Here is a 70,259-nt window from a genome sequence, read left to right as displayed (position 1 = left end):
GTTAAAACTTTCCTTAGTTCCTAAACACAAAAGGGAGTATGATAATGATTTTCTTGTTATTTGTTCAATCTTCCAACTGATTTCTCCTCATGCTTACAAATTTATGAGACATAGAAGTAATTTAATTTTGCCACATATTAATACTTTGAAAATAGTATGTTCCAGTCTGAATGGTAGCCCAATATTAGAACAGAACCTTGCATATTTTCTGGAATACATAAAACAGAAAGTTCAAGGTTTTCGACAGAATGACAAATTTGTAACATTGATGGTACCGTAGATGAAATTCACATTAAACCATACATGGACTTCAAGGGAGGGAACATTGTAGGCTCATGTGCTAACACTACCAATGTTGCTACATCAGCACATGTATTTATGATCCAGAGCATTTTATCATCAAAGAAGGAAGTAGTTCATATTCTCCCTGTGTCCAAGTTAACAGGTGATGATTTACACAGTATCATGTCAAAGGTTATTGTTGGTTTGGAATCATGGGATTTAATGTTCTGGCTGTTGTTACTGATCATAATGCTCTCAACGCCAAAGCAATGTCAAAATTTTCAAATCCACCCCAACTTAAAAGTGAGTATTGTAATCCTGGAAATCCTAACAAGTCTCTTTTTTATCTCATTGACACTGTGCATTTATTTAAATGTATCAGAAATAATTGGCTCAACCAAGAAACTAATGGTTTGGAATTTGTGTATCCTGACTTTGATGATTTTTCTAAAGTTGCATCTTTCAAAGCAATAAGGGACTTGTTTGAGGCTGAAGGGAATGACCTTGTAAAGCATGGGTATGGTTTGACTGTCAAAGCTCTATGGCCTTCAAGTTTTGAAAGACAATATGTGAAATATGCGTGTCAGTTGTTTAATGACCATATAGTAAATGCTTTACTAGTTGTAGGAGAAAAGCAAAATTTAACATCATATGAGGGCACAGCTGAATTTGTAAAAGTAATCACTACCTGGTGACATATTGTTAATGTAAAGACCCCTTTCAAGGTGTAAGACTTAATGATAAATTTTAACAGCCTCTGCCCAACAAACCTGGTGATGAACGGAAGTTTTTTTTAATGAAGTTTGTTCAGTGGTTAGATCACTGGGATAATCTAGGTCTGAAATGTGGCAAATTGTCTAGTCAAATGCATAGGGCTCTTACTCAAACAACTCACTGCCTTATACAGCTAACAGAGTTTTATTCTGAAGTACTGAAATGGTCATATTTTCTTCCTGGAAAGTTTCAGACAGATGCATTGGAGGCACGATTTGGTGAATATAGGCAACTTGCAAGTGGCCAATACCATGTTTCTGTTAGACAGGTGTTTGAAATTGAAAAAAAAAATCAGAATCTTGAATTCAATTGAACTGCCCATTTCTAATGGTAGGAAAATTATTGTAAATGATATTGTTGATGAAGATATACTGTTAGATCATGATTATTGTGCAGCTTCCTCATTTCAAACATTTACAGGTGAGCTCAATGTAACAGACTCAGATCTTGACAGCACATCTGGTGTTGCAAGTGTTTTAACATACATAGCAGGTTATTGTTGTCATTCTCTTCTCAAGAAATTAAATTGTAATTACTGTGCAGATTTCTTAGTTTTGAAAGATGTTACTGTTAGAAATATTCATCATAATGTTATTGACAGCCTCAATAGGGACAATTTGAAATATCCTACAGAAACAGCTGTACACTTAGTGACATACACATATGTCATCATAAAAAAAGATGTTGAGGCCAGAAAGTGAGAGAAAATTTCTTAGCTTAAATTACCATAAGAAGTATGTAAGTGATGTGACCCTGCAAATTGTTCTCTCAGCTGATGAATGTATAGACAACAGGAATGAATGTAGGGAGCACACTTCAGAATATTTGTATTACAACATTATTTGAAAGTGTACCACTATTCTAATAAATAACTACTGCAGGAACAAAACTAATGAATCCATAAAATATTGTATAAATTCAAGAAAGTCTGTAATTTTCTCAAAATAGGTATGTACAGTACTCATGTAATAGGCAAAAGTATTGAAGTCTTTTTGCATTACTAGCATGCTTGATATATGATGATGTATATCTTATTAACTTTAATGCCAGTGTGTTATAATTGGGACCTAGGCCTACCTACAGACCAAGTTAATGTTATGCTCCTCTTCCTTAATACACTGACTGACAGAGCAAATGCAACACCAAGAAGGAGTGGTCAGAACTTTATGCCAATTACAGCGTAGACTGACGTCACTGAGGTATGCTCATGATGTGAAATGCGCCGCTGTGCTGCGCACGTAGCGAACGATAAATGGGACACGGCGTTGGCGAATGGCCCACTTCGTACCGTGATTTCTCAGCCGACAGTCATTGTAGAACGTGTTGTCGTGTGCCACAGGACACGTGTATAGCTAAGAATGCCAGGCCGCCGTCAACGGAGGCATTTCCAGCAGACAGACGACTTTACGAGGGGTATGGTGATCGGGCTGAGAAGGGCAGGTTGGTCGCTTCGTCAAATCGCAGCCGATACCCATAGGGATGTGTCCACGGTGCAGCGCCTGTGGCGAAGATGGTTGGCGCAGGGACATGTGGCACGTGCGAGGGGTCCAGGCGTAGCCCGAGTGACGTCAGCACGCGAGGATCGGCGCATCCGCCGCCAAGCGGTGGCAGCCCCGCACGCCACGTCAACCGCCATTCTTCAGCATGTGCAAGACACCCTGGCTGTTCCAATATCGACCAGAACAATTTCCCGTCGATTGGTTGAAGGAGGCCTGCACTCCCGGCGTCCGCTCAGAAGACTAACATTGACTCCACAGCATAGATGTGCACGCCTGGCATGGTGCCGGGCTAGAGCGACTTGGATGAGGAAATGGCGGAACGTCGTGTTCTCCGATGAGTCACGCTTCTGTTCTGTCAGTGATACTCACCGCCGACGAGTGTGGCGTCGGCGTGGAGAAAGGTCAAATTCGGCAGTAACTGTGGAGCGCCCTACCGCTAGACAACGCGGCATCATGGTTTGGGGCGCTATTGCGTATGATTCCACGTCACCTCTAGTGCGTATTCAAGGCACGTTAAATGCCCACCGCTACGTGCAGCATGTGCTGCGGCCGGTGGCACTCCCGTACCTTCAGGGGCTGCCCAATGCTCTGTTTCAGCAGGATAATGCCCGCCCACACACTACTCGCATCTCCCAACAGGCTCTACGAGGTGTACAGATGCTTCCGTGGCCAGCGTACTCTCCGGATCTCTCACCAATCGAACACGTGTGGGATCTCATTGGACGCCGTTTGCAAACTCTGCCCCAGCCTCGTACGGACGACCAACTGTGGCAAATGGTTGACAGAGAATGGAGAACCATCCCTCAGGACACCATCCGCACTCTTATTGACTCTGTACCTCGACGTGTTTCTGCGTGCATCGCCGCTCGCGGTGGTCCTACATCCTACTGAGTCGATGCCGTGCGCATTGTGTAACCTGCATATCGGTTTGAAATAAACATCAATTATTCGTCCGTGCCGTCTCTGTTTTTTCCCCAACTTTCATCCCTTTCGAACCACTCCTTCTTGGTGTTGCATTTGCTCTGTCAGTCAGTGTATTATTAACTCAGTGTCTTTCTAAATTTACTAGCCTACTGAACCCATAATTCTACGATGAGAAAATTATTTTTTATTTTTCTCAATATTTGTTTCAAATAACAAGCTACTTTTATTTGTTTGAGGACGGCCATTTCGTGAGTCTGGCTGTCTCGTGGGAGATAGCGCCCAGTGTCAGGCCGAGCCGCAAGCTCGTGAAATACCGTGACACTTCGGTGGACTGCGAATATTCAACAATATTTTATAATCATGGAATTCTTCGTAACGAGAGATTTTGGCAACACAGTAAATACAGAAATAAATATCCTAAATTATTCTTAAACCCTACATGAAGACAGAACCCCCAGCGTAAATATAAATGCAGTTAAGCCTAGGTACAAATCAGCGTCAGATCAGTGGACTAGCTCCATGTGTCAAGGTCAATTGATGAAGAAAACCCGCGAAACGCCCGGGCAGAAATAATTTATTTCACCTGTTGCGAGTGTGGTAAAATTATGAGAGTAACATCTAAATAAATCGCAAGTCTGTCCGGAATTCTGGAACGAGTTTCATGAAAATCGGTCTATTGGACCAGAAATTAGCAGATTGCATAATCAAGCTTAGTGGTGTGAGTAGCGTCACCTCATAAGACTATAAAAGAAACCCCCCTCTGCATATTTCTCAGTGTCGGTCTGGTTTCTGAAGCAGCGGAAGCTTACGCCCGTCGTCAGCAGAAAAGTTTATAAGATTTATCTACAAATAACTTAGTACATGTTCGTGGCTGTGGTCCACATCTACTATTAGTAAGGGAAGATGATAGAAATTTTTCTGAACTTTCGCCGACAAAACTGTGAAAGCATAGGCGTCTGCTTAATTACACAGCTGATTTTATTGTATCACCTCGTGTGTGTTGGAAATTGTTAAGGGAGTTGGGAAGCTAGTCAGAGTAGTTTTGATTTCGTTATCTGCGGAACACCTGTTGTATTAGGGTGAATGAAAGATGAGTCTGGGGAGAAGGGAGACAGTTGCAGTCGACTGCAGAACGAAGGACGTTTGCTGTACAAAATCATAACGAAGGAAGTGCGTGATTTGTGTTGTCATTTAATAACGTGTGGAAAGGCAGTATTTGTAAGATAGATATGTTTAAGAAGATGATGTTCTTCGTATCCATGTGCGGCTAAGCACGAGGGCAGCTGGCTAAATGTAGCCAGAATATTGAAGATGACATCAATGCAGGTCTGTCTATATTTTGTATTATGTTGTAGTTAGACTTTTGTTTGTCCCAACCAATTTTTCAAGGCGAGTGTCGGCTTGATATTTGTAATTATCAGGCGAAAAGTGTTATAATTTTGGTCAGTGTGTGAAAATTTTAGTTTTGTAAAATTCACGTCAAGAAACTGTAAAATGCGACGTTTAAATCTGGTGTTAATGTTCTATGAGATATTGTACAAAGTGAGGAAAATTAGGAAAGTGATAATGGTAAAGTAGTCGTGGCGAATGTCTTAATTTCAAATATCGCTTGAATTCAGAAAATTTTTGTCGAAAATAATAATAATAATAATAATAATAATAATAATAATAATAATAATAATAATAATAATAATAATAATGATGTCTACCGCGGAATAATATTTTCCTAAGTTAAAAGTGCATTTAACAAGTATGTTTTACAAGGCATTTAGGAAATTTCCAGTGAAATTCGATAGGGTTATGTTTTATTCATGGGAGGTAAAATTTTGTGACATCGTGTTTGTCGATGATACGGAAAATCGCGGTGTGTCCTTGTATTCTCGAGGTCCGAAAGTTGTAGTAAGAGTAAAACAAAGAGGTGTATTTTATAATGGTTATTGCTTTTCACAAGAGGATTGAAATTTGAAAAGGGTCTTGAAATACAAGAAAAATGGATTGAGTGCGAAGAATTTATAGATGCGGAGATGAGATTGGTAGAAATATTGAAGGTGAAAGGGAGCATGGACTTTAAATAATACCGCCGGGATAAGGCGAGGAGAATGAGTTTTGACACAGGCTATGTTTGCCGATGAAGGAGTTGTGAGACAGGATGTATTGTGGCAGGCTGTAATGTATTCCGCTAACAATCCGAAAACTGAGACGACCACTGTGTGATGCACGGTAGATTTCTAGTAAGATCCCAAGTGAAAAACGATTCTTTTTTTCTTGCTAGGGGCTTTACGTCGCACCGACACAGATAGGTCTTATGGCGACGATGGGATAGGAAAGGCCTAGGAGTTGGAAGGAAGCGGCCGTGGCCTTAATTAAGGTACAGCCCCAGCATTTGCCTGGTGTGAAAATGGGAAACCACGGAAAACCATCTTCAGGGCTGCCGATAGTGGGATTCGAACCTACTATCTCCCGGATGCAAGCTCACAGCCGCGCGCCTCTACGCGCACGGCCAACTCGCCCGGTAAAAACGATTCTAGTAAAGATTAAAAATCTTGGTAGTAAAAAGTCAAGCGACCAGTTACGTAAAGTCAGTATGAATATTAGGATAATGTGACCTCAAGGATAAAAGATCATTTAGAATACACGGTTGGTGTTGTTTGACCGTGTACATTTATTGAATTTCGTTTCACTGGATAGTCATGGATATAAATATTTGGAAATGACGGTAGGCGATTTGAGGGTTTCCAATGCGGTGGTGATGATTATTATTTTTGGACAACATCCACTAAAAATGTAGACGTGTGTTGGGAACTATTATTCTTCCCTAAAATTTCATTGCGCATGCTGAGATCGTGTTTGAGTTGGGGGATTGTTCGTCACGAAATATTTATTTTTCGAGTTCACGTTTTGTAACGAGATAGAGACTTACTGCATTTTCCGACTTGCGTTCGTTTAATAGTAAGAGACGTTGTTCCGTTGTGTGTTATTAGTCTGACCAGGTTTACAACTGAAATGTCAGAGTTTGTTTGAAATTGCTAGTTCGCCTGATATGCTAGGGGAAGCATAATACGACCCAGTTTCCGCCCGACAATAGATTTAGGACGTCACATGTTATCCTAGGTGTATACTGATGGTGAGACGTCCTAGTTCACGCTCGACGATATAATTAGTAAGGTATTGTATACATAGAGATTAGTGTTAGGTTGTACAGACTTTAAATAAGCCCGACGATAGGTCTGGGATGTCAGCTGTACATACTCAAGTCTCAGATTAGATGTTTTTTTTGCGAAGTGACCTGGGTGATGGTAGCATCTACAGTAAAATACGAAATATGAAGAGGGTTAGATCGGTAATAATGAGGCCAATGTTGCGCGCGGTTCCAAACAGGTGGAAGGTGCTCCCTCAGATATGGGACCGTTATCGGCAAATGAGGGTTGCCCAACATTGGATATCGACCTAACGGTGATTGAATATTTTACTGTAATTCTCCATCCGTGTTGAGTTCAAATAACTTCGATATTTTATTTTATTTTACGAACTTAATTGTTTTGACGTTCGTTTCGCATTGATAGTGTGCATATTGACACTCAATGTATTAGTGTGAGAATTGAGTTGCGAATGTGGTTTCGATTCGTCAGCCAGTAATACTATTTTTTATTTTCAATTTTGTCGTTCTGGCATTTTATACGTATTTTGAATTCGATTAAGTGATAACTTTGTAGGTAGTGTGTTTGGACAAACAATAAGTAGATGGTAGTCATTGTTTAAGAAAGGAAATAATTCCTTAAGTTTGTTGTATTTTTCAATGTGGACTGGTAATTTTTTAAGCGTAACGTAACCATTTCTAACCTGAAAAATCGGTTTGATAATAATATTTTTCAAATGATTTTCCACTTTTTAATTAACTTCAGTGTTTGGCATTTCTTCTAAATGCGTGATGAATAAGTGTTTCCTGCATTTCGCAGTTTTGTTCCTTCAGAACGACGTAACGTAAGATCCTCGCGGGTCATGGTATTGTTGGTTCCTTCTGAACAGCTGTTTGGGTGATGCACGTTTAGCATCGGGATTATTTTATCACTTAAGTGTGTCATGAATGACAAATACATGGTGGAATTTTATTTCAACTGTGAATGCTGCTGTTAACTCGTAGTGAACACCATGAACACCATGCTTCCCATAATATTTCGCAACCTATCCAAAGCAACTGATATTATTATTATTATTAAAGCGTCTTTATTGTGGCGAAGTTAGGGCTCGCGGCCCTATCTTACACTTAACTACTTCATGTTTATACAATGTAATTTTTACATAAAATTTAAACATTAAAATTTGGTTCGATTGAGGGTCCATTCGGCGGGTGTTCCGTATCCCGAAGGGTATTCGACTGGTGGATAACCTTAATTGAGAGAAAATCAGGCGTTCTACTTGTTGAAAGTCAGATTTTCCACGGATCGTGTGGATTAATTCTCACTTATCCTTTGGAATAATAGGTGCCCGGTTTTTAGGTTTTTCCTTTTTTTTTTCAGTTTTTCAGTTTTGCTGTCCACTAATTTATTACTTTCCCCGAAGCAACTCTTCGATATTGTGAGAAATAAATCAACGCTATGCAATGTGACTGCGTTTGAAACATTCAATAATAAAACATTTATAATTTTTTATTTCAATGATATATATAAAATAATAATATTGTCGTGCCATTTCGAATTTAATAAAAGTTAGTAAGCACATATTTGCTCCTCATTTCAAGTAGTTAGGCTCTCTTCTGAACCCAATCGTTTGGTTAAAATCGTGACCGAATTTCTTCCCGCAACGACCCAAGATTTAAGAGTTCAATATTGCTCTGCTATAGCAGCTGTGGCCGACCAACGATGGAATGGTAAGTTCAAGGGTTCAATACTATTATAAACTTACTTTAATTCAAAATAAAATAGCCATTGCATGCACAAAAGACGGTACAAGTTAAGACAATTTGTTATTTTTGCAAAATGGAAGTCTGTAAATAAATGTTAAGTTAGTGTATCATATTTTTGTAGTACAGTCTACATGTTAGGCCTAAACTATTTTTATGCGTTCTCTTTTTATTTTAAAATCATTTACTGTCTATTCGGTGCCTATTTCAATTGAAATATGTTTGTGAATTTCAGTTCTGTGTGTTAGCAAGTCAGCCTGGAGTAAATTAACATTGTAAAATGCTGCCGTGATTTAAAACAGTGTGTTGTTTATCTTTAATGACAGAGTCTCTAAGAGACGGTAATAACGGAAATATAATTCAATATCCTTTAAAATTCAAACTTTATTTCTTGGTAAATAAAAATCATGTTTGTGTGTGACCGTGCTTTGCGTTTCTTTGGATTGCGATCGCCTCCTTAGCGTGACGTCACAGCGCTGCTGTGAGGCCTTATTATCTAGAAGGTGTTGGTGCAGCGAGCGTTTTGAAGATTTTTTGCGCGCTCTAGCGCCATAGATTGGATACATTCAGCTGAATTTACTCGGCGATTCCATCATTGGTAAGTATTCCTGTATTAGATTACTAATGCACTAAATCTTGGACCCGAGCATTCGAGAGACGTGAGGGTTCGAAACGCGCCGTTGGCTTTCCGGAGAGTGGTTTTCGGTGGTTTCTCATTTTCACTTCCAGGCAAATGCCAGTACAGTTCCTATTTATAGACAACTGCCGATTTCTTTCACCTCCTTACCCAATTCCATTCACCATCATTCATTTCATATTCATCAGCACTTCAACTGCGTTTGATGTCAGGAAGGTCATCTGGCTACGAAAATATGCCATATCAATAGATGTCAATTAATGGCTACTCATCCCGGACCTCATATCAGGAAATGGGTCTATAGGATACATACTGTACATTACATACATTATTAGGTTACTCTTCGCTATGACAGCTTTGGCCCAGTACGCCAGCCATGCTTTTTCGGTATTGAGGTCTGAGAACTGTAGTTTGTCTTGCCACATCTAACGTCGCTCTCGGTTGTGTGTTTTGTCACAGTCGGCAAAACCCGCTCCGTGTATCAGGTACGGGTGGCTACAGAATCGGCGGCCGACTCGGCAGAAACCGCTCCGTGTGTCATCAGCCTAAGAGAAGAACAGCTATATACAAAACTGTAAAGACGAATTTGTCCCATGTATGGAAGGAATGCTCTGTCTCGTAACAACTGAAGATGAAAGTATCCAGTCTGGTATTATAATTTTCTCTCTATAGTGTTGAAATGTGGACGCTTCGTTTTACAAACCTAGAAAAGTTCGATTCTTTTGAAGGGTGCTGGCTAAGAATGGTACACTTACCTTAGGCAGCATTTTGCACCAATGATCCCATGATTAACCAGCTCAATCTCAGAATCAAATTATCATCGATAAGTTAGCAAAGAGTTTTAAAATTAATGAACATAGGTTTTTGTGGCTCATAGTCATTTATTAAAACAAATATTAGACCTGGATGAAAACCACTTTTTATTAAAAAGAGCCTAACAAAAACCGAGCATTGAGCCAAGTATCATGGCTTTCATCAGGACAAAATATATGAAGGTATGCTGCTGACAGTAGGGGTAGAAATTCTTCAACGAACGTGGAAGTCACGACCACATTATCCACGACCTACGGAATGGACTCTGAGATCGTCACGCTGTGCTGTGGTGGTCGGGAGGGAAGTTACTGACTCGCCGTCTTCTGCCTACAGTCTCTGAAAACTTGGCAGAAAGCTCGGCTTTTTTTGTTATTTTTACAAATCTTCGGCGCACTACGTCACACGGGAAGGATAGCGTTCCGAAACTGATCACCCTTGAAAATGTTCTTGGCAAGAAAATGGAATAGTTCCCACTCGATGGTCAAACATTGTTATCAGGAATATAAATGGGTTGAACCTCTATGGTGCAAGATATCTGGCCGAGAATCGCAAAAGATGGAGAAAACTGAAAAATGGCCTTATCGGAGATCACAATAAGCACAATTGAGGTAACAATAAGAAAGAGAGACAGTCTCAGTCTCATCTGCGACATTGTACTTCTGAGGTAGCGTATGGTTTTAGCTTGCTGAATGAGCACTCGACCATTGCTGTAGTGACTTTTACAAGGAGGAATTGTTGTAGAACTGTATATAGATGAGGAACACTGTTGGTAATACTAGGATTTATTAAAATTAAATTCGAACAGTCCTTTCAGTGTTAAAAGTTTACTATCATTTTGGACTGAAAACGAATCAGTTGCTCAGGAGAAGAAAGAGATACATCTATAGCACAGCACTAGTTGCAATTCGAGGATTGTGGCGACGTTTAGTAAATTCACAGAAGCTTGCAGACTGAACGCTGAAAGGCATTACAGTCTATAATGATAATGCACGTATGTATGTATGTATGTATGTATGTATGTATGTATGTATGTATGTATGTATGTATGTATGTATGTATGTATGTATGTATGTATGTATGTATGTATGTATGCTATTGGTCCTATCGAAAAGTGGTACTTAACAAAAGTTATAGAGAATACAATTTTTGATCAATTAGGCCAATGTGTTATTCAGTTTTACCACACTGACTATGATAAGAGTGGTATTTCAGAGTCGGAAGAAAACTAAATGATGATCAACAATATCATTACCTTCACCATTGTTTGTTGTGACGTTCTTTGTCTCTTATTCTGCCACTCAACTCCAATAGATGGGATTACTGCTGCGTGCCGAGTATAACAGCCTGGCAGGATATTGGCGGGAAATACCTGGGGAGTTAGAAAAGTTTCTTCTTTAGCATGCCATTCCTCTGGTTCATAGATTTTCTGATGCTGTTGGTACGTAACACACTGGTTCATCATAGTATTCCAGCTATTCGATCCCTACTCTGACGAGCTGTTTTGAATGAGCAGTATGCACAATTAAGGCAGAGGCTCACTTTGTACGTAGGTAGATCAAAAGGTTAGTTGCACTAACGCGCCGCAGCAGCGCGCTGTGTGTCGCAATCGTGGGCACAGCGGAGAAAGGGACAGACACTGCCCACACGTCTGTTAGGCAGGTCGATGTGGTGTCTTGTCGAGTATCGTGTGAATAGCGGCCAAATGTAATGGCGCGTCAACTGGACGCTCGCTCCAAATATGATGTGCGTGCGACAGTCCGATTCATATGGGCCAAAAGTAAAAATTGCACGGATATTCATCGTGAAATTAGTGCTGTGTATAGGGAGCGGTCCATTTCCCAGCGAGGTATCGTAAAGTGGTGTCAGCAATTCGAAGCCGGACGCATGGATAACACGGACAACCATCGCGAAGGCAGGCCCGCAGCGTCCAGGACCCGTGCAAAGGTCAACAGTCTGAATGCGATCATTAGACAGAACCGGTGCATTAAACTAAGAGAAATCGCGACGCAGCTGAACATGTCGTACGGCAGTGTGTTCGCCATTGTTCACGAGGACCTTGGATATCGTAAGCCGTGTCAAAGATGGGTCCCACGTCTTCTTACCGATGAGCACAAGGGACAACGTTTCCAATCATCCGTGGCATTTTTGCAACGCTATGCCGCAGACGGCAACGGGTTTCTGCGGCGAATCGTCACAGGCGACGAAACGTGGGTCCACAACTTCAACCCCGAAACGAAGAGAACATCAATGGAATGGGTGCACCTCTCATCACCACAACGAAAGAAGGCCAAGGTTCAACCTTCAGCCGGTAAGGGTATGGGGACAGTGTTCTTTGACATTGCGGGTTTGCTGCACGTGGAATTCATTGCGAAAGGAACGACGATCAACGCGGCGTCGTATTGTCAAACGTTGCACCGGTTGCGTAAAGCGATTAAAGAGAAGCGGCGGGGTAAAATTGAGCGCCGGTGTGATATTGTTGCACGATAACACAACACTTCACAAGGCCCGCCAAACGAGAGAACTGCTGCAGCGTTTCAAGTGGGAGGTCTGGCAACATCCACCCTACAGTCCCGACCTAGCGCCGTGTGACTTTCATCTGTTCGGTAAGCTCAAAACGGAGCTCGGTGGTCGACGTTTCCAGACCGATGAGGAGGTGAAGGCCACTGTCTCCGAGTGGTTGCAGAACGCTGGAGGAAATTTCTATGCATCCGGCATCGACAAGTTGGTTGTGCGTTCGCAGAAATGTTTGGAGTCTCTTGGAAACTATGTGGAAATGTGTCGTTACAGTGTATGTCGTGATAGTCGTGTTGCTGTTGTATAGGTAGTGTAATAAATGGCCATAACTGGAAAGTGCAACTTATTTTTTGATCTGCCCTCGTAGTAGAATGATATGGTCTAGAATTACAATTTAGGCCTATTCTACATTATAGCACCACAATTCACTAAATAACTCAAGAATAACCCTGAAAAGAGGTGATTCTTAAGAAAAGCTTCTTCTTCTTCAGTTTTATCAAATTCTACATTCATTTTATTCCAAATTAGCTGTGAAGTGAGGGTTGTTCATGGGGCTTGGAGAAAAAATTTGCCTCCAAGTCAGATAGATTATTCCAGCGCCATTGTAGTGAACTGAGATTTTCCGATTCATCGGGTATTCCTAGGAAACTGATTAGTAAAAGTGCATAGTTTTTGCCCTGGGACTCTCCTCTATTCGAATCTTTATCATCATCTTTATCATCCCTACACCCCGCCGAAAAAAGACGACGGGGGTTCATGGATCACGGCTGTCTGCGGCTCGGTCATTCTACCTCCTTAGAATGTTAGATCGGCAGCGTGGTACTGTTCGTTAAAAGTGAGAATAATAATAATAATAATTCCGTGTGGTTATTTCTATCCGAGGGCAGCCCTTGTAAGGCAGACCCTCCGATGAGCGTGGGTGGCATCTGCCATGTGTAGGTAACTGCGTGTTATTTTGGTGGAGGATAGTGTTATGTGTGGTGTGTGAACAGCAGGGATGTTGGGGACAGCACAAATACCGAGCCCCCGCGCCATTGGAATTAACCAGCTTATAACCAAGTAGGAGATGGGTTACAATAAAAATATTTAAATGGATCTTGCATTGAAAAAACGGTGCATTTGAAGGCGGATTTGAAAGTAATATTGTTATATTATGATAATATGATTTTAGCTGTAAAATATGTACACATCGCCCGTCGACCCGGCCGGGAATCGAACCCGGGACCCTCTGAACCGAAGGCCAGTACGCTGACTATTCAGCCAACGAGTCGCACCCTTCAACTCCGCCTTAATTCCCTCACCTTCGAAACCGACCCCCACCCAATCCCCTCCCATGCCACCTCCACTCTAAGCAACCGCCATGCGCCTGCCCTCCTCCCCGCCCGTATTTCCTCTTCCACCACCAGTCGCACACTATCAGCTAAGCTACACGCACCACAGCCAGAGGTAAGTGTCCATTCACTTTTTGGTAATCTTTTCCTCTTTCCGCGTACTTTGCTTGTTACTGGCTTTTCTCAATTTTAATAGGTCCAATTTGTTTTCCGTTATGAACTGAGAATTCCACGAATTAATATCACAACGCGCAGTGTCTACTTTCTTCTCAACAAGAATTCAAAAACTTCACATTCTGCACAACAATCAACCATGCAGCCCATCAACACGGCTTGGTTACTTATTACACCAGTTGCCAAATTCTCCGCTTAAGCTGATACAGTGTATAGTCGACTGTTCTTCTAGAGAGTGTCAACTACACATTTTGTTACTCCATTGTACATACTTGTATATGTTTATATATGTGTCAAGTTTACATTGTGTTCATTCTTATTGCCATAGCACTCGGTCCACAACCGTTATATATCACCAGGACCTACTGAATTCCAGAGTATATAAATTTTTACAACACAGAGCACCTTATTTGTACTTTTGTTCCAGACTTCTTAGCATGTATAATTGTATAATGTACTTGTATTAATTATTACTCACCTACATCAGACGTAATGTTTCATTTTCATTTGCAACATTTCAACCACACTTCATTTTGTAAAATTATATATTTATAAGATTCTTACTGCTAGAAAACATGTTTTAGGATTTCGCCAAATATTGTGTTTTAATATGGCTGATGATGACCCCGAATAGGGTTGAAACTAGTCCCATGTAATGTAAATATTGTAAATACAACTTAGTATTGAATAGGTGGAAAACTCTACAGTGCGTTATTTATATGTCATTGTAACGACCTATGTTCATTTCAGTTGGGAAAACCACTAAGACTGTCTTTCTGAGGATGTAAAAATGCAGGTGAAGAGTAAATGTCTGTCATTACAATGAAAACTCCCGAACCTAATTGTGATTGATGGTAGGCAAGCGGGCCTACCATTACAATGAAAATTTCCTAACCCAGTCTTCATATGAGAAAAGACGTTTGGTGACTTTCCCGTCGCGTTTCTAGGGTAACGTTAAGAGCTATGCAATTTAATACAATCTTGCTCACAACGTGTATAGTACCTAACCTAGAATTCTGTATACAATGTAGAATTCCGTAGCGAAGTACGGGTACATCAGCTAGTACATTTATAAACTCTAAACTACGAAATATAAACGAACAACATTCTAGCACATAGAATCACAACGACCACGAAAAGAACTGAGCACAATACGACACACATCTGATAGCACGTGGTTACAGTAAACAACAGACCGACAACACTGGTGACCGGAACGAGTGTCTAACGCGCTTAATCGGAGCGATCGGCTGTCTGTGATTGGCTGTTGATTAATTCACTTACCCTCTGCCAAAAGTCAGCGCTCAAACGTCAAGTCGAAACTCATAATAACTGAACTATAATTGATATTTCTAACATAAAGCCGTTAATTGCTACTTATAAAAGGGTGGAGAAACCATATTCGTAAAAGTGGGCTATGTCATAAGAGACTTTGAATTCAGATCATCTGTGAAGAATGTACGGGTATTCTGGAGATATTTGATAGTATAGACCAATAGGTATAGAATTAGCAGTAATTTAATTTTTAGTAGGGTAAAAACACAGAGGATGAAATCTGTATACAGATAAATACTGTACCCTTACTGGGTAATGTAGGGCAACTATTACATAATTAAGTTTCACAAACAGATGTATAGATGGAATTGTTGGATGAGAACCTCCAGAAGTCACTTACCAGGCTTGAAGTCTCGTCCTCCCTACTTTCATTGCGTTACCGGCTGAACTCATAAAGCATACGGGCGACGGATTTTTCGAAAAAGAAAATAGGCACTACATAAAATATAACGAAATTAGGATTCTCTATAATGTGAGAGGAATAAACTAATATTATTAAACGAGAAGAATCTTCGTTGAAATATATTTGCTAAACATTTTATTATACTGATAAAATCACACGGTTAGTACACAAGATGATGCCATATTACAACACATAAACAAAGAAATGATCAAGAATAATGCAAAAATTATATATATGTAGTATGCCTTAACGTCTTTTTAGTTTATTCACAGTCGTAGTTGGTCCTTGGCATACCTCAAATCATTTGATTAATACACACTGATACGTGGTTTTATTTATCTATAACAGTGATACTAAATAGCATCTATTACTTTAATAAGCTGATCAAAATGGATATTAAATGGCATCCATCCTGTTGATTAATTAATTATCATAAATCATCATTAATCATGTCTTTAATTAACTATCATTAGTCATGATTTGGAATGGATTCATATCAGAAGTACACCTACTTTACACACGAGATTGCATCGCCGCATATCAAACACATGGTCTATTTGACCATGACAATTGTATATTACACAGAACACATACGTGTTGTGGCTACTCCAACCACTACTCTTCTACCCTCATCTCCTTCACACAATATACATAACATTTGTTTGAGCGCCAGTTGTTCTAAAAAAACAACAAAATCCGGTAGAGCATGCCTCTTATATCAATTATCTCAAGGCGTGAGGTGATAAACTCACACATCTGGCAATATGCAGGGATATGGATCAGGACAATATAAAATTACGGTTGCATTTCCACAATTGAGGATTGTACTTGGAAATAGAATCACTTATTATAATTAAAATAAAACTGAGTTTATGACTATAATTTACGCCACAATGAGCAAGCATTGACGTCTTTTAATTAGACAAAAAGTATATATAGTGAGATTTGCGGTAATATTAAAAAGAAAATTTAATTTAAACAAAAAATCTATTGGCATGAACTTGAAGTGAGATGTGATATCGCCGCTGATTAAATTCTTCTTCATGTTATGAATGCATAACATGTCTGATGCTTTAATTACCTGATGTCTGCATACACCGCTGTTGAACTTGAAATTCCTGGGAAAACCTATGAGCTGAAGCCGGGAGCCGTCTGCTGTTTTGTTCTTATATAACAAGGAGTTGGCCTACATACCATGTACGCGTGTAGGAAGCTCCAATGTAATTACGTCCACTCAATAGATCGTAAGAAATTGGAAAATATTATTGAAACACCTTGTGAAGTCCATCCTCACAAGAAGATGATGTTTCTTTATCAGCATAGTACCCGTCTCTGCTCGGATACAACCACCACTTGTAGACCTCCTCGATTATTACAAGACCTCTTTAAACACAACTCTTAGCTCTGACCTCACTCTAAGACCACTTCTTCCATTTGCTACATCTGACTGATACATATGATCTGATAGATATGATACCTCTCACCACCGTTGCCTCGACTTTTATAACTTCGCGATGACGACTCGTTTCCCTACTCTCGGGTCATCCCTTCCACCTCAACATACAGTAGCTGGCGAATCCAGACACTTGGTCGCAATCACGTGTCCACGCACTGATGTCATCAGTCATGTGTCGTATAAGCGTACCCAAGCGGATTGCAGATGACTATGCTGCATGCGTCACCGGGAAAACTACTTGCATATTACATTCTCAGTTAAACTTAGTCTCTATTGCAAAATACTCTGCCAGCTCATCTGGCCAGAGATACAAGCCACAGCATGACTATATCAAACCAACAAATCTCACTTACTAATATACAGCATAATTACAAACATATTCACTTAACCTATGATTAAATACAATAATATGCGTGATACCTAATTATTACAGTCTAAATGATGAGAAACGGAATATAAAATCTCATAAATCGGGTTCATAATAATAATAATAAATACTGAATGGAATCTGTAACCCTGTTGTACGGTTACAGTGTATCCTGGGTTTACCTAACAAAGTATATTCAAAGAAAAATCAACTAACGCTGGTATCAAACCCATCACCATAAAACACTTTGGGGACAATAAAACACGTAAACACATTACATAGGAAAATAATATCAAACATATAGCACACAATACATCTCGAAGATTATGGCTTAATCAAGCCATAGTATCAGGTTAAATTCTTCGTTCCAACATGAGTCGAACTCAGGTACTCCAGCTTCCGAGGTAGAAATCTGAAACTCCTATCACGAGCTAATTAATGCGTAAAATGGGAAGGGGTTTATCCTTCGCAAAATCAGAAAATTATCCGCGTTACTCATAACGTATCATTAGAACGGAATTGAGAATGCATTGGCAAATGAAAGGGATCCTGTAGGTAAACATTAAGCTTGTTGGGGAACAACACAGTCTCCCTCAGACCCTATAAGACCTCACGTCGTAAATCTGTCAATTATGACAATAGCTGTGTGTCCAGCTCTGTGGCTACAAAAACACATTGAACTCGTCATTTCTTTTCTTTTATATATTATCTCGGCTCGTTAGTAAGTACGCATTCGTTTGAGAGCCATCACTTATTATTCAGTATCGTTGGCTGAACGGTCAGCGTACTAGCCTTCGGTTTAAAGGGTCCCGGGTTCGATTCCCGGCCGGGTCGGGGATTTTAACCTTAATTGGTTAATTCCAATGGCACGGGGGCTGGGTGTATGTGTTGTCTCCGTCATCATTTCCTCATCACGACGCGCAGGTCGCCTACGGGTGTCAAATTGAAAGACCTGCAACTGGCGAACCGAACCCGTCCTGGGATATCCCGGCACTAAAAGCCATACGACATTTCATCTGGCTATATATTCAGCCTAATTCAATATATCACAACAGTCATAATTATTATAATCTTTTATCATTCCAACATCTCAAACCTCACAAGCTTCACCCTTCCATATCATACCACTGCATCTCAAATCCGTTCTATTAATTTACGGAGAAGACTCCATTCTTACAGGTTATTTAATTCTTCTCGCATATCTATATAATTCACACAGTACCTCGGTTTGAACATCTACAATGATCATTTATTATTATATGGGATTTATAAATACCTGAATCACCTTGAAGCAAACATATAGTTTATATTCAAATTACTATGAAATTCTTTACCAGATAGTAACATTACGAAGAAGTTATAAATTTTGCTAAAGTGCTATTCTTCTCAAAATATATGCTTCATATACACTAAGAATTTATGGGATCTATGTAATAATTCATGCAAATAAGCCTGCTAAATATCAATGATTATTCTTAAATAACTTGAAAACCCTAATTAAAATAAAAAATAATCTTTTCCCAGTCACACGCTTATAGTGTTCTCTACATTTAATATTATTGTTATAACATTCTAATATTTACAAAAATAAAAATTATTACTGGCATGCAAATCTCGTGGTTTAATGTATTCGAATTAGGTGTACTTATCGAATGCTGGGTATGGTTTGCCGTCATCTCGAGGTGCACCTTAGATTTTTACACCGTCATGACGAGTGTTCTTCTCTCTGATAGTCCTGGGTTCCTCTTCATACTAACACGATCCATGTCTCGAACTGTGGTCTTCTTAGTTGAGTCTCTGGACGTTCCCTGTAGAAATGACTGCAGGTACTTAGGCGCGATTCTTGTAGGCTCCAGATCTCGGGGTTCGACGACCACTCACGAACATACAGGCAAAATCGGAAATCAGTTAGTAAACACTGTTTATATACTTTCAAAGGAATCTACTGGTGATAAGATCCACTAATAACTTTAACCCTTTATAGGTTGCTGGTAAATATATTTACCACTTGGGTTTCCATAGAAACTGCTCAGATGGTAATACCCTAAGTAGCTGTAACTGTCTGCTTTCTAGTCTAGTAACGCTCTCTGGTAAGAATATTTACCACTTTTTCCGAAACTCGCGCTTCAGGGCTGTTTCAATCGTTCCACTTCGGGAAGTGGTACATATGTTTACCAGAGAGCGCCACTTGAACTTCACTCCTGTAAGCATTGTGTTGACCGCAAAATACAGCTCATTTTAAGCGATATACTGGATTTCCATGATTTATATAAGGCAACAATGTATATTTTTGAATATTTTGATTATTTTGTGAACATAGATTGCATATTTTGTGGTTAACTTTGAAAGATTTTATCCATATTATCATTGGCCTACACATAAAGTACCATGAAAGGCGAAATAGTATGCTCGTTTTGAATATTGCTAACGTACTCCTTTTCAATGCAATTGGTAAGATAAATATCGGAAAACAGACTTCAGAGCTTCTAGTTACATGTTTTACATATGCCCTTTCGTACAATATTCTGGCCAACATGTTATATTCACTAATATGAAAACATGCAGCAAGAATGTAAGGTAATGGACGTACTTTTTATCAGCCACGAGATGTATTAACTTCCCAAATTATGAAAAAGGTTTATGTTCAAACAACACTTCAAGTGTATTTCGGAAAAACATATATTTAGTCCATCGGTATGGCATTCAGTTCCTCTAAGTTCACGGGCGTAGGTATATAGAAAATAATAATAAACACATTTTCAGGGTAATTATGGATGTAAGAATAGACTGCCTCATGTGGTGGCTGACATCAGGGCTTCCCACAAGGACATATATTGGAGGGATATATCACAAAATTCCCCTCGCTCCCCTAGGCACTTGCCTGCCTGAATGCTATTTTGTAAGATATTCTTATACGTTCTTAGAAATTAATTTTAGACAATGGCTTGTTTTGAATCGTATAGTTTGTATGGAGAACTATGTGCCTTAGTTCTATATCTGTGGTATTGTTCCAGCAATGTCTTTTACGAACAAAGGCCTCTCAGAAGAGGCTATCATAAATTTCATCACAGACCCCATGATCCCATGTTTCTAGTGCAATTTTCAGAGGCAATGTGGCATTTATAATTATATGTACTACTTGTTCCATGCTTTCCATCTGAATTTTGCTCCTATTATTTACAAAACACAGTGGAAAGTAGGCATGTAAGCAAAGTGAGAAAAAATCCTAAATGCTCTCTGGTAAAAATACTTACCACCCCAGATCGCATAATCAAACAGTGTATTGACTCAGATTTTGGTCAAAACCTAAACAGTAGACCCCAGTGACATGGTATTTAATCAAATAAGTAATATATTTTGTTCCCCAGGGGTTTGCCTTATAAAGGGTTAAATAGATTAATGCAAATAGTTGCAAGTTTGTAGAAGTCACTGTTCATTTCCCCATTAATCACACAGTCTATCACCACGAGTGTCCATGGAGTATGCAAACGCTAATTTTATCAGGAATAACTCTTTAATTTTAATGAACGTCACTCACTCTTAAAATGCTTTAGATCGATCACTATTAATTACTGAACGTAATTAGCTATCTCAATACCTCTAAACAACCTGACGCGTTTGCCCTTTCACTGATGACTGCATCATGAGCCGCAACTGACTGTCGTTGATATTAAAATATTAAATGTTGAGATAAGGCCTCTATTCATCTCCATTGTACATTATCTTGTACCACACGGCTTATTTCACGATATTTTACATCGCACTGATGTGTTTTTCTTCCTTGACACAACACTTAATACACTGATATCCAAGTTCACTCCTAACGCGTGAGTACTGCGGCTACACAAATGACAATGCGATACTGTATCTAGGTCCCGGTTCTACTTATAGCATCCGGACAAAATGGTCAGGGGGGAGGTAAATCATGCCCCTGTTCAAAATGAAGCTCCGGTAATCGGAATCTTTCAGCGACGTGAAAACAATCAAATTATAGCTCGCAACCCCTACTTTCTACTGATCACATATAAAACCAAGGCGATCAGTGGGTCATTCACAATCTCAAAAGCGTCCTTTTAGAAATTCACGCGTCATGATTCATCACGCAAGACCTCCACTTTTTTCCACACGTTGTCAGATTCAGCAGTCATCTTTAATCTGCGTACCACTGTATGACAGGCGACATTACCGATCCACTAATCAAGTATTGCATTTATATGCATCAACAATTAGCATTAAATACATCGGTTCGAATGAGACCTGACTCATAAATTTCCAAAAATTATCTCAGATGAATGTGTTCTTCTTCTTCTTTGTAGTAAATTATGGTGAAGTGGTAGCAATGAATGTGGTGTTGAATTGGTAAAGGACATTTATTCTCAGGGGTTAACACACCTCAATTCAGCCCACTCTCCGACAACCTGCATTTCCATGCGTAGCGTCATCTCTCCTTCTCGCTCGTTCGAAAAGAGAGCGCGATTTCAAGGTCCACCAATAATGCGCTATCCTTTTCTCGTTACAGCGCAGAAAACTGCTCCCTTCGGGCTGGGATATCGCAAATCACACCCCGGTTCGGCATGTAGACTGCTAATTACTACATTATATGTCACAGAATGTTGCGGAAAACGGCATATATAATTGACTAGACCTTCTAATATGCCTATGGCATGATGATGAACGGTCACAATACGAGTGGAATAACTTCAGATAATGAAATTAGGCAGAAGTACTATACGCGGACCGAGCTCGATAGCTGCAGTCGCTTAAGTGCGGCCAGTATCCAGTATTCGGGAGATAGTAGGTTCGAACCTCACTGTCGGCAGCCCTGAAAATGGTTTTCCGTGGTTTCCCATTTTCACACCAGGCAAATTCTGGGGCTGTAGGCCTATATTAATTAAGGCCACGGCCGCTTCCTTCCCACTCCTAGCCCTTTCCTCTCCCATCGTCGTCATAAGACTTATCTGTGTCGGTGCGACGTAAAGCAACTAGCAAAAAAATAAAACTATACGTGGATATGATAAGCAAAAATGTTCAAAAAATATACAGTAAGTAGGATATGGAAAAAGAATGGATGGTTTATAGGGACGCTATTGTTGAAGCGGCGAGGGAATGTCTTGGAATAACGGTGAGTAATGGCGAAGAAAGTAGCTTATGCTTTTGTGGAATGATGTAGACAGGGTGGCTAGTAAAAGTAAAAAGAAAGCGTGTTATTAACGGCTTCAAACAAGAATGGACAGATACCAGTAGGCCTACATAAAGGAAAGAAACAGACCCTAGGAAATAATTCGACATTCCTGAGAGAAATCAAGAGAGATCTTTGGGAATAGTCTGAATAGGTCAGGCAGCAAGACCTTTCTGGAGCGTAATAGGTAGAAAGGGAAGGAAAAGTGAGATAGCAAAACGTAAATTAGTGTAAACCGGCATTTCTGATTAGAAAAATATGTAAACAATTATATGTAAACAATAACAAGTTTTGCAGAATAATATTTAATTCAAAGAAATACATCTGTGTTTAAACACATTTTCTTGTTTTGGTAGTGTTGTGTTGAGCAGGCTTCTCTCACAGAAGATCAGATTGTCTCCGCACGCATTCCTGGATTATCTTAGCGTATTTACAGGTGTCTGTAGTGTTAGCAGCGTTCGCTATAAGAGAAAAAACATGACATTTGTAGGGAGTTGTAATTAGTAATGGACACAGCATAGTATTGTTACGAACAAAACAGTCTGTTTTATCGACCTAATTTAATGCAGGATGACCCAATTAACACACACACACACACACACACACAAGTATACCCAACCATGAATGCCCACACTCTACTAATTGCTGTCTATTTAAAAGTCTTTCACGGCAGGACTCCAGCTGGGTAGTCTTTACCTAGAATGGGCAATAATCCTTTTTGACAGATCTCACTTTCACTTCGCTCCACTCGTTCACTACCTTCCAACAGCAGTTGCATGCAGACAGATACGAATACACAGTCTGTTGACAGTCACGACATATGACGACTGTTCCCTGGTTCGACTCCAGATGAATCCGGTACCTGGTGGTGGTGGTGGTGATTATTGTTTTAAGAGGAAGTACAACTGGGCAACCATCCTCTATATAACACTAATCAGAGGGAAAATATGGAAGGGGTCCGACACTTCGAAAAATGAAGATATCGGCCAAAGGAATACAAGGGCCACGAAGGGCATGAAAATGAAAGACTCCCTAGCCCTCGAAAACCTAATAGCGTCGGGGTCGGAAAAGAACAAGAGTTGACCAAGGGAGGTCGGATAGGATAGATGAAAGTGAGGAGCCTGGCACAAGTAAGTGGAAGCAATGCCAGGACTCAGCTGTGGGCCCCGTGGTTGCCAACCCACGCTCCAAAGTTCAGAGCCCTTGAGGCCCCTTTTAGTCGCCTCTTACGACAGGCAGGGGATACCGTGAGTGTTATTCTACCGCCCCCACCCACAGGGGGAAATCCGGTACCACACGCGGTCAACGAAGTCAATTCGCTTGGCCGCTCTACACAGCGAACTGCTCAGCAATGACAACTAAACAGCGACCACATACAGTAACTGCAACAATTCTATCAATGCTAATGGACACTATGATACTCCTCACAACAACGGCAATTAACACTGTTCCATCTCTACTCACACCAACTGTTCCACACACACTGACACCATGTCCTTACCCTTACAGTACTCTGCTCGGTACTCCAAATCATTACACACTCAGTACTCCAACACGACGGTACTCTGACGCAGGCACCGTACCAACAGTGACGACAACCAACACTACTGCCGTCTCATTCCAACTACTGACCCACTGTTCGGGGCTAGCCTACTTTTTTATAACCTGGTAATGGAGTACTAGAATATTCGAGGCTCGGCTAGAGACGGAATATTCTCCTTTCGTCTCCGAGAAGGCACACGGGGAAATCAGAAGAAGGCACAGTAGGAGAGGCCATGACATGTCCTCGGGCCGGCTGGAAGGTTACCGGTCTGGCTTATTCACCCCTTACAGGAAATACCGAAGGGGCTACCACAGGGCTGGCACGTAACATTACCGGTATGTTGTTTTGTCTACCTTGTGCCATTTACGAACATTTGTATGAGTCCATGGGGACATCTTTTAGGCTAGTTCCCCTCCGAAGCCAATTCAGAACGTGAGACCTCGGGATCTTCCAAGTTTCAAATCCCCACACTATCAGCATCTTGGTGTCTCTGGAGGGGATAATAATGATGATGATGATAATAATAATAATAATAATAATAATAATAATAATAATAATAATAATAATGTACGGCCACTAGAGAGGCCCAGTGCAGGTCTTTTGTATTGATACCCATGGGCAACCTGCTTGTCTGTGTGATGCGATGAAATCTAATGTTGAAGACCGTACAAGCACCAAGTGCCCGACCAAAGGAAATAACCAATGAAAAAATAAAATTCCAAAAATCGAACATGGGATACCTTTGACCAAAGGCCAGCATGTTAACCAGTTAGCCATGGAGGCGGACCTAGAGAAATAACCTTCCCGGAGTTCATAACTTGTGACTTTTGAGTGGTAACTTCGGGAACACAGCTAAATCTGGCATTGGTTCAGTTTAGCTATAGTCCGCCCCCGTAGCGTAACGGTTAGCGCTATTAGCTGCCGCCCTCGGTGGTCCGGGTTCGTATGTGGTATGGGGCTGATATGTAGTTTTTAGTTTACCTATCCCCAGCATGTGTGTGCGAGACAAGAGAAGAGACCAGTGAGAGAGAGACAGTGGGATGGCGATGTGATCCTATTATAGTAGTGCCTCACATTGTTTCCACTTTCTTATGCCACATTCCTCACTTCACCTTTCCTATCCGACATTCCTTCGGCAACACTTGTTCCTAGAGGTGATCCCTACTCCCTTGGGCTCTCACCCTAGCGAGAGTGAAGCGGCGATCATGGGACCCCTAATCGATTCTAGAATTACTTGTGCCAGGCTCCACACATTCATTTTCCTATCGGACCCCTCTTATTCATCTCTCGTTCTCTCTGTTTTATACTTCTACAATTTGTTTTAGGTCGCACCGACATGGGTTTCGAACTCACGATCTCCCGAATGCTCTCTCGTTCTCTTCCGACTCTGATGGCTCTTCCCTTTCTCTTACCGATACCTTCATTCTGTTGGTTTTACATCCCACAACTACTTTTTCCGGATCGAGTTTGGCGTATCTGAGTATCTTCAAATACCACCGGACCGAGTCTGGGCGATTATGTTGTACCCCAATGTCGGCAGCCCTAAATGGTTTTCCGTTGTTTTCCATTTTGATGCCTTAATAAAGGCCATGGTCACTTCCCACACCTAAGTTAGTGCGCCCCAGGAGCGGTACCACGTCAGACCGGCGTTCCGGCTATCCCTTACCATTGCGATATTCGGTAAAAGCTTTTGAGAGACACGAATGTAAGATGAAAATTGCAGCAGGTGGAATCGCTGAAATGTGTTTTTTTAGCTGGATGTTGCAATGAGCTCAAAAGGTGGAAGTAACGTGGAACATTCTCAGTCAATAGCGAGAAAGATCTAATAAATAAATCGAAGTCTGTCGCGAGCCTTTTGAATTCTTGAAACCTCTTTGAAGCTGGTCCTACTGACAGGTATAGACTGTTAACCTATACCTCTTTCTCTCCTCTCAACATCTCGCCAGCATTACACTCGACGCACTCTTTAGCCAGGCTACACTACAACTTTGTGAGATAAAATCCTTAAACCATAACCTTACACAGAGAAAGACTTACCCTCAGCAATGCACTCTTTCACATTAGCCTCAGCATTTTCAACAAGGTCAGGTCTGTCTCTTGTGATGAACTTATAATTCTGAATAGCGAGCTGTATGTTATTGTAACCCAATTTGTTCTGGTTGCCCTGAAGGTGAGAGATGCAATACTGAAGGCACTGAAACGAAAAAGAGGTGTCATATCTGAAATAAATAACAGGTATGCTTTACCGGCTACAGACTAGATCATTTGACATGTGGTTAGAGAAGATCCGCTCTAATACTCATGAAAATAAATAAATAAATAAATAAATAAATAAATAAATAAATAAATAAATAAATAAATAAATAAATAAATAAATAAATAAATAAATAAATAAATAAATTTCAAAAGGAATGGTAAATGAAAATGAAAAATGTGTTAATAATATATATTTCTATCTTATATAGGTATCTATAGTATGTTTTGTCTTCAGCCCAAAGGATTATTGTGTTTCCAACAGTTACACCAAGAGTCGCTGGAGAGGCATAATGGGGAAATCATGGGCGGGATAATTTCCTATTGTTTTCCTCACAAGCGAAAATTTCCCTAAGTACTGTATATGCATCTTGTACTTGTGAATAAGTGAAAAATGTGTTCAGTTGTCTTCTTATGAAGTTTGAAACAGTTTGTTTACCATCTTTCTCACCGACTGGTGTTAGTGACAAGCAACAGCACAAGAGATCATATCAGTCGGATTAGAAGACAAGGGCTCTTTTCTCCAGTGTTTCAATGACAGAAATGCCACGATGGGAACTATGTATTCATAACAGATCAGATCAGAATTGTCATCTTACTGCAGCTGGACTGACATTTAGACATCTGCAAAAGCAACAGCATTGCTACTGTTCATTTGCAAATTACTGTCAGAGATCAGCTGATTGTCACTTCTGTGCTGAGTAACGAAACTGAAGCTCGTTATACTCGTAGAATGGAAAACACATCCAAGAAAATCACGCAGTGTGATCCGTTCTCAGAGCAGAAAGGTATACACTGTTTCAAAAGTATTTAAATAAGAAAGGAAGAAATGTTTCCAAAGCTTTGAAGAAGACTGATAAGGCTATAGGTGAGAAGTACATTCCTAAGGGATGTGAAAAAGGTGATAAGGACGGAAGTCAAATACCTACTAACTCAGATGTCAACAAACGTCAGGACGCTCAATCTCTGTTGATAATGACTGGTCAGGCAAGTTATATAAGTGGGCTACACATTCCACAGGAGACAGACCAAGACAAGTTCGACCACGTAAAACAGCTGTTGTGTAGAACAAGTATGTAAGAGCGATATCTACTTTTTCTGCACGATGGAGTCTTGACGGGAAGGGAGTGCTTGGCATGGTAGTTCGAAATCGTTTCCACAATGTAGGGCTACAAAGTCGAAAACCATTGAAGATTCTCCCTATTCATGGAAGAATAGAGAACCCCTTGGATAAGTACGAGAGTATAAATTGCGGGTCAGGGAAGTATGTACTAGGTACTTTTAGATTAAGTAAATATTACACTTCAACTAGATTGTAACAATGTTTATCTGTGTCTGTATATAATAACGTGATCAGCGTTTCATTGAAACCATTATTAACCATAACCTACAAGAAGCTCTAATTAGTAGGCCTACTATTCTGTACTTGGAACATGATGGGTCGACGTACACCGCTAGACCACACCCAGAAGAATATGAGAACAACGTCCATCTGTTAGTAGACACGAAGATAATTTTGGAGCCGGATTGATTGACACCGGTAATTATATGCATCTTCACCATGATGAAGACTTGAATATATATTTGTTGAGTCTGAAAGTCAAGAGACGAACTAGCCATCAGCTTTTTTCGAATTTGAATTAGTGACATGCTTGGTACCTTATGGAAATAGCCATTCCTATCCTTCCTCACCTTTACCTACAACCGACTAGCAAGGATCTTATAACAGCTGTCATGTCGAATGGACAATCTTTTAGGGATGAGTAAGATAACTGGATTTAAACATATTTCGTTATAAGCAGGCCTATCTACGAGTTCGCAAACACCATACTTTACTGACAGATCACTGGTCCATCTGTTTCTTTTATGCTTTGCGCTACCAATTTTGATATATTTTGTCGCACATGTTAAGGAAAAGGTCTTCTTATGTCTGTAAGAAGTTTATTACTTTGTAAATTTATATTGCATAATGAGATATATGGCCTCCTTTTGCCTATCTGACTTAGAAATAAAAACATGTGTAATTTGTTAGACTCCGTTGGACCAAACTCTTCTCAAGGAAACACCATACACTCAATCTTCAGATGTAAGAACTGTAAGAGCAAACATGAAGAAGTAGATTCAGAGAAGAGAATCGAAAATGAGTGACAAGAATCAGTAGTTGAATGTGTGTGAGAGTGCTCCACAATTCGCCTACCCCGAATATAAAAATATATAACACATATTTACTGTGAGGTGGTGGTGGTGGTGATTATTGTTTTAAGAGGAAGTACAACTAGGCAACCATCCTTTATATAACACTAATCAGAGAGAAAAATGGAAGGGATCCGATACTTCTAAAAATGAAGATATCGGCCAAAGGAAGACAAGGGCCACGAAGGGCGTGAAAATGAAAGACTCCCTAGCCCTCGCAAACCTAATAGCGTCGGGGTCGGAAAAGAACAAGAGTTGACCAAGGGAGGTCGGAGAGGATAGATGAAAGTGAGGAGCCTGACACAAGTAAGTGGAAAAATGCCAGGACTCAGCTGAGGGCCCCGTGGTCGCCAACCCACGCTCCAAAGTTCAGAGTCCCTGGGGCCATATTTACTGTGAGTAGGATCCACTAGATGTATATATTTTATTTTTAGTGCACCAAACATGACCCTCAAACAAAGCTGTGAATGAGAAAATTAGTGAATTTGAAAGACGTATGTCTCAATTCGAAGGGCGCCGGGAGGAAACTCTAACTGCTAATACTAACAATGCCACTAATCTCAAAGAGTTGCTACGTGTGCTTGAACGTGACTTCCGTGACTTTCGAGAATCGATTTCAGCGGAAATATCCGATCTGGAGAGAAATATTAGTGAAATTGAACAGCATCTTGAGATACAAGAAGCATTGTGAAATGAAGCGGCCCAATACAGCAGACGCAATTGTCTCCTGTTGCATGGTGTTAATGAGAATGCTGATGAAGATGTGTACAGAAAGGCCTTGTATACCATCAGAAATAAACTGAAGATTGACCTGAATCAAGACCAACTACAATTACATCAGACCCTAATGCAGAAAAAAACATGGCGGACATCGGCGTGCGACATGAGAGGTTGAGGGAAAGGTTATGCATGTTTATTCCGAGTAACCTAAAGAAAATATCACAAGTCAAACCTCATGAAATGCAACACACTAACTCAAAATATGAATAATTAAACACCATAAGTAGCGTTATCGCGTATTGTAAGTCTAAATGAAATTTCAGAGGGGAAAAAACGAAGGGAGAATTATTGTATCAACGTCAGGTTGAAACACAGAGTATAAAAATATTTCACATATGAATCTCCGGTCAGCAAATACGATATATAGATCTCAACAAAGTACATTATTAACCTTCCATGAAATACTATGGAACGCCACCATTAACCACAGCCCATTGTGTAGGTGTAAAACACGCAAACAAATTTCCCCAACAAAACTTCAACCCTCCAAAATCCACCTGTATTGTTGAGTAGGTACAAGCGATATTTGTATGATAAACTTGACCGTCTAAAGCACTAGTCACCTTAAGACTAATGAGAATTGATGGCATAATTATATTTTATATAAAAAAAGAACATAATCCTCACGTTAACTCACGGGAAATGGGGTTTAGTTTACTCATGTTCACTGTAAAACGTTGAAAATTAATTAAGTTACACCATTCTTGCACCACCGTTTAAGATTAATTTAGTCTCTAAATCATAAATCTTGGTCATGATTTTCCGGATCTTTCTGGGACTGATTTAATTTTCTTTGTAGTAAGGTACGTTGGCTGATAGGGAAAATGCTAGGATAGGCATCATTAGTTTTAATTTCGGAAGTTTGCGCGGCACTGGAATTAGATCACCACCTTCTATAGGTATATGTCTTCCCTCAGAATACATTTGATTTCAAAAATGATAAAATCATTAATGCACACAACATTATTAGTCCTGAGATTCGTTTCAAAGTTTTCCTTACGAATGCTCTTAACCCAATTTTGCCTTAATACTAGGTCTATTGGAAACGGGAACACTGAGCTCTTTCTTATATCCAGGCACACAGCACATTGAACTATAAACATATTGCATAGGTAACTAAAAATAAAGAAAGTACTTTCGGAGAAGAACACGAGAATCAAAATTAACCTAATCACCACCGACATTGTTGGAATAAATAAGTTCTTTGAAAACAAACAGCTTCTTACGGCACTGAAAGAGTATCTATAATCTTCTTAAGACCATAAATAAATATAATGTACGATTAATAATATTCAAATTTCCGTAAATATTTGGTAACATGGCTTACACAAATCAAAACAAACGCATGCTAGCACTCCAGCTGCCGCCATTACGGACAGTTTCGATAGGTCGGTTAAGGTCTGAAATATTGTAGTTGGTCTTGCCTGAATATTGATTGCATTGATCGATGTCACAGATTAGGATGACACCAGAGATCGACTGCTGATGTGGTGACAACAGGAAACAAACCAATTATCAAAAATTTCTTAGATATCAGCAACGAGATAGAGTGTGGCGCGCTAAACGGCTGCTAAAAGGAACTAAAGTTCTTATAACTGAATCTCTGACAGCTACAAGGAAGGAGATGTTCCGCAAGACACGTGATATATTTGGAATGCGTAACACCTATACGCAAAATGGCACGGTTATCGTCCTCACAGTCGATGGAAAGAAGATACACTTAAACACTCCTGCAGAATTAAATTCTTTGATTAGACGGTTAGACGAAATTAGCACTAGGAAATAATTATGATTGTGTTCTTGTTATTACTATGGTATATTAGGTCTATTCTATGTTTTAGGTTAGTTATGGTTAGTAAGTGTGTGTGTTTGTGTGAATCAGCTGGAAGTTATATTTTATGCTATGTCGAGGTAAGCCGCAATCTGTTTATTCTCAGCTTCTGCCTGAGGATTTAAGTATAACAATGTCAAGCACTTCTTTTGCGAGCATAGACTTGGACACAGACACCACCCCTTCTTTCTGCTTAGCACAGATTTCTAGTTTTACTCCTCTTACCTCTCTTTCTTCCCAGATTCTCTCTCCAGATCTATCTGTTCGTAGTATTTTAGAAACGGAAGTGAAAGCATTTCCACTTGCTTTGTTGTGTGCTCATGTTAACAGTCAATCTGTTGTAGCTCACCATGATGAACTGAAGGCCATATTTGAAAACGGTTTCTTTCATATAATTGCCGTAAGTGAGAGTTGGCTATGTAGTTCAACTCCTTCCAGTATGGTTGAAATACAAGGGTATCGTATTCATCGATCTGATAGGATGATCAGGCGTCGGGGTGGTGTTGCGTTGTTTTGTAAGCTTAATCTCAAGAGTACAGTGGTAAAAATTTCTACCACCAGTACAAATCCTGTTCCTGAATTTATGTTTCTTGAAATTATTATAGGCACTGTTACATTACTCATTGGGGTTGTATATAGGCCTCCAAATGCTGGGGGAATTGGTGAGTTAGACGACAATTTAATGATACTTTTACCATCTTATGAACACGTGATTATACTAGGCGACTTTAATGAAAATTTGTTAACTCGGACTAGTGAAACAATACGTTTTCGAAATATTTTTCTCTCCTACGACATGACAATATTGCCCTCGGAACCAACTAACTACGTTCGTACTTCCACCGTCTCTTCTGATACACTCATTGATTTCATGATAACCAATAATCCACACAAGGTTCTTAAACCCGGTCAAATACCTGTTCCTGAAATATCAACTCATGACCTTATATACTTAGCGTATTCGGTAAGAGTTCCTAAATATAGGTCGAAATACGTGACTTTTAGAGACTTTAAAAATATAAATTTCCATCATGTAAAAGAATATGCATGTAAATGTCCTTGGGGTGACATAATACTAATGAATGATACAGATGAAAACTGGAGAATGTTAATTCTCATATTCGTGGACTTTACAATAAGCATGCTCCTAAGCGCTGTGTGAAAGTAACACGTCCGCCCTGTCCGTGGCTGACAACTGAAATCAAATCTCTGATGGCTCAGCGTGATTCGTTATATAGACGTTAGAAACGAAATTTATCAGCTGACACATTTGAGCAATACCGTGTACTGCGAAATCGAATTAAACACATTATCCGCAATAAGAAATTCGATTACTTCTGGCGTCTATCCATTAATATAAACGCTCAGAAATACCGCTTGACGAGATTGCTAGACACTTTTCAACAGATGCTTTAACTCCTGAACATGATATAGTGCAAGCCACCATCAAGTCTATAATACGACAACAATCATCTGATCGCCCATGTTTCGAATTTCGAACTGTTTCACTGAAGTGAGACGAGAACTGATTTCAATTAAATCCCATGCAACGGGGCTGACGCAATCCCTATTTTCTCTATTACTAACATTACGGATATAATATTGCCGCTTAATTACTGACTTATTTAATGCTTTCCTCTCCCGTGGTTATTTTCCGACAAAGTGGAAAGATGCACAAGTTGTCCCAGTTCCAAAAAGGTCGCCAGCTAATGTAGCATCTGACTTTCATCCTGTATGCATTCTTTCAGCACTGTCTAAAGCTCTAGAAAAATTGATATATAGCCAACTTGTACAATACCTGGCAAAATATTCTCTGCGTGACCCCTTCCAATCTGGTTTCAAGAAAGGACATAGCACAGGGCGCTACTAAGAATTACAGACGACGTTAGACGAGCTATAGATGAGCGGAAAGTGACTATACTTATTTACTTGACTTCAGTAGTGCGTTTGAAACAGTAAATATTGAATATTATTAACTAAACTACAAAGATTTAATCTGAGTCCCTCTGCTATTCAGCTCTTTGCTTCTTACCTCACCAATCGGCGACAACGTGTTGTCATAAATGGTATGACCACGGACTGGAAGACGAACCAAACAGGTGTCCCACAGGGATCTGTGCTTGGACCTCTTCTGTTTACTCTGTATATCAATGATATATCTTCTCAGTTCAGTAGCTGTAAGTATCATTTATATGCAAATGATCTACAAATATATTATCAGTATAAAGCTGTTGATATTGAGTTTGGTATTCATCAGATGAATTCTAGTTTAAATCTGATTAGCTCCTATTCTAATAAGAACTGTTTATTAATTAATCCTAAAAAGACACACGCTATTACAATGGGGCAACGAAGGCAGTTAAATATCCTTAATAAGAAGTTATTGCCTTCACTTTTGCTATGTGGTGTAGCTATACCATTTCAGAAGTCGGTAAAAAGTCTTGGGATTATCATAAGTGATACACTAGATTAGAGTGAGCACATAACAGGCATCTGTAGGAAAATTGACTCGTCACTTCACCCTCTCAAAACTCGCCGATCACTTCTTCCACTAAGCATGAAAATTAAACTTATCCAGACCCTCATATTTCCCATACTTAATTATTGTGATATTGTAATGATAGATGCCACCATGGAACAAACATTAAAATTAGAGAGGACAATGAACTCATGCATTAGGTTCATATTTTCAATTAAATTTTCAACTCATATCTCCCCCTATTATGAAATTCTCTCCTGGTTAAAAATCGATAAACTTACGACATCTTCACATTGCAACTCTCGTTTTTCGTCTGTTGAATGAATCTAAACCCCAGTATTTATCCTCAAAGTTTAATTAACTCTCCTCCTCTCATGAACATAACACACGATCGACTACTAAACTCTCAATTCCTGTGCATCGCTCATCTTCATTTAACCGCTCCTTTCAAGTGTCTGGTGCAAGGCTACGGAAGTCCCTTCCAGTCAGTGTTAGAAATTGCACTTCTTTAGCTTCTTTCAAGCGGTCTTGCCAAGATTACCTATTAAATGTATAACCAGCTTGTATGAATGGCAGTATGAATGGAAGAATGAATGAGGTTACGATTTATATTTTGTTATATTATTTCATTATTCTGTTTTATGAAGTTTATTATAGATAATATGTGGTTAAGTGTAAGAGAGGGCCGTGAGCCTTAACATCGCCAAAAATGAAGGCATGAAATAAATAAATAAATAAATAAATAAATAAATAAATAAATAAATAAATAAATAAATAAATAAATAAATAAATAAATAAATAAATAAATAAATAAATAAATAAATAAATAAATAAATAAATAAATAAATAAATAAATAAATAAATAAATAAATAAATAAATAAATAAATAAATAAATAAAAGTACTATTTGAAAATCATTACAATATTACATTTAATTGAAACCAGAGGGACCATTCGACGTTTCTGTGAACTTCTGCAAACAGTTTGTGTTGTCGAAAGTTCTCGTCATATAAATTGTAAAAATTTTACTACGGAATTCTACCAAAATATTTAGACACCACTCTTTGTTGTAGTAGAATTATCACTAAATGTCCCAATTACCATAATTTGCCCAATCTGAATCTGTTCAATTTGATGTATGATAATAATCCCTGTAACGGTACTTTTTGTATCTATGGCAGCCTGTATGTGAAATAAGAATTACTTAACATTTTCGTGACTAATTACGATTAATAAGATGGAAGGATATAATAGTAATACATCTGTTAGTAAATACATACAGAATCGTATCATATAGTGTATTCATTCCTTTATAGCTGGATTTATTTGACTCATTGAAGTTATAAAATGGACTTCACTGTAAGACTATGACTTATTGTCACCATACTCTTCTGTAACAAGTGGAATACAGAACCTGCTGTGTAGGTCGTGACATAGAAATGACACTGACATAATGGAAAACGTTTGTGACAGGCTGATAGTTTATTCTAACATCAAGTTCAAGGTGTATAGCAAAGGGATGACTTATCTAGGAACAAAAAAGGTCTTCTTAGAGCATACAGACGTTTCACAACTGCAATTAGACCATTTAGAAGTGTCAGCACTGCTACTGTGCTTACTAATCTGAAGAGCACTGTGATACTTTGCTGTATGGTTTACTAACAGTGATATGACTATTCGTTCACTATCTGAAGTCCTAATAAGTCTTATTCTATTCACGGGATGACTTTATAGGACCTATTTGCTTGAGCGTCACGCCTTGTTCAGCTTCCGTGTGTGTAGAATCGCGGTATATTTTTGTGGATAAAATGCTGTAGCCAAATCATTCGACCTTTATTCAATTAGGTATTGTTTTTCCTATTAGAGAATACTATTATGATGTTATGGCATATTTCTTGGAAGTTAAGTTTGTATTAGTCTGACTAATTATTGCTATGGAACGTACCTGTTGCGTAGCGGTCTCCAGATTCTGAGCATTTTTGACTACCTGTATGTCGTCTGTAATACAAAGAGAACTCAATTCATTTAATGTTTTTGATCTAAATTACTTTGCATTATCTGGAAAATAATAGAGGGTAATCAACAGAAGTACAATTTAGACATGATTATAAAATTGTTTATTCTTTTGCCTCTTTTCAATTCCTTTCAATGAAAATTACTCAGCATACAGAAATCATACAATATGTACAGGTTCGAAGAAAATACAAACCTTCAAAGTATAACAATGGAAATTGTACTGAAGCATTAGCAAGGAAACCAGTAATAAATTGAAAGAACATTAAAATATACAACATCTGTTGATAATTCAATTTCTAAATTATTTGTAAGACTAAGTGCAGATATTGAGAATGAGGCAGTACTATCGGATCTCCGTGTTTTCATGTACATGAATAAAGAACTGTAATCAAATATAAGGCTTTTTGTGGATGATGTTATACTTATAATAAATAAGTTACAGGATCGTGAACGACTGCAAAAAAGACGTTGATGAATTTGTAAGATGAGCCGCAGACAAGGGTATGACGGTAAATGAGTTGAAACGTCCTCTCATTTTTTAATTATTGTGTTCGTGAGGTGACAATAACTCATTGCGTGCCAACAGCCCACAGACTGGATTCAATTTAAAACCTCTCCACAAGGCATAATGGCGCTGTTGATGGCGATTCGTTCGTCGGATGGGGACGCTAAGTCTTGAATTTGCCTTTTGGTGCTATTCGACATGAGTCGACTATGTGCCGGCACCGGGTTTCATCCTCTCCCTTCCTACTATCATATATCTCGTACTTCATTTCATTTAACTCATCTGATGATGTTGACGTCAGGAAGAGCATCCGGTCGTAAAAGCTCACCACGAAGATTAATCTCACTTCATACCCGAGCCAGTATGGAAAGGGGGTAAAGGTTAGACATACATGCTTCTTGCACCTGTGGGTGGGAGTGATAGAGTACATCCACGGTATGCCCTGTCTACCGTAAGAGGCGACTGAAAAGTGGCTCTCATCTTGAGGACGTGGGTTTGCGACCACAGGGCCAAGCTGAGTCTTACATTACTTGTTGCAGTCGCTTAATTGCGGCCAGTGTCCAGTGTTCGGAAGATAGTGGGTTTTCCGCGGTTTCCCATTTTCACACCAGGCAAATGCTGGGGCTGTACCTTAATTAGGGCCACGGCCGCTTCCTTCCCACTCCTAGCTCCTTCCTGTCCCATCGTCGCCATAAGACCTATCTGTGTCGATGCGACGTAAAGCAAAAAAAAAATTACTTGTGACAAGCTCTTCACTTTTATATTTCCTATCCGTCCTTCCTTAGTGTCAAGTCATGACTTCTTCTGAGATCGAATTATTGGGTTTGTGAGGCCTAGGGTATCTTTCTTCCCTTGCCTTTCGTGGCCGTTCCCCCTCTTTTGCCGATACCCTCATTCTTCGAAAGCTAGGACCTCTTCCGTTCATTACTATGATTAGTGTTAAGAAAGGATGGTTTTCAGTGATGTCAACCGTACCATGATTATGGTAAATTTATGCTATGATTTTCCTGACTGTAACATGTACAGTAACACTCTTATTACAGTGCGCAAAAATACCATAATTTAAATAACAGTAAAAAAATCATACCTATTCAATCTACATAGGATTTCTTCACAAAAAGTATGAAAACGTATTATATTTTTCTATTCAATCTTATGCAATACTAGCTCATGTACCCGTGCTTCTCTACAGAATTCTACATTGAACACGGAATTTTAGGTAAAATACTATACACCTTGTGAGTAAGATTTACTTAGCTTGCATTGCTCTTAGCTTTACCCAAGACACACCACGGGGGGTAAGGGAATGGAGGAGCGGAAAGGAACTGGCCATCCTACCGTACGTAAACTCCGGCTCAGGCACACCTCTGCGGAGGTTCGGACCTGCCTTCGGGCAGAATACACCCTTACCTTACCTTACCTTTACGTCCCACTAACTACTTCGACGGTTTTTGGAGAGGCCGAGGTGCCGGAATTTAGTACTGCGGGAGTTCTTTTACGTGCCAGTAAATCTACCGACACGAGGCTGACGTATTTAAGCACCTTCAACCTGCCAAGTTAGGGTCAGAAGGCCAGCGCCTCAACCGTCCAAGCCACGCAGCCCGACTACAAAGTTTCATCTCACTTCATACTTAACCCCGTGCAGAAACGGGGCGAGGGTTGGACATGCCGGTTGGCATATACTGTGTTGCCTGGCTTCAACAATAAGTTTGCAGTCATAATCAGGGCTAGGGATTTATACACCTGAACCTTCAAGTGTACGATAACCGGACTATAGACACAACAGGTGCATTGAATAGACAGAGGGCGTTTGCCTTACCCTTTACACATAAGGGATGAAAATTTCTTGATGATGGCACGCATAGGGGAGGTAAGGGAGTAAGTGGAAGGAAATGTCAACAGATTAATGACAGGCTGACGATACCATGTCACCCATCCCTCCTCCACTCCACGTCACCGATACTCCGAATAGCAGTTAACACAGAGTCTTTGCTTTGGTGTATAAACCCCTACCCTGGTCAAAATTAATTACATACCATTTAGATACAAATAGTTTATACCATGCTTACCGTCGCTAGCCCCAAGGAATTCTTGGCATATGTCTAGATATTTTTCAATTTTCTCTTGGTATGCACTGAGATCCGGCTCCGCCTGAAAAACATGATTATGATTAATTACGGGATAACATAACAGAAAATATGTCAATCTACTAGGAAATATCACACTAAGTGAACTAAAGGATATAGAGATAATATATGTTTTTATTTCTGCAAAGCGAAATGAATGTCAAGTTTGACTTACGGGTTACCAAGTGGCTGCTTTTTGACATTCGTAGCCTTGTGGCATTATTATTATTATTATTATTATTATTATTATTATTATTATTATTATTATTATTATTATTGCACGCCCACGTAGCGGAACAATAGCACCATCAGCTACCGTTCTCGGAGGGCTGGGTTCGATTCCCGGTACTGCCAGAAATGTGTACATGCAGCTCACCTCCATTGGGGGTGTGCCGGGAAAGAGCTGAACCACCTCAGTATGAAAATACGAGTTTAGTTTACTTCTTCATCATCTTATTTATACCGTGTTTCTATGAAAATAATTGTCTGAAAATAAATTTTAATTTACCAGAGAAGCACCCAAGGAGTCTGAGCTCCCATGGTACAGCAACTTCACGGTCATCGGCGATACACAACTTAGTGGAATCTAATCCTGCGAAGGAATTCAAGAGATCACTGGAGATAGGTAACCATCTTCTTAAAATGCCGTCAGTAAGTGATCACTGTCAAGTCACACTAAATGTGAGAACTGATAAAGCTTCCCATCAAAATGACATTTAATGACCGCTGTTTTCAAAAGCCAATTAAAAGGTTATCGACGCGAAAGAATAAAATAAAACACATAAAAATACTCGAAATATTAAGAGATTAAAGCTTAGTCGCGCTCTATCTTATGCCAGAGAAAGCGACCTGGCATTTGTACCGATATTCCAACAGAAGAAAATGAACCACACATACAAGATGATAATCATGTGTATACGGGTTCAGTGATGGAAGAAATTTTACTTTACAGTGTTCCGTGACATTAACGCGGTTTGTGTCACGTAGGCGTCAGCATGCCATCATCGCAAGATAGTGGGATCGAACTGCACTGTCGGCAGACGAGGTTCCCCATTTTCACAACAAGCAAATGCTGGGGGTGTACCTTAATTATGGCGGCGGTCGCTTCCTTTCCAGTCCAAGCCCTTTTCTATCCCATCATTGCCACAAGACCTGCCTGTATCGTAAATAGTTGAAAATAAAAAAAAGTCAGTGACATTATAACAATTTTCTTCTGCTTCCCTCAGATATTTCTAGAGGTACTGGAGCCACCCAGGTTCACTTTGATTTTGGCCGGGCGTTTGAGGCAGGATGCCCTTCCTAACGTCACGTGATTTTTCAGGTGTTCCAATCCAGGATTGACCGGGTTTCAAACCTGGGCCATCCGCGTGGAAAGCCAGAAACTAAGCCACTGCGCTGATGACGCTTCTCTCAACCTGACAATATTAAACATAATTCAGTAATGCTAAGAAATAGTTCACGTTTGCCTGTTCAGTAATATTTTGTAATATTCTTTGCACTGACACCGGATCCCGTGAGATCTCCGAAGTTAAGCAACATTGGGTGTGGTCAAGATTTTGATGCGTTGCCACGCGCTGTTGTGGGGGGGGGGTAAGGGAATGGAGGAGCGGAAAGGAACTGGCCACCCTACCGTACGTAAACTCCGGCTCAGGCACACCTCTGCGGAGGTTCGAACCTGCCTTCGGGCAGAATAGATCCTTGCCTTATCTTTGCACTGATAGCAGTACAATATCAACATGTAATGCTTATAACAACGGTAGATATGGGCATTTTAATTCAGATAATCTATTCAGAAGCGTTGTGCTATTTATGTTAGTGTATTGCATAATAAGGCATAAGGGTAAAATACTTAGTCCAATATCATTCATGCATTAACCATAAAATAATTAAAATCGATCATTCTCTCTTATTATCAGTTAAGTGCTCCACGAGATGTGTGTAAACATCCTTCGTCTACAACTACACCCATGCAAAGGGCTCGTACTGGTAGTAATGTGCCAGTCCACCTCTGTGGTGTAGTGGTTAGTATGATCAGCTGCCACTCCTCGGGGGCCCGGGTTCGATTCGCGGCTCTGCCACGAAATTTGAAAAGTGTGGGAGTGCGAGGGATGGAACGGGGTCCACTCAGCCTCGGGAGATGAACTCAGTAGTGGGTGTTCGATTCCCACCTTAGCCATCCTCGAAGTGGTTTTCCGTGTTTTCTCACTTCTCCTCCAGGCAAATGCCAGGATGGTACCTATCTTAACGCCACGGCCGGTTCCTTCTCTCTTCCTTGTCTATTCCTTCCAATCTTCCCATCCCCTTACAAGGGCTCAGTTCAGCGTAGCAGGTGAGGCAGCCTGGGCGAGTTCCTCCTCCCCAGTTGTACCACCCCGACCCAAAGTCTCACGTTCCAGGACACTGCCCTTAAGGCGGTAGAGATGGGATCCTTCGCTGAGTCCGACGGAAAAAACAACCCTGGAGGGTACTTTTATTTCAGCGTTTTGTTTATATTATACATTATGTTCGACCAACTAGAAATCTTCTTCATATTCTCATCGTTTATGTTCGTTTAATCAGACGCTCAGTGTTGCTGAGTAGATGGGGTTTAATGTGAAGTAAACGTTGTCGAGTACATTAGTCTGTCACAAAATAATGAGTTTCGGATATCTTTGCCGGTAATAACGTTATAATTCGCGTGTGTGATAGCTGCCTGATAACCAACGAACAGATCATTTCAGTGGACCTTCCATTGTTGATCAATTACGTATCCTTGCCTTCTTAGTATCTTGAAAATTTCTCCTTCTCGGAAGTTTGATGTTAAACATGAATTCGAAATTCAGGAAATTTTTAATTCTACGTGAGCTATAGGTCATTGATATTGAAAAATGGCTCGTACTGGTTTAGAACACTCTCTAGCTCGGGAATTTTCGACTTCTCTGAGGAGCTTAGAGGTATAAAGATCTCTGGTGCCCAGTTTAAAATTTCTAGGATGCCTAGGAATGCCTCATTAATTCATAACCACTTTCCTATACCTATCCTTATACATCCCTACCCTCCTTGTGGCCATGATCGATAAGATGGCATGACACCGGGGTAACTGGTTCGAGATCCGTAGGTAGAAAGAAATTTCACCATCAGAATGCTAACCAGCTGGGCATGAGAGGTGGTGGTACACAATTTCTAATCGCTAGATTGCATGGTAAACGCATGGGTTCAATTCGAAACCTATCCGCTTATTCTGCATGTGGACTGAGGGCATATGATGCAGTAGACAGTGATTCGCCCCACGGGTTGATACGTTAAACCTTGAGGAGAACCTTTCCCTCTCCCAACCTCACTATTTTCACACACACACACACACACACACACACACACACACACACACACACACACACACACACACACACACACACACACACACACACACACACACACACACACACACACACACACACACACACACACACACACACACACACACACACACACACACACACACACACACACACATATTCAGGCGCGCAGGAGGCCACATGACATAGGCCTAATCATCATCATCATCATTTAATAGTGTAGAATAGTTTGAACAAAGACTGTACCAGTAATTTTTGTCTTGTGTGGAGGATTCTTGGTGGCAGGAATGAGATAGTCGAACTCTATTTCAAATTAAAAGTATATAGTTCGTCCAATTTGCGTTAATCAAAAAATGACATACGTACTGCATTAACTTGTTCTTAACAACACAGCAAGCCTATTGTGGTACAAGTGTGGTACTTTGGAAGTTGTGTAGACAAATAATCCTCCGTTTCGGCTGTTTCTTAGCTATTCTACTGCATTATTTTAACAGGTTTGGAGAAATTCTTAAGTGTAGATTTTATACCAATGGTACTATTTATCTCGTGTGTATATTACGTGCTACTTGTAAAAATCTTGGATTGTTGATACAGAAACGTAAACAATGCATAATTATATATACAGTATTGAACCGTTCTGTTCATGGACCAATAGTATAGATTTTAGTATTGATATTGGGATTACATAAGACCACCCACGAAATCATTGTCTTATAGTTTATTTCATAAAAGATTCCAGAAGAAGCGTTCTCGTGTGAAGAGAGCTAGAGCGTCATTATGAAAATCTCCAGAACCTCATAAAAGGGAGTTATGTCCCAAGCCAAGCCTCTTAATGAAGATTGGGGACGCTTCCTGGATCCCGGCAAAACTTACCTTCGGAGGGAAGAAAGAATTAAATTAATATCTTTGGTTACGGAAGAGTTGCATTGGATTTGATACAAGAATTACAACCTGCATAATTTCTGCTTAATTTTGATATGCATTAGGGCTGCAATCATAAATGCATTCGTTAAGTAGGGTACTTGACGTGCGTTGTGCGGGAAAACTTCGAGTCGCGGGCGCGCGTATCCTGCACGCGATCAAGTGGCGTGGTTACGCTAACCTGGTTATAAAAGCAAGGCCACCTGGCACATCAGCCTCATTCTTTGACCGTAAGGCTGCTTGAACGAAGTCGTCATGCTACAAGTCGGCACTGCGAACAACATTTTGTCTTCGAGCTGCACATACAACTAGTACTACTGAACCTGCGAGGAAGTAAGTAATCAACTTGCATATTCAGCTAAATTCTTGATATTACCTGTGTTGATATGCTATGGTGAGATGAGGTACCGCCTGTAATAGACTGATGAACTAGTAGCTTCATATTTCTGTGAGGTCAAGTTGTAACTGACGTAATGCTAGAATAAATATAGGCTCAGGGTAGTTCTTCCAGAACTACATGTTGTCCGAGTGAAAGGATGGAATAACAGTGTTACTAAGAATGGTGAAGAAGCTATAGTGTACCAGGTTTAAAATTCAGAACAAGACTTGGTCAATGTAACGTGTGAGACACGATAGCAGTGGAAACAGGCATCGAGTCTGGACAGTCTGTAATAAATGCATTTGTTTTCAGTTACCCCTGCATCAAGCCAGAACGAGCTTCTACATCATCATTGCGAGGAAGCCACAACCGGAGCTGAAGCCGACACGACATCGGGAATCGATCCAGGAACGTTGGGAGCACCTGATCAGCGCGACGTCGAAGGGGACATCTTCCAAACACCTAAGGAGCTGTACGAAGGACTCACGCAAGAAAGAATGTCTCCAAGTGTTCACCAGTATATGCTGCAAGCGTCGCAGTTTGTCATGATGTGGTAAATTCAGTGGTCCACAGAGAGGGCCGCTCCGTCATGTCATCAATCACATAAGGTCAGAGCTTTCCAATTCTGTTTCATGCATGTCATTTAAATTTAGATAGGAATAGGGGGGCCGTCAGCCAACAGGTTAGTCATGGTAGGAAAATTCTTGGTAATAAAGAGCTAGGCCTCAAGCTCGAACCCCGTACATTAGGGTAGATGATAGTTTGTAGATTCCTTGTTGGTGTGTTTATATTTAATTTCGATAGTATTATATCAGCGTACGTGTTATCTTCATGGGTCAGGTCGAACTCCCTTGGTCATGGTAGGTTAGTCAAACAGGCAGGCACTATTTATTGTGTCGCGTTTAGGCATTTGTCACTGCAGACGTAGGCTGTATAGTTGAGACCAGGATTCAACCCGTAATTCACCTAGCTTTACTGACAGGGCGAGCGAGTCCGAATGTTTGAGAGATGTGAGCATTATGCATGTAGCTGACTGTATGAATTGATATGAGAAAGCCCAGCACAGTTTGAGAGTGTACTGGATGTATGTGAGATGCCTTATTATGGCCATGTGACTATAGCTTAATGATTTGTCCTTTGTATTATCAAGGTTGAGCCCATGGGAGGCGGAAATAAGATTTGTTATATTGCTGGTGATATTGAGATGAGGGCGGATAGCCCAGGTGTATTTAAAAGAGTGCTTTTAGCAGCCAGATTACGTGAGGTGTATTGAAAGGCGAGATTTCTTAGCCTGCAGCCAGCTGAGCTCGTAAATTATGTGGACTGCCGCGTGTCAAGTGTTCGAATTGTGAGGGTTGTTGTGTCTGTCGTCACAGTCTTGAAACTCGGTTATATTGCTGTCTGCAGCTTGTCGAGTGTGTAGGGGGAGAAGACGACCTTGATGTTTTGAACGCAGGGAGAGATTTTTGTTTTGTTTGTTCTACGTTAATTATAACACTGGCCCGTTTGATATTGACCCCTTGGACATGTTGGTTGTGTTCTTTTTATATTGTTTGTATATGAGTATTCTACGCCTTACTCTTCATGGGACCAGGGTTCGAGACCGAGTCAGGACACTGTACATTATGTGTTTGTATTTGTTTGCACCGGGGTTCGATGGTACGAGGCATAGTAAATTTTATGGGAATTACTGTTAGATGTGTATTTCAGCAGATATCCGTTTTTCTAGATTTCATTACTTACACAATTGTAACATGCTTGTTACACCACAGCTGTGTCGTGAAGGCAGTGAACTGGTTGTCATCGGCCCAACATTATCTTTACCCCAAGCATTTTTGAAAGCTCTTATATTTGTAAATAGTTTTGTTTTATGTAATAAAACCCTGATTGTAAAACTTTGAATGCAGCGATGTTTTCTGTTAGATATTTTTTTAATTTAGCGAATTCTTACTTGATTAGTCACATATCCTAGTGTTTTATCTTAATGTTGCCCATTGTTCACCCATGTTATCCCTGAGAAGTGCGCTATTGTCCGGCCGAGCAAGGATGTGTGTTCAGGTAAGACTGTGTGCACAAGCTCACGTTTGTGAGAGTTCTTTCACTACTGTACTCTGGGTTCGAGACCGGCTTTCGCCTGGCCGGAACCATAGAGTCCTGTAGGGCACATAGTATATATACCTATATGCCATCGAGCTCGATAGCTGCAGTCGCTTAAGTGCGGTCAGTATCCAGTATTCGGGAGATAGTAGGTTCGGACCCCACTGTTGGCAGCCCTGAAGATAGTTTTCCGTGGTTTCCCATTTTCACACCAGGCAAATGCTGGGGCTGTACCTTAATTAAGGCCACGGCCGCTTCCTTCCCACTCCTAGCCCTTCCCTGTCCCATCGTCGCCATAAGACCTATCTGTGTCGGTGCGACGTAAAGCAGTTAGCTATACCTATATGCCGGCCTCGTGGTGTAGGGGTAGCGTGCCTTCCTCTTACCCGGAGGCCCCGGGTTCGATTCCCGACCAGGTTAGGGATTTTTACCTGGACCTGAGGGCTGGTTCGAGGTCCACTCAACCTACGCGATTAGAATTGAGGCGCTATCTGACGGTGAGATGGCGGCCCCGGTCTATAAAGCCAAGAATAACGGCCGAGAGGAATCGTCGTGCTGAACACACGACACCTCGTAATCTGCAGACCTTCGGGCTGAGCAGCGGTCGCTTGGTAGGTCAAGGCCCTTCAAGGGCTGTAGTGCCATGGGGTTTGGTTTGGTTTTTTATATATACCTATATATGGTGTACAGTACTGGGTTTATCCTATCTAGAAATCCCCTTACCACAAAAGGAAATATCCCATTTACGCAAAATAATCGAGACCCTTGAGAGTCTGTAAACCAGAGGTTAAACTTCAGTAAAATATGAGATGGTTATAAGTCTTAGCAATTAAGAGGATGGATGTACTGTTGAAATATGACATGTCGAGCTCCGTTGGTCGTTGTGGGTATTGCCTTAAGAGGAAGATCGACTGTGCAACCATTCTTTCTTAACACTAATAAAAGGAAAAAGGGAAGACATCTGTAACTTCGAAGAATGAAGGTGTTGGTAAAAGAAAGATAAGGGTCATGAATGGGGAGAAATTTAAACTCTATTGGTCTCGTAAACCATCGGGGTTTGAAGAGAATGAGAAAGGTCGGTTACAAAAGACGAAAAGTGAGGAGTTGGGATAAGCAAATCGAAGCAATTCCAGTCTTAGCTATAGGTCCACCGAGCTCGATAGCTGAAGTCGCTTAAGTGCGGCCAGTATCCAGTAATCGGGAGATAGTGGGTTCGAACCCCACTGTCGGCAGCCCTGAAGATGGTTTTCCGTGGTTTCCTATTTTCACACCAGGCAAATGTTGGGGCTGTACCTTAATTAAGGCTACGGCTGCTTCCTTCCCATTCCTAGGCCTCTCCTATTCCATCGTCGCCATAAGACCCTGTGTCGGTGCGACGTAAAGCAAATAGCAAAAAATAAGAAAGCTATAGGTCCCGTGGTCACCAACAAGTTGAGAACCCCTGGGATATCCTATTAGACGCCTCTAACGACAGGTAGAGGACGCCATGGATGTATTCTAACGCCTACACCCATGCTGAGAAAACTCATGTCAAGATTTAGCTCAGGAAATGATGATGATGATGATGCTAGGGGCTTTACGTCGCACCGACACAGATAGGTCTTATGGCGACGATGGGATAGGAAAGGCCTAGGAGTTGGAAGGAAGCGGCCGTGGCCTTAATTAAGGTACAGCCCCAGCATTTGCCTGGTGTGAAAATGGGAAACCACGGAAAACCATCTTCAGGGCTGCCGATAGTGGGATACGAACCTACTATCACCCGGATGCAAGCTCACAGCCGCACGCCTCTACGCGCACGGCCAACTCGCCCGGTGATGATGATGATGATGATGATGATGAGTAAGAACACCACACCAAAAGTATAGCATACAGTTCTGCTCTTACCATGACGCAGGCGAAGAAGGTCAAAAGAACGGTGACGAGTGTAGTCTTCATGGTGAATAGTGAGTCGTTATTTCGGTGTACTTCCTTTATAAGTGCTGGCTATTTCCTCACTTAACAGATAAAAGTACTGGCTTTTAGAGGACGACGATAACCATATTCTATATCTTTGCTTGGAGTGACTTAGTGTTATCTTGGAGTCGTCAAAAGGGACAGTTTGTCAGTCTTCAAGGATAAGACGTCGAGCAGTTAAAACGGCGTGACACTTCATTTGAATAGAAACTGTTGCTTTCTCCTCTCATATTGGTGAATGTACATGGAGTATCGCGAGCGAACAATGGAGGCCATTACTCATATACTGAATGGTGTTTATTATAATTAATAACTTTCTGTAAGGTACTAAAACATCTTGGTCGGCAGCCTCATTATTTAGAGTTTGTAACGTCTCTAGCCACAGTTATTTTGTGGTGTATGCATATATAATTAACACTTTAAAAATCTAAAATCTGTAATGATATGAAGACGAGTTCCATAAAAATAACTTAAGTCTATGTTATTACCAGAAAATTATCAATATTTTAATTTTTCGAACATTTTAAAGCTGACACCATTGACTTCATTGCTCAGGTGAAAGGTGAATATATTCTTCCACAGAGTATGAATGTAAGTCTTATCTAAACGCTCCTACTCCTAATACTTAGTTACTGTGTGTACTAATTGATGTACAAACAACGAAACCACGGAAGGCAAAGAATTTGTGTATAAGATTTATATTTTCATTGAACTTCGAGATTCACGTTTATTTATTTATTTATTTATTTATTTATTTATTTATTTATTTAGTCTTGACTTACATTTGTGGCGAAGTCAGGGCTTACGGTCCTCCCTTAAACTTAACCCACTTTCAATAATAAAATTATAAATGTATGCATAAAAATGAAAGCAAGTCATAGCAATTCTACAAAAAACTTAATACTGTTGATTGATACAACTTAAACACAATTGAAATGAAATGATTAATATTGTACGTATAAGGTTATTTAAATATTTGCACCTAACAGTCACGAGTCTCTACTGGCTGTAGGGTGACAAGCTAAGAAATTTTTACTCTGTTACACTGATATTTTGACTGTTGAATGAATATGCACACTAATAACTATCCTTGAGTTCTAGTTTTCTCTCCTCTCCTGTGCATAACACCAGATAAGCTTCCACCCGTAAGATACCAATCACTCATCAATATACAATATTCTTCTCTAGAGCCTGGTGCTAGACTGTAGAATTCTCTCCCTAACTAAATCAGAACTTGTAGTTCAATAGCTTGGATGAAATGTTCTTCTTGGGATTTCCTCTTTAATACTTAGTTTGTGTGGCTGTTGAAGTTAATGAGAGAATACTTATTTTTATTATTCTAAAATTGTTAATGTACGTCCTGAGTAGATTTTGCAATACAATTGTAAATATATCACGTATTAACTTTATAATTAAGTGTAAGAGATGACTGAGAGTCATAACTGAACCACTAAATAAATAAATAAATAAATAAATAAATAAATAAATAAATAAATAAATAAATAAATAAATAAATAAATAAATAAATAAATAAATACATAAATGCGTTTTATTGTTTTCATAAAACACATCCAGCAAAAAAATAAATATGTGTAGTGCGTATAATATATAGTAATATTATTTGTTTTAAAGCCGTTGTAACTGCTACCAGTCTCAGCAGACATCTAAATGAGAACAGTGGAATGGTAGAAAAATATTTTATAAACCAGTACATAAAAAGTAACTCAAATCTATAAAACTAACCCGAAGCTCATAATGTGTTATTAGGATTTATTTAGGTTGATGCAATTGACATAATAATTATAGTATATACGCATATTGCAAATAATAATGACAAGATAATCAATTCTGGGAAACTAGAATATAATTGAAATGGTTTATATAAATAACCTATTGATATTCTTGTGGTTACTAATATAATCTAATTGAATGAAGAAAAGTTGTGTAGAATGTAACAAGTTTATGGTCCATTATCACTACTAACGGTCTCAAAAGAAGCCAAAGTATCAAATATTCTTTTTTTAACGTGAAATATAGTCAAACATCACCAACGTCAGCCAAGATCGAACATGTTATCTATGGACAAAATGAAGGCCAACAACTGTGACACGAAGGTCGGCATACATAGTATATACACTGGTATGCCAAATGTCATAGGACATCCGCCTAATAATGTGTAGGGCCCCTTCTTGCCCGGAGAAGTGCAGTAGCTCGACGTGGCATGGACTCCACAGATGTACGGAAGACCTCTGGAGATATGTTAAACCAGTGGTTCCCAAACTTTACCACCTGTCGCCCCTCACCCCATCCTTTGTAACCCTTTTTAATTCCACGTCTCCCGTTGTAATTATTACAAATATTCTTTTCAGAAACACACATATTTTTGAATGATATAGTGCTGTAGATTATATAATAAATGAGAGGGTTACGAAATTAAAAATACTGTAGCAGTAATTCTAACAAAAAGGAAACTACGAGGAAAATGTTGAGAATGGCCATGAATCAATCAATCAATCAATCAATCAATCAATCAATCAATCAATCAATCAATCAATCAATCAATCAATCAATCAATCAATCAATCAATCAATCAATCAATCAATCAATCAATCAATCAATCAATCAATCAATCAATCAATCAATCAATCAATCAATCAATCAATCAATCAATCAATCAATCAATCAATCAATCAATCAATCAATCAATCAATCAATCAATCAATCAATCCTGATCTGCATTTAGGGCAGTCGCCCAGGTGGCAGATTCCCTATCTGTTGCTTTCCTAGCATTTTCCGAAATGATTTCAAAGAAATTGGAAATTTATTGAACATCTCCCTTGGTAAGTTATTCCAATCCCTAACTCCCCTTCCTATAAATGAATATTTGCCCCAGTTTGTCGTCTTGAATTCCAACTTTATCTTCATATTGTGATCTTTCCTACTTTTATAAACGCCATTCAAACTTATTCGTCTATTAATGTCATTCCACGCCATCTCTCCGCTGACAGCTCGGAACATACCACTTAGTCGAGCAGCTCTTCTTCTTTCTCTCAATTCTTCCCAACCCAAACATTGCAACATTTTTGTAACCCTACTCTTTTGTCGGAAATCACTCAGAACAAATCGAGCTGCTTTTCTTTGGATTTTTTCCAGTTCTTGAATCAGGTAATCCTGGTGAGGGTCCCATACACTGGAACCATACTCTAGTTGGGGTCTTACCAGAGACTTATATGCCCTCTCCTTTACATCCTTACTACAACCCCTAAACACCCTCATAACCATGTGCAGAGATCGGTACCCTTTATTTACAATCCCATTTATGTGATTACCCCAATGAAGATCTTTCCTTATATTAACTCCTAGATACTTACAATGGTGAAGGTACCCAACTGTCATTTACCAAACTAGTTAATAAAATTTTATTTTTTAAATACCAAAAAGTAATATACTACGATCAAGAATGTAAACTGCAATATCATAAACAAAATCATACTTTAAAAGGTCAATATAAAGCTGCTGCTTCAAATGAAAAATGATCGCCTAAGGTGAACAATTTATATAAAAAATGCGTAACAGTTAAATTACGTTGTAACTAAGTTAATTATTTTCATTCACATTAATTTATCTTTCACCTGAACAAGTTTTGCCATTTGTTTTGTTTGTGATTACGTGATGAATCTCACAAGAACACAGAATATCAACGGGATGAATGATATTGCTTATCTTTAAGCAGCTCCTTAATGTTCGGTGTTAAGTTTGTTACAGCACACCTGAAGTCACTTTCCATGTTCAAACGATTGCGGTGTTTGGTTTTTATGATGGACAGTATTGAAAATCCTGTTTCACAGAGGTGAGTGGAACAGAATTGTGTCCGACTCCTTAGCTGAATGGTCAGCGTTGGGGCTATCGGTTCACAGGGTGCTGGGTTCGATTCCCGTCCAGGCCGGGGATTTTAATCGCGTCTGATTAATTCTTCTGCCTCAGGGACTGGTTTTTAGTGTTTGTTCCATCACTCTCCTCTTCATATTCAGGCAACATCAACCACCACAGAAACATGCAATAGTGAGTACATCCTTTCATATAGGGTTGGCGTCAGGAAGGACAACCGGTCGTAAAACAAGGCGAAATCACCATTTGCGGCACAGTTCGCACCCGCGACCCCACAGGTATGGGGAAAGCGATGGTAGAAGAAGAAGTGGATGAGAACTGTACAAGAAATTTTAGGGATTCCTTTGCTACTCTTGGGTAAACAGAAAAAGAAAAAAAAAACTAACCCAATTTTTTCAGCCCTATTACTCCAAACTTTCCTTTGAAACTTGAGTCACACTTGAATTCATTTACTTCCTCTTGCACCTCATCTGGAAATACATCGACATCAGTGGTGACGGGCGATCTTTTTTGATTTATACTGCCAGTCTTCTGCAGTCAAGTCAGGGAAAAAACCCCGCTTGAACTCATCTTGAAGGAGATCCAGATTTGTACAGACAATATCACTCCACTCCTTCAGATCATGCTGTTTCCTGTCCAGAAGCACAATGAATCGAGGAAATGATGACAAGTTAGTCATGGGAGAATCTAGCCGGCACTTCCATAGTTGCGTCTTTTTCAAGAAGGCCTTTACTGCGTTATAAGCAGTCATTATGTATGAATGTTTGCCTTGAAGTTTGAAAATGGGTTTATTTAAGACATCAAAAATAGTTCTGCAAGAAATGCTGGGCACAAAACTGTTGAAGTCTGTACAGAATTATCCTCCAATTTCAACAGATATTAAGGATGAATTGATTGAATGAATGAATGAATGAATGAATGAATGAATTGCATGATTGAATTGTATTCATGCATACATGAATGAATAAACATTCCTCTCTCCCATCCACGGATAACCACTCACAGGAGAGAAAGCATTCATTATCGAATGAATGAATGAATGAATGAATGAATGAATGAATTGAATGCTCTCAGCCTACAGTTACGGAAACCCAGCAGCCAAGGAGAGAACAACCCATTATGATGAATGAATGAGTGAATGAATGAATTCATGTAGGCATGGCAAAATCTCTTCTCTCCCAGTCACAAATAACAACCAACTGGGAAAAGAGCCTTCACTATTGAATGAATGAATGAATGAATGAATGAATGAATGAATGAATGAATGAATGAATGAATGAATGAATGAATGAATGTTCTCAGCCTACAGCGTGTAACTACAGCAGCTGAGTAAGGAACATTCCGTCTATTGGAACCTAAACAGATTCGCATGCAATTTAACATTTCATTACATTAAGGAAAAAATAACGACAATATATCCGGCTCCATGGCTAACTGGTTAGCGTGCTGGCCTTTGGTCACAGGGTCCCGGGTTCGATTCCCGGCAGGGTCGGGAATTTTAACCATAATTGGTTAATTTCGCTGGCAGGGGGCTGGGTGTATGTGTCGTCTTCATCATCATTTCATCCTCATCACGACGCGCAGGTCGCCTACGGGAGTCAAATCAAAAGACCTGCATCTGGCGAGCCGAACTTGTCTTCGGACACTCCCGGCACTAAAAGCCATACGCCAATTCATTTCGTTTCAACGACAATATAACAATAATGATACTAAAAATCAATACTCTAATTACCGCTATTAACCCATTATTTTTTGCAATAACAAATTTATGGCCCAAACTTAGCTCTCTAGCCGTAGTCTGCCTTGCATGTGTTCCAAGATCTTGTAACTTTCTTGTGTATATGTAGGCATGATCCATTCTTTCCTTATCATTCTGATGATTTTGTAGCCATTCCCAACCTGACTTAACACATGTCGTTAATTACTATTCATACGATCCTTTCTAACCGCTGGGGTTTCTTTTACAAGATTTAAGCAAGTGAAATTCTTCCCTACTCTCTCCACAGAGGGAATCTTACTGTATCATTTTCCCTAATCCATCACTAATTTTTATAAATTCCCATCAATCACCAGATAAAATTTCGTGTTTCGCTTCTATTTACATTCACAATATTTATGTTGATACCATGACTTTTGCAATTGAATTCTGAGAGGGTTGCTCTGATCCTACATTCGGACATCAACCACTGTCTCTGAATATCTCTAAATCGTTGTTTATTCATCGATACCTCAATCCTCTCGAGGCCCTTCTCCCAGTAATTTATGAATCCTAATCTCTCTAGTATATTCTTTACTTAAGTTAGCAAGTACTCTCCCTGAATACTGTCTCTCTAAAGTCGATATGCCGTCTGCAGAAGCTGCCCACCCTCTCTTCCTTTCCGCCTTAACCAATATTTCAAAATTATCTTGAGATTATCAACTTGAATACTTTCTTCACATATGAATCATACTCAATAATTTTCTGTACAATTTGGTAAACAGATTATAATTTTACAGATCTTGCACAGTACCTGATTGAGCATCTCACACTCTCATTGTGCAGCCCCATATCACATTCGACTTTTCATTACATCTCGCAGAACATTTTTTGAATATCAAGAGTATAATCTATATTTGGAAATTTATATTCAAGAATTTTAATAACTGATATTGCTGCAAGACCTTTCGATTTTGCTTAGTTTATCTTGTGAATCCATTTTCCATTATTTCCTATATATATATTCCCAAGTATTCTAATCTACTAGTGATATCTGCTTTACATCCATCATCCATTGCTCATTCTTTGCTCGTTTAATGTCCTTTACACAAATCAAAACGTTCGTCTTGGAAACGTTAATTTTTCATGACCAATTTTTAGAAAATCCAGTCTAAGCATTGACAATCTTTTGCATGCTTCCGGCCGTTAACGTCATCAGCAGTATTTCGTCTGGAAACATCGGGTCTGGTATTTCATGGTTTACGAAAACTGGGTACGCCCACTTATCTCCTCCATGTCTAATTAATATATCATTGATAAATAGCAAAAATAGAATAGGATATAGCTTACACCCTTGTTTTTAACCCAAATTAGATTATATTTGGCAACATACCACTCCGTCACCTACACCTACCCTATACATTCTTTACTACACTGCAGCCCTCCATAGAATGCCTCAATAGTTTTGATAGTCTTTTTAGAGACCCCTAACAGGCGTAATTTTCCGGCCAATGACCCCCTGCTTACCGTGTCACAGGCCTTTTGAACATCTGCAGGCTCTCGTAGCGTTTCGGGCAGTGCTGTGGATGCAGTTGTTGGATGTGGAACTAATTCTTCAGAGTTTCACCTTTCCTTTTGTCGCGCCCCGTCTGTAGCAGTGTGGATTAAATTTAGCAACCCATAACGCTTCCGGAACTCAAAAGGTTGAAGATTCAGTGCACAAAACTCTACGAAAGAAAATTTGCACACAAAGGGATGAAACTGGGGATAAATCCTGATAACCAAAATATTTATTCCTTCGAATCCGTTCTCGTACCAAGTTGACTTTTCACACAAAGGTTCCTCTTTTATGTCTTAGATGTTAAAGAAAATAAGAAGAATTCCTCCCCTCTGCGCGTCAAATAGGGTTAAGGTCTTAAAACAAAAATATAGTTTCTCCAAAGCCGTTTGACGTAGGAATTTGAAATTTCATACGGTAGTTGCTCATTTCTGTCCTATGAGCTATGTAAGACTTTTTAAAAACATTCCACCCCTAAGAGGTTTGAAAGGAGGTAACTCGAAAAATAATAATATTCTTTCCTCGGACTCTGATTTTCGCGGTTGAAATTTCACTTTATGATCGCCCTTCTATATCTTAGATACTGAATAAGAAATGCTCTTAAAACATCTCACCCCTAAGGGGGGTTGAATGGGGGATAGAACTGATAACAAAAATATCCCTTTCTATGAAATTATTTGACGTACGAAGTGAATGATACCCATGGTGGTTGCTCCTTTGTAATATATCTACATACATATACATACATTATCCATATAGACCGTTATGCCTTTCAGCGTTCAGTCTACAAGCCTCTATGAATTTACTAAACGTCGCCACAATCTTATATTTTAACTAGTGCTGTGGCCGCATTTACTTCTATACATCTTACCTTTAGATCGTTAGAAACTGAGTCTAACCATCGTCGTCTTGGTCTCCCTCTACTTTTCTTACGTTTCATAACAGAGTCCATTATTTTCCTAGGTAATCCATCCTCCTCCATTCGCCTCACATAACCCCACCACCGAAGCTGGTTTATGCGTACAACTTTATCCACCGAGTTCATTCCTAACTCAGTCTTTATCTCCTCATTCCGAGTACCCTCCTGCCATTGTTCCCACCTGTTTGTACCAGCAATAATTCTCGCTATTTCATATTTGTTACTTCTAACGTATGAATAAGATATCCTGAGTTTACCCAGATTTCGCTCCTGTAAAACAAAGTTGGTCTGATAACAGACCGATGCAAAGATAGTTACTTCAGGGGAGCTGACTTCCTTCTTACAGAATACTGTTGATCGCAACTGCGAGCTCACTGCATTAGCTTTACTACACCTTGATTCAATCTTACTTACTACGTTACCATCCTGGGAGAACACGCAACCGAAGTACTTAAAATTATCTACCTGTTCCAGCTTTGTATCACCAATCTGACATTCAATTCTGTGGAATTTCTTATCTACTGACATCAATTTAGTCTTCGAAATGCTAATTTTGATACCATACTCATTGCACCTATTTTCAAGTTCCAAGATATTAGACTGCAGGCTTTCGGCACAATCTGCCATTAAGACCAAATCGTCAGCATAGGCCAGACTACTTACTACATTTCCACCGAACTGAATTCTTCCCTGCCACTTTATACCTTTCAGCAGATGATCCATGTAAACTACGAACAACAAAGGTGAAAGATTACAGCCTTGCCTAACTCCTGTAAGTACCTTGAACCAAGATCTCATTCTACCATCAATCATCACAGCAGCCCAAATGTCAACATAAATGCCTTTGATTGATTTGAATAATCTACCCTTAATTCCAAAGTCCCCCACTATGGCGAACATCTTTTCCCTAGGTACCCTATCATATGCCTTGTCTAGATCTATTGTACCTGTCCAAGGCTTCAGTACATAAACAAGTTACCGTGTTTCATAAGTATATTAGAATGGAGCACCTCCGATGAGCCTCGAACTCAGCCCGGTTGAGTCGAAGCCTCACCCTCCCCTACTAGAATGATGCGCTAGCTGAGTCGGTATCGCATTTTCGGGTCTGACTGGAGCGTTCGATGGGGCGGTGATCTTCTAATAATTTCTATAGTAGGGGAATATTAATTATGAGAGGAATACTAGTTCATTACTAATGAGAAGAGACACAATATCTTGTATAACAATTTTTACTATACTAGTGAAACACATATTATTCACATGGATATGCCATACAAACATTTTACATATGGTATTGAAGGTGATCTTGACGTTTATATGTTCGGTAGTCTTTCTCTACATTTCATTATACGTTCAATTTTTCAAACTTAAAAGGCGTTCCCTCTTGAACTATTTACACTATCTCAGACTTAAAGAGACGTTTCCTCTCGAATTATTTCACTCTACACTTACATTGATAACTTTACGCACAAATTGAATCAGTATGGACACACCCTGCTATAATCCTGTTTACTTGCCGAGAATTAATATCTTCAAATTATATCAAGTTATGATATAGGCCTACCAACATCAATGAACTGAAATATACGAAGGCAATGTGTACACTCCCAAGCCTTTGAAAGTCGTACCACAACATTTCCTTAAGTTAATCATTGCTGAATAGGCAATGTAATAAACACGATCATTTCATTGGGATTTCTATCAATACACATATATAGACATTATTTACACAACGTTGCTACCTGTGGACAAGCATAGAGCGACTCGAATACCAGATATCATAGACAGAGTATCATAGTACCTGTAAGAGATGAACAGGAACAAATGCACTTCAAACATACACAATGAGTCATAGATGGCCTAAGTCATCTGCTGCTGGCGACAGTAAGCTTTCACTGTCTCCTGGAATGAACCCAGGATCTTCTGAGACAGGGCATATCTAACCTGGAACTCCCTACACGCTGTAAATAATTAAGGAAATAAATTGGAGGGATCCTTTCTTTTAATGCATATTGGAATCTGTGCGACGTTGGCAATATTTAGATTGACGCACGTAATCGCTGTTTCGAGAGGAATGAACCAGCTATTTGTATTTTGTTACCTTCCAGTGGAGAAAACACTTTCCTTCTCCCCTATAGACCGGCTCATAAATTACCCAACTGCGAGCCGTCCGTGTCCCACTTCCAAAGAGCGGGGCACTGGCCCTTCGCACACAATTGCTCCACGGCAAATAATCACATTTTCTTTCACTTCTGGCCACAATGGCATCACATTAAATATCGGCTCTATGTCCGGCCGTAATCGACATATTCATAGCGCGGTATCCGCTTCGCGCATAGTAATAACAAATTCCGAGGGAACTTCACATTCTTACTTCACAATATCCATTAAGGCTACAACCTGCCTAGCCACCCTGTTCTTCCTCTCTATACCTCGAATACAATGCTACTTATTGATGAACTCCTGCCACACAGGTCCAAATTACCTCACGCACTCGCGAGCTAAATAATTCGACGAAATCTACTCCACTGTCGCCATTCGTTGTTTCAGGTGCCTTAATTACTAATTAGGAGGAATCTCTACCAGGTGAAGTGCACACAAAAAAGTGAATTACTGAAAAACCTTGATGACTCATACATGCTATGGAAAAGATGATAACTGGAGTCATTTTTACAGAATATTTAAGCCCTCTTTACTTGATAGCGCTTCACACTTAATTAATCTAAGGTCCTTATAATTACGTCATGCATTACCAAATCCTTATATAAGTGGAAATAAAATATGGTTATTCCCAAACCATGACGACTGTATTTCATAAAACAAAAAAACAAAAATGAACTTATTATTATTATCCCTCGGAAATAGCATATTGGCGATCTACATTATATCTCCATGTAAATTTACTTTATATTTACAATAGGAAACGACTTTCAAAACTACTTAATATTTGGAAATGTACTCAGCCTTTCTGGATACCACGAACACAGCTTTACAGGAGGGCACACCCATGAGTTTACTCGGAATCCATAACGTCTTCAGCGATATGAAGTTCCTTGGCGACCAGCTGGCAAGTCACGAACATGATGGCTTGATCTCGTGCGACGTTCCAGACGTTCTCTGCTACACCAGGTGAAATTCTGGCAGACAGCTGGATGTCTTGTTCTCTCTGCCACACAGGCAAAATTTTGGCATACAGCTGGATGTCCCGTTCACTCCGACGTTCTTGTAGACTCCTTATGTAAATGAGGGAAAATTATCTCATGTGAATGCGTTAGTTTGTTACAGATCACAGTTTAAATACATGGTTGGAACTGCTCAATGGCACAAGCATTCCAACCCAATGTCGGTAATGTCTTTGAAGCCCGACATTGTTCTCTTCTCACCTACCTATCCTTTTTATAGACAGCAGACAGCTATTCTAGGCACTGAATACCCACTGGTTCACCTAAAAAGTCACTGGTTAGGCCACTACTGGGTTAAAACTCTCATGTCACACGACAGTACTTCAGGCATACTCTATTTCACTTAGTCATGCGTAAGTCAAGCTCTCTACTGCGTTAGGGATTTATATATCGTGACACTGCCCTTAATTATGCCTACAATGAACCGTTCGTTCCCTTTCTTAATATTTCGTATTTATGTCGAGTACACTCGCTCCACGCACTTAGTTGAATACGTGCCTATTTATGTTAATTTAGCCGTCTTACTTTAGGCATGTTTGAAGTTCGATGCACGACCTCTTCGACACACGGACAGTGAACATTACGGTTCCATACCGTTCCTATTATATTTGTTAGCGGCACACTGTACGCGCAAACAGCTTAATTAGATTGTGGTTATTTCCACATACATTCACAGGCTTTAATATATCACTATATTGCACTGCTCACTTTACAAAATTATTTCTTCATAAACGATTCTCACACAAATCACGACGAACTAGTAACGAACTCACGTTGAACTGAAAATGAACTGGTAGTGTCTGTTCTTCAGCTCCTTCCTATATAGGCGAGATGCCCTGGTACTAGCAGTGGGGGAAAAACGCAACCCCTTCTCAAAATGTGCTCCGGTAATACGCAACGTAGAGTGACGAACAGGGTATCAAACTGTAGCTCCTGCATTCCCATTTTCACTGAGTGAATATTATTGAAATAGCTTCGTAGATTCTGAAGCAATTTTAAAAGCGTCCTTTTGTTTCTGTCAGTGAATGATGACGAGCACTAGGGGAATCCTTCGGTTCGCTACCACGGTCGGGACTCAACATCTGTTAGCCATTAAGTCGCGCCCCTGTTACCGCGTAGCTAGCGTTCCTTCAGTTAAGTAGAACACTTCTCGGTTTCATAATAATGCGTAAAATTCCCTGATTATAAAAATTAACAGGGAAAAACAATTGAACTCGATGAGTTGGCAGTGGTGAATGAATGAGGGAAATAGGGTATAATGTTAGTTTTCACGTTGGATATACTCCCTGGGCTCGGCTAGTGACCTAGATTCTCTGTCACATGATAACGCGTCTCTTTCTGACTTGCTCGTGGTTGGAGTGAGAGAACTTCGAGTATAAGCTCTCTTGCACCGTCTCGCTGCTAATTACCAGCAATTACAGTTGGGTCGCGCGATTCTGAGTACTGCCAATCGTATCCCGGAGCGGGTGGAAAAATTCTAACTTGGGCAGCTTTTATCGTAGAATGACGCGGAAAACGGCATATTTCATCTCCTGGGTGTCATGACATACTATAGGTGACGTTGTGAACGGTCATACTACGAAACATAAATACAACTGTCTATTCATTTCGTAACATTTTTAAATTACCTGGCGCATACTATCTTATCCTGACAGTTCCTGTGTGGTCTGAAACCACACTGGTTTCCATCCAACTTCCTCTCAACGACTGATCGCACCCTCCCTTCCAAGATGCCAGTGAATACTTTGCCCGATACACTAATCAATGAGATACCTCGATAGTTGTTGCAATCCTTCCTGTTACCTTGTTTATAGATAGGTACCTTACCAACACTCCATGCTATTCTTACCACTCTATGAAGCTATTTCATCCCTGCCTTTCCACTATACTTCACCATTTCAGTCTAATTTCATCTTTTCCTGTTGCTTTTTGAAAATGGAGTTTATTTACCATCCTTTCCACTTCCTCAAGCGTAATCTCACCAACATCATGTTCCTCCTCCACATGAGCTTGGTTGTTCGCAACACTACCAGGAAGATTTCCTTTTACGTTGAGAAGATGTTCCAAATATTCCCTCCACCTCTCCAGTGATTCCCTGCAATCTATTATGAGTTCACCTGAATTACCCAAAACACTGTTCATTTTCTTTTTCCCTCCCTTACAAAGATTCTTTATTACTGTCCAGAAAGGTTTCTCTGCTGCTTGGCCTAACCTTTCCAGGTTATTACCAAAATCTTCCCATGACTTCTTTTTGGTTTCAACAACTAATTTGTTTCTTTATGTTTCTTTCATCTACGTATAATTCCCTGTCTGCATCGTCCCTTGTTTTGGGACCATTTCTGAGAAGCCTTCTTTTTACGTTCACAAGCTGCTCTCACTTCATCATTCCACCAAGATGATCGCGTTTTCCCATCTTCACGCACAGTTGTTCCTAGGCATTCCCTTGCTGTTTCTACTACAGCATCCCTATATGTCACCCATTCTCTTTCTATATCCCGAGCCTGCTTACTGTCCCCTGTTCGATATTTCTCACTAATCATATCCATGTACTTATAAGCCGTGCGGTTAGGGGCGCGCAGCTGTGAGCTCGCATCCCGGAGATAGTGGGTTTGAACCCCACTGACGACAGCCCTGAAGATGGTTTTCCGTGGTTTCCCATTTTCACACCAGGCACTAAGGCTGTACCTTAACTAAGGCCACGGCCGCTTCCTTCCCATTCCTAGGCCTTTCCTGTCCCATCGTCGCCATAAGACCTATCTGTGTCGGTGCGACGTAAAGCAAATAGCAAAAAGGTATAATCGGAGAGAAAAAAGGAAGGGGCCCGACACATCGAAAAATGAAGGTATCGGCCAAAGAAAGACAAAGGCCACGAAGGGTGTGAAAATGAATGACTCCATAGGCCTTGTGAATCTAATAACGTTGGGGTCGGAAGTGAACAGGAATTGACCAAGGGAGGTCGGATAATATAGATTAAAGTAAAAAGCTTGGCACAAGTTAGCGGAAACAATGTCAATGGTCGCTAACCTACTCTCCCAAGTTAAGAGCCCCTGGGGCTTTCATGTTCTGATATAACAATAAGATCCACGGGTTCTTACCGAAAGGAATAGATTAATTTACGTCTACTGATATTAAACATAATAAGTGAGAACTCAAGCCTGTACATTTTATGTTAAAATTACATTAAACTGAACATGTTATCTATGATTGCTTCTGATATAAAGTGAGATCGTAACATTTTTTGTAGCTATTTAACCCTCAAACACACGCGTATGGGGTGGAATCCACCCCCGGTCATTTTATCTCCTAGTGAAATGTACAAATAACTTTTCTGTGCTCTCCTCGCTCTTGTACCTTTCTGGCAGGATCTCCGCAGAAAGAGTCATTCTTACATAATCTATCTCAAAATCTCCAATTAATACAGTAATTCATATTTTACAATACAATGATATGTGGGGTGGAAAGCACCCCCAAGCGTGTGTCTGCGTCCTAAGATCTGGCGCGTGTGCTTGAGGGTTAAGGAAGTATTTAGATTTTATGGGATATGCATGCGGTCTGTCGGGTCGATGAAAGCCTCGATACGGCCTCTATATTACGAAGGAAGTGCTATGAATAACTGGAAGTAATATTACGGTTCAGTGTTTGGAAGCTTGATATATCGGACTTGTTTCTGAGGAAACGTACAAACTTATTATTGCCACAAAAACTTATTAATGTATGAGGAAATGGCAAGTCATAATACATGCGATACATATAATCACTGTTCATTGAGCGTGATGCATCACCTACAGGATTGAGGTAGTAACACTACTACAGTATTTGATATCCTTAAAGGAATTTGTGTCCAGAATGGAATGCGAGAGCAGGAGTTTCACAGCGCAATTCAACAATCGTCCGGTAGGAAACAATATAATATATGAAAGAAACTCATTTCTTTTTTCTTACTACCTTATTCCCTAGTGTAACGTCATTGTAAGATCTGGTAGGAAATAATGGGATTGGAAGAAGTCTTCATTCTGCTCTATAGTCACAACACATTCGGTGCACATTCAACACCAAGACACGACGAAAATATACCATTGTTCAACAGGTCGTTTACTGTGCAGTCCTCATTCAGTCAATATAAGAAGGGTAAGAAAGATTTTCGCTATTCCCCGTTCACCCAGCACGCGTCCGTAAGGATTCCGGGGGCGATCAAGCGTGCTGACTCTCTGGATGGTTGCCACGGGTGATGGCGGGGAGGGGCCATCACTACGGGGAAGCCTGCTGCGTTCGCAGTTGGTACTCCCCCATTGTACTTGTTAATATCGTCGGGGTGACAGCCGACCTCGACACGAGGTCACTGCACCTCAAAACAGGGGTTTTCTCTGTTTGGGGATTCAGTCCCGAGTGTCGGGAACGATTGAAACTTCGGGGATGTTAGCGAATACGCGGGATGAGGTGCGCGTCCGAAAGGATTCCGGGGGCGACAAAGCGCATCGACTTACTGGATGGTCGCCACGGGTGATGGCGGGGAGGGGCCATCACCTCTACGAAAGCTTCCTACGTTAGGTCAAAGGAGCCAAGCACCCCCATCGTATTTGGCGATGTCCTTGGGGTGACAGCCGAACTCCAGACGAGGTCAAGGACTGTTGAACGGTTTTGAGGATCAGTCTGCGACCGGTCGCGGGGACGAATGAAGCCTCGGAGGCATCAGCAAAAAAGTGTTTGGTACGGTGCGCGTCCGAGAGGAGACAAAGCGCAACCGCCCCCCTCCCGCCCCGCCCACTCCCTCACTCTGTGAATGGTAACCACTTGCAACTTACTGCATTAGTCATTTAGGTCAAGACTGAACGAATTCTCCGTGGTTTATTTCTTTTGTAAGCCATGTTAGCGGAGTTGAAATGTCCTCGTAATCTACTTTGTTTGGCTGCGAGACCACTGGTGTCTTCCAGCTTCCTCCTAACTTCCCAATTGGGGTCCGAAAACATTCTGGGGACAGAAAAAAGTGCTCTGAATAATGAAATCATCTCCACGGGTAAGGGCGTGGACCACCTTCACAATGAAGGGAGATATCAGAGTACCTTTCGTTGATAGCTTCCAGGTAGATCTGCTGAAAGGTGCAGTGTAAAATGTTTATTCAGTGCTTTTCTCTGCTCTAGTTGTTGCTACTACTGCTGCTCTTCGTGGATTTATCACATATTATAGATACGACAGATGGACCTAGGGAAAGTTCTACCCATTATCTGACAGGAGAGAAGGAACGTGCGATGAATCAACAAAATGACACGTGTTCAGTTGCTCTGAAGAGCTTCAATTGTAAATTTTGGTATGAATGGATGGTCATAAAATCTTTGTATGGATAATTTTGTTCATCCCTATGATATTAGCTAAACAAAATTCAACATCACTGTTCTTAACTGCAGCATTTTTAACATTCAATCGAATGTAGAAGGCTAAATATATTTACACTATCTGTATACCTGTAGTTGATGGGTTATAGAAAAACTCACAACCATAGGGTTAGCAGGAGATTTAAGATAAGATAATATCCATCCCCCATAATCTCGGAAATCACAGATCCGGGAGAAGGTATTGATTATTTTAATCTTAATTTTCGATACATGCAGTTTACAAAATTGAATGTAGCATAACTGGAAACATGCAGAAAAAACACAGATAAAGAATAAGGTGGACGGAAAATATCATGAATCAAAATTTAACATTTGTAAGTGATTTAGAAATCGAACAGAGAAAGAATGTCTTGAAAGGTGTGCTAGAAACTTTATTGTAAGAACTTCTCGGACATACCATCGAGTTTCATCAGATACCCTGGAAACATGCCCCTCCCTCCATCCAAATAGGTCACCACAGTAATCATCCTCGGTCCCTCCATATCACGTCCGACTCCTGAAATGAATATTAATAATCTATTGAAAGAAAAACAAAACACATGCAGACTAATAGTACAACGACAATACATTAAGTATATCCTATAACTATACTCTATGCACATAACTGCTCCAGGCTTCAACGGAGTTATATTTTCTAGGTTGCCTTAGACAGAATCATGTTACTAACTAGAACGTATCACTTCTTTCCTTTCCACCAATTTAATACTCCACATTCCCATAATAATGATGAATAATTTAGCAATTCTTACCGGATGCATCCACTCTCTGTTCAATAACTTTACAATAGTATAGGGCTGATTTTTGTTATCAATTATTCTCATATCCTCCTCATATATAAATTTATCTCCTATTTCCCTTGTCTCTAAACAATTTTTTTATAAGGTATGCCCATCTCATTTCTTCAGAACATAGTAAACATTTTCACCTCTATTTTGTCTGTATGCTTTATTTTGTGTACCACCAATTAACCACTATATCATGTTCCCCCCATTTCCTTATATGTTATATTATCCATATTTATCTTCATTCTCTCAATTACATTACAAAATTCCCCTAGTGACCTCTTATTTTACACTGTGAAGCAATTTGTTGCTTTTCGATATAATTAACTCTTAGAACTATTCTTTTTGCAAATTCTAAGCTGCTCTATGCAATCCCTTTCCCAGTAGTATCCCATTGCTATAATTTCCAAAACGTTCTATGCCCCATCCACCCAGTATCCTTGGTTCTGATATTTCATTTGGTGTCGGTAGGCTATCTGTAGCATTTAGCCATATGATCCCAATTCCAGTCTCAGCCAATATTTGATTATCTTTTTAACAATATATGCCTGCAGGCTTACATCACTGCACATCATTCTCACTCCACAGTTAGCTGTACAACTGGGTAGTCCCATAATTATTTTAGCAAATCTACTCGTAATTGCATGAAGTGTCTAAACTTTCCCTTCAACTCCCTAGATCTCTGTTCCGTACAACACCCTAAATTTAATTAATGCATTAAAACAGGTTTTTACACTCTATCATCAGTGTTGTGTATCTTTTTATCCAAAATGTTAATAGCTGCCAGTGAACTCATACCCTTTAGTTTAGCTCTATTTATTTGTTCTGACCATTTTCCATTTCCACTTAATATCATACCCAAATACTCTACTTTCTTGGCAACGTCTAATCTCATCTCATCCATTCACCATTTTTCATTATTTGGCAATTTATCTCCTTTTCTGGCTTTCTGCATATACATTTTTAATTTCACTCTTTACAGTAATTTACCACTTCATTTGGGGTACTTCCCTGCATGCTAATGGGAGTCAATGTGAGCAGTACGATTCCATCGGAAAACATGAGACTTGGAATATCCTGATTCTCATGACTTGGGTAATCCCCCTGACTCGGAGCCTTTCAATTGAAAAATAATATTTATCTATATAAATAAAGTTCCACTGGGTCCGATGTCTGTAATTTTATTTATTTTGCCAAATGTTGAGATATTTATACGTTTTAGGTCGACTCAAGACTATATCAGTGTCTGTCTGTCTGTATGCTTGTCTGTTCCACCATCACGGAAAAACGGCTGGGTAGATCTCGACCAAATTTCATATTTAGAGTATACTCATCCAGGAGTAGGTTTTGATATGCATATACATATCATTTAAAATCATGGAACAGACTGGGGATATATAGGGAGATCAACGAATTATTTGATATTTTTTCATACACTATCGATTTTCTGTAAAATATGTAGACGACATGTGAAACGCCCCTTCATTTTAAATATTTCTTGTTGTCTCCATAATTTCGCTTACTCTTGAAATGACGGAGAAAATTACTATTTTCTGTGTGTTTAGTGCTCTGTCTTTACATCGGTCTGTTTTCAGACCAACTTTGCTTTATGGGAGCGAAAGCTGGGTGGACTCAGGATATCTTATTCATAAGTTAGAAGTAACAGACATGAAAGTAGCAAGAATGATTGCTGGTACAAACAGGTGGGAACAATGGCAGGAGGGAACTCGGAATGAGGAGATAAAGGCTAATTTAGGAATGAACTCGATGGATGAAGCTGTACGCATAAACCGGCTTCGGTGGTGGGGTCATGTGAGGCGAATGGAGGAGGATAGGTTACCTAGGAGAATAATGGACTCTGTTATGGAGGGTAAGAGAAGTAGAGGGAGACCAAGACGACGATGGTTAGACTCTGTTTCTAACGAATTAAAGATAAGAGGTATAGAACTAAATGAGGCCACAACACTAGTTGCAAATCGAGGATTGTGGCGACGTTTAGTAAATTCTCAGAGGCTTGAAGACTGAACGCTGAAAGGCATAACAGTCTATAATGATAATGTATGTATATGTATGTAGTGCTCTGTCGCAGACCGACAACGAACCTGTCGGTTACCATGGCAACGTATCTGGCTGCTTACCAGAAGAGAAGTAACGCAATGCCCTTTTCGTCATAATTCCTGTAAACTTGTGGTTGTTCGTTGGGTGGAAGGCGAGAGAGAGGTCAATCTGCCATTCTGCGGGATATTTGCGGAATACCGCTGTAGGTTACAATCGTCTTCGAATAGCACTAAAGGGGCTGTTCATATTTCAACAGCACCGCAGTGTGTAGTTCATTGGCACAAACTGTGGTCAAATGCGAGCCAAATGTTATGATTCTAGCTGCCTCGCAAGTATGCGAAAAAATAAAGCAATGTGTGAAAACTGTACCCAAATTTCACCCTATTCATAGTTTCTAACTCAATGAAACGTATGAATAGAGGAGATGCGGGAAAATATCATAGGGCCAACCAGGTAGACCATAAAAAAGGAGTCTGATCATCAAAACTCCCCAATGCGCACATTACATCGGAAAGAAGGTATGGGGACCTCCCCGTCATGTTTCTCAAATAATGCTAAGAGTTACAATTTAATAAAACATTACTCTCTGTGTGTACAGTACTTTACGCAGAAATACGTATACAATGTAGAATTCCGGAGCGAAGCGCGGGTATATTTGCTGGTATTTAAGAAGACAAGATTGACAAAATTTTCACCCCTTAGGGTGTTAAATGGGGTTCGAGACCATAAAACAGAAATATTAATTCCTCCAAAACCATTTGACGTACGAAGTTGAGATTTCACATGATGGTTGCTGTTTTACGTCGTAGATTCATGAAGGAATATTTTTAAATATTTCACCCCTAGGGGCTTTAGATGAATGTTAGTTCCCTAAATAAGCATTGAAGGGTAAAGTCGACAATTTACATGATCTTTTATATCCTAGTTGTTAAATATAAAATATTTTACATGAATCCATCCCTACAGGGTTCAAATGTGCCGATATGTACCTTCAAAAACAAAATTATTCATTCTTCGGAACCCATTCGGCGTACGAAATTGAAATTTCACATGGTGGTCACTCTTTTATGTCGTAGATGTCATTAAAGAGTACTTTTAAACATTCCTCTCTAAAAGGTTTTAAATGAAAGACCGAGCGAGTTGGTCTTGTCCGACTAATTGGTTGAATGGTCAGCGTTGAGTCCTTTGGTTCAGAGGGTGCCGGGTTCGATTTCCGACCCGGTCGGGGATTTTGATCTCCTCTAATTAATTGTTCTTGGCCGGGAACTGGGTGTTTGTGTTTGTCCCAACACTTTTTCTCTTCATATTCACACAACACACTACACTACCAACCACCACAGAAACACGCAATAGTGGTTACATGCCTACATATAGGGTTGGCGTCAGTATGGGCATCCGGCCGTAAAACATAGCCAAATCCACATGTGTGACACAGTTCGCACCCGTGAACCCACAGGTGTGGGAAAATCGGTAGAAAAAGGAGAAGAATACCGAGCGAGTTAGTCGTGCGGCTAGGAGAGCACAGCTATAAGCTTACATTCGGGAGATGGGTTCGAACCCGATCTGTGTCGGTGCGACGTAAAGCAACTTGTAAAAAATAAAATAAATGGAAGTTAATAAGGAAACAAAAAGTATTCATTCCCCGAAACTTTTTGACGAAAGAAGTTAAAATTTCACATGGATATCGCTGCTACGTCGTAGATGTCAAATAAGACAAGGTTTGAATAAAAATGTCACCCTTCAGGGGTTAAGTATGCGCTGAGTCTCGAAAACAAAAATATGTATTCATTGCTGCAAAGCTGTTCGACGTCAAAATTTCAGATGATGGTTGAGTAAGAATGGTTTTTAAAATATTCCAGTTCTTGGCGGGCGGTTTAAATGAAGGTTTGGTCCTGAAACATAAATATCCAGCTGTCCAAAATAGGTTGACGAACGAACTGAGGGTTATTCTACTGGTTCCACCAACAGTGGGTTCTCCAAAATGGAATACTTAGAAAGATTATCTTACATTTGAAGCCGTAACAAATCACAGGTACCTTGCTAGTGATAGAGATAATGTAGCGCCAAGGTATGAAACAATTAAACTCGTAAATCTTTTCTTTTACAATGTTTTACGTCGCACCGACACAGATCGGTCTTATGGCGACGATGGGATAGAAAAGGCTTGGGGGTGAGAAGGAAGCGGCCGTGGCCTTAATTAAGGTACAGGCGTCTCCGAAAACCGTAAAAGAGTAGTTAGTGGGACGTAAAACAAATAACATTATTATTATTATTATTATTATTATTATTATTATTATTATTATTATTATTAGACTGTTATTATTATTAATTAAAGTACAGCTAGAGCATGTGCCTGGAGTGAAAATGGGAAACCACGGAAAAACATCTTCAGAAGTGATGCTCGAACCCACTATCTCCCGGATGCAAGCTCACAGCTACACGCCCCTAACTGCATGGCGAACTCGCCCGGTACACTAGACTCTTCTTCGTGTTCTAAGAAAAGAAATGAAATAGCTTTTTCTTCATCCGATGAGGAGTACTCGATGGTGTTAATAGAGACTGCGAAGTAGAGTTAACGCTTTGGTATGTATAAACGCACCACTTTCGTTGCCGCGCGAAGATTTCGTCACCACCACCGCTGAAAATGTTTCATGTTAGTGTGCGGGAGTTCTGAGTACCTAGTGCAATGTGCTTGTGTGATAATTTCCTGCTCTTCCGCGACCCCTGTTGCGAAGCTCAGCGGCTAGGAGGCAGGGTGTTTGCTGCCTCGTTAGAGAGGGACTATTTCACCATCTGCGGCCGTTCAGCGTACTTAATGGCAAGTACTTCGTAATTTTAATGTGGAGAACTTTTTAAGGAATAATTGGATATCTGTGGGCAGGTATTACCTCAAATTTTCCTGATAATATCGTCGTTGCTGGGACAAAACCTCCTATGTGATAATATTTTTGAACCGAGCTCGATAGCTGCAGTCGCTTAAGTGCGGCCAGTATCTAGTATTCGGGAGATAGTTGGTTCGAACCCCACTGTCGGCAGCCCTGAAGATGGTTTTCCGTGTTTCCCATTTTCACACCAGGCAAATGCTGGGGCTGTACCTTAATTAAGGCCACGGCCGCTTCCTTCCAACTCCTAGCCCTTTCCTGTCCCATCGTCGCCATAAGACCTATCCGTGTCGATGCGACGTTAAGCCAATAGTAAAACATTTTTGAAGGTATACTGACCCGCAGCACATACATTATGAAGAGAGAGAATGCCTTGACAATATTCACACAATATTGCACCTTAGATGACAGAACCTTACCGGCCAAAGTTCTAAGCTAAAATATTTCACATAGGAGGTTTTGTCCCGGCAGCGACGATATTCACCTTTTAAATCCTTTATATTATCAGCTGTAGAATTATGGTTTTGGAACGGCGAATTTGCTTGAATAGTTAACTATGGTTTTCTTGTTTCAACTCCTGGTAGAGGGACAATGCTATTCTGTAAGAATATGCAAGTAATGACCATGGTGCTCCGACCTTTGCAATGAAATAGTAGTAACAACAACAACAACAAAACAACAACAACAACAGCAACAGCCGAAACAGTAATTGATTCGTATATTGACAATAAAATACGGTAGCTAATGAGTGAAATCCAAGGTATTTATCTATGAGACTAAATGTGCCACTTAACTGAAAAAAATATTGTCAAAAGGAAGCAGCCAGATTACATTATCTTCGTTAGCTTTCAACTTCAATACACGTGAGTGTACGATAAGAATGTGAAAACTGCGTTTGCCTTATG

The 70,259-nt window shown here is 40.0% G+C and overlaps 1 protein-coding gene across 1 annotated transcript; it reads right to left on the bottom strand.

Moving 5' to 3' along the window:
* Positions 1 to 22,877: 22,877 nt before the first annotated feature.
* LOC136863637 (uncharacterized) lies at positions 22,878 to 47,022 on the bottom strand. The gene is made up of 5 exons (XM_067140005.2): positions 46,931 to 47,022; positions 38,258 to 38,339; positions 35,613 to 35,665; positions 26,169 to 26,325; positions 22,878 to 23,049 (listed from the first exon to the last, which is right to left on the bottom strand). The coding sequence occupies exons 1-5, from the start codon at positions 46,979 to 46,981 to the stop codon at positions 22,967 to 22,969; spliced, it is 426 nt and encodes a 141-aa protein (XP_066996106.1). The 5' UTR covers positions 46,982 to 47,022; the 3' UTR covers positions 22,878 to 22,966.
* Positions 47,023 to 70,259: the final 23,237 nt, after the last annotated feature.

The sequence above is a fragment of the Anabrus simplex genome, chromosome 1 (genome assembly GCF_040414725.1).
Source record: "Anabrus simplex isolate iqAnaSimp1 chromosome 1, ASM4041472v1, whole genome shotgun sequence".
In the NCBI taxonomy this organism is placed as follows: domain Eukaryota; kingdom Metazoa; phylum Arthropoda; class Insecta; order Orthoptera; family Tettigoniidae; genus Anabrus; species Anabrus simplex.
The sequence above is the reverse complement of the archived record's forward strand: the minus strand, read 5'-3'. Positions and strand labels throughout refer to the sequence as shown.

What these genes read in the sequence shown, in the direction of transcription:
- LOC136863637 (XM_067140005.2), bottom strand. Translation starts at nt 46,981, where the DNA reads ATGAAGACTACACTCGTCACCGTTCTTTTGACCTTCTTCGCCTGCGTC. An exon ending in CCTTCTTCGCCTGCGTCATG is followed by an intron (nt 38,340 to 46,930) that starts GTAAGAGCAGAA and finishes CATGTTTTTCAG; the next exon opens with GCGGAGCCGGATCTCAGTGC. An exon ending in TGGAGACCGCTACGCAACAG is followed by an intron (nt 26,326 to 35,612) that starts GTACGTTCCATA and finishes TTTTCGTTTCAG; the next exon opens with TGCCTTCAGTATTGCATCTC.